Consider the following 72,089-nt stretch of genomic DNA (forward strand, 5'->3'; position numbering starts at 1 on the left):
ATATAACGCTCCATACAGAATACTGGCCCCCATATAATGCTCCATACAGAATACTGGCCCCCATAATATGCTCCATACAGAATACTGGCCCCCATAAAATGCTCCATACAGAATACTGGCCCCCATATAACGCTCCATATGGAATACTGGCCCCCATATAACACTCCATACAGGATACTGGCCCCCATATAATGCTCCATCCGGAATACTGGCCCCCATATAACGCTCCATACGGAATACTGGTCCCCATATAACGCTCCATACAGAATACTGGCCCCCATATAACGCTCCATGCAGGATACTGGCCCCCATATAACGCTCCATGCAGGATACTGACCCCCATATAACGCTCCATACAGAATACTGGCCCCCATATAACGCTCCATGCAGGCTGTTCCCCACACATAATGCCCCACGCAGGCTGTTCCCCACACATAATGCCCCACGCAGGCTGTTCCCCCCACATAATGCCCCACGCAGGCTGATCCCCCCACATAATGCCCCATGCAGGCTGTTCCGCCCCATATAGGATGTCACCCCTCTTATAATGCCCCATGTAGGATGACACCCCCCCTTCCTTATAATGCCACATTCAGGATGTCACACCCCCCCCTCCCTTATAATGCCCCATGCAGGATGTCACACACACCCCCCTCCCTTATAATGCCCCATGCAGGATGTCACACCACCCTTATAATGCCCCATGCAGGATGTCACACTCCCCCTCCATTATAATGCCCCATGCAGGATGTCACTCCCCCCCCCCCCGTTATTATGCCCCATGCAGGATGTCACCCCCCCTTATAATGCCCCATGCAGGACTTCACACCCCCCCACCTCACCCCCCCTCCCTTATACTGCCACAGGCCTCCATACAATAAAAAAAGAAATCCAATACTCACCTCACGTCTCACCTGCTGCCGCTGCTCCGGACTCATCAGCGTCACCGGCCTCATCCCGCTCTGCGCTGTGACTGCTCAGGAGAGAGTGCGGTGTAAAGACGTCACCGCGCCCTCTGACCTGAGACGTCACAGTGCAGCAGCCGCGGCAGATGCAGGAGCTGCTGCGGAGGCACGGGGAAGGGTAAGTATTGTGCCGGGTGCCAGGGCCCTGAGCAAGCGGGGGGGGGGAGCGGGCGCTGACACCGCTCTCCCCCGCTCACGGGTCCCATAGCACGCGGGGTGCCCGATGGTGAGGGTCCCCGCCTGCTCAGGGCCCCGGCATTTGCCCGGGTGCTGACGCCGGCCCTACGGGGGCCCCATGAGGAGACGCACAAGAGGGGGGCCCCAACGGGGCTCCGAGGGGGCCCCGACCGGCCGGGCCCGATACTGGAGTCAGGACAGTCATGCCCTGATGGCGGCCCTGCTGGAGGCTGGAGGGGCCCCCTCTCCCTCTGGGCCCCCATTCAATGAACAGGCTGCACGGGCGGTAGGTCCGCCCCTGATGTCCACCCCTGCACAAAGCAGTGTGACTAATGTAAACGACTGGAACGATACTAATAAAGGGTAAATGATAGCAGAACTGTTAGTTTGTGGATACTAGTCACACCGACCTCCAGAATAAAAATCCTAATGTCCAGCTGCTTTTTAGAGGGTACTTCAATGGATCACTTACTGATTTGAGAATAGTAATTGCTATTAAGAATTTGTTTAGCCGGATTTCATCCCCAAGCTATGCATGTGCATCATTCACAGAAAAGTCCAGCAATACTTTGCATTTCTCAGGAACAGACTGACTATGTAGTGTTTGAATATATATGCAAAGTGCTTTAGTCGGGGACAATCTCTCCTCAAGCCTCTTGTCACTTAGTTGCAAACAAGTAGAAGATGATGAGTTTACCACTTTGTTGTAAAATCAAATCCTGGAACCACATCAGTGGGTGCTGAATCCTGCTGGTGATCAGCAAACTATGAAATATATTTTTTTTTTTAAGCAAAACTATTAGTAATATCATTAAAAATGTATTAGTAATTCATTAAACAGCATTCTACATGAATAGAGAACTGAGATCACCTTGAGCTCTATTACCTGTCCGGTGATGCTTTCTCCTGCCTGACAGCTTATGTGCCGTTGTGTTGGGGTGAGGCTCTAGCTGCGTTTTAAGATCGTTCTTTAAGCATGCCTAAATAATAAGGTGCTAGTTGCACCCTTGGTATGGCTGGGTAGTTCGGTGCACTTTTCCCACCTACTTGTTTTTCATTTACTCTCCTCTGGCTCCTGTAAAACCAGTAATGTCAATCAAGGAAGAGGAGATTGTAAACAGCCCACATAAAGCATGTTTGTTTTTTGTTTTTTTACACAAGCTTTTAGTTCAAAGTAGCCTAACAAAGGCATATTGTTGGTTTTTGGCAAAGTAGTAATTTGGTAAAGTAGCTGACGGTGCCCTTTTAAAGGGAATGTGTCCACCCCCTTGGGCGATATCAGACCTCTCCTATGGACATACAGGTGATAGAAAAGTAAATCTATACTTACCTGTATGGCCATAGTAGGGGTCTGATTGCAGAGAAATCTGGTTTTATAAAGTCTGCTTTCCAGAGGCTTGGCGTCCGTGCGACGCCAAGCAAACCCCTCCAATCTGCTTACTATTCCCCTAAATCGCCGCCTCTGTGCTAAATTACCATATCCCTCCCCTGTACGGCACAGGGTCCTGTGACTGCCCTGTGACAGGCCCTGCTCTGCCTACCCTGTATGGCCATAGTAGAGGTCTGATATAGAGATTCCCTTCAACCTCCACCCACAGCGGGCCAATGGTTGAACAGCTGTGTAACAAAGTCATGGGTTTTTAGCCCAAAAGGGAAGACTTTCAGATTGTTGTAACTTATTCTTAGCATAGTGCCCAAAGGCCTGATCATAATGGTTTGCTTAATGAAGTGACTGATTTGGAATCAGAGTAACTATCCAAGATGCTTCATTAAGAGAGTACACTGAAGGAAATGTGCACATGATGTCTTAAAATCGTGATCTTCTAGAAGGACAGGTAAGGGTCTCACTAAATGCTGATATGGCGGCCTGCTGTGCACTGGTGCCACAGAACCCAGAAGGGTGCATGGATGTACTTCTCCACAAGAGGCCCTCACACATTCACACACCTCCACCCTACCACCTCAGACGAGCAGAGGGAGCCCGTTAAGGATATATAAAGGGAGGGTGGGGTCAGGCAGCTCAGTCAGAAGTTAGTTAGTCTCTCAGACACAGAGAGGGACAGAGCTCAGAGTTGAGCAGAGAGCGTGCTGACGCTCAGAGAGCAGCGAAGAGGCAGCAAGCTGGCTGCTGTGCTTAGGCAAGCCAAGGCCTACAGCACGTGTGAGGGCCCTGAGTGTGGCCGAAGGCGAGAGGAGAAGGAAGAAGTAGCGAGGGGGCAGAGTAGCATACCAGGCTCACCCCGATATATATACCGGACACCGGGTCCGCACCTACGGGGACCCTTTATACCCAGTAGGGACCACCGGAACCCCTGGAGGACTACAGGTCCCAGGTTCACCAAATGCTGGGCTAGGAGTCACGGAGGCCCCAGTGACCAGGGAGAGTGATCTCCAAGAAAAGTCCCTACCACCAAGTCAGCAGGTGCAAAGAGAGACAGTAACCAGCTAGGCCTAGCTCCAGGCAGGTCAGAAGCTTAGCGAGTAAAGCCACGGATCAGGAGTCCTATACCCGCTCACTGGGGAGAGTCCAAAAGTGCACCCTTCGTCCGGAGTACCCCGAACCGTGCCTGCACCATCACCAATTAAGGTACTGAAGCTTAGCCCCGTGTGAGTGTGCGTCTTTCCTCCGTAACCGTCCTGCCGTCTCTCCCCCGCATCCACCATCTATCCCTACACTGCCCTGGGGCTAACTCTACCTGTGGAGAGCCATACTATCCCTGCTGCCGTAACACCAGCTCCAGAGGACTACTCCGCAGCGGCGGCACCCTTTTGCCGCATTCCACAGGTGGCGTCACGAACTTTCCAAATCCCCAATAAATAATTTCCACCTTTATACTGACCGCCCTGGGTCACGGACCGGGCCAGCCACCGTGATATCCCCCACCGGCATACGCAGAGGCCCGGCTGCCGAGTATCCCACGGCCCAGGGGGTGCGTTAGCCTTGGCGTCACGAACAGAATTCTGTGCCCGTTGCCACCGGGTACTGTGCGCCTTAAAAGACTGTAAGGTCCTCGAAGAAGACCGTCGGGGAGCTGTGGCCTACCTGATAAGCAGTGAAGAAGGTAGGCTCCAGTTCACTAGGGGGGCGCAACCATGGCCGACGACCAGCGAGCCGCCGGAGCACCGGTTAACGCTCCTGATGCCCAACCCGCGCCCGGCGCTGCACAGGCCGGAGCGGTCGCTCCACCAGCATGGGTCGTGACCCCATTGATACCCATGGCCCTGCCGTATATCCCTGGAGCGAAGTGGCTTCCCCAGTATAATGGCAAACCAGACACCCTGTCTGGATTCAAGAGAAAAATATGTGGTGTGCTAGACATGTATTCTATGACCGGTAAACAGAGAGCTGCTGTTGTGCTGGGACAATTAACTGGTGCTGCAGAGTGGGAAGTTGAAACCTGGCCAGCCGCAGACCAGGAATCAGTATCCATCATCTTTAAGAGACTGCAAACTGTGTTTGAAAACTGCACTGAGACGGATCTCCGGATGAGGTTCTACCACTGTGTCCAGAAACCTGAGGACAGTATCCGGGACTACGCCTGGCGCGTACAGGAAGCCCTGCGGGCCCTGAAACAGGTTAGTCCAGCCAGCATGCAAAATGAAAATAAAATGCTGACGGATCAAGGCCCTGCCTTTGAAGCCGAGCTGTTCAAAGAGTTTTGCCATTTGTACGGGTGTAAGAAGATCCGGACTACACCGTACCACCCCCAAACCAATGGGTTATGTGAAAAGATGAATAACATAGTCATCGACCTGTTGAAGACCTTACCTCTCGAAGAAAGAAACCAATGGCCTGACAAACTACCTGACCTGGTAGATCTGTACAATCACATACCTGTGAGTTCCACCAATTGTACTCCAGCGTACCTCATGAGAGCAAGACCTGGAAAGTTGCCCATGGACCTGGAGCTTGGAGTGGTCGAGCCAGAAGCAGATATGTCCACTGAAGACTGGGATGCGACTTGACAGGAACAGTACAAGAGAGTACAAGCCTGTGTCGAAGACAGTCTAAGTAGGGTGAGAGATAATCAGGAAGCACAGAACAACAAGAGTGCACCAGCTGAACCCTTGACACCTGGAGAAGTTGTGCTGAAACGAAAGAGAAGAAGCCACAAGCTTGACGACCAGTGGGAAAGGGAACCTTACACTGTGTTGAATTCCAGATTCGACGATAGGAAAATCTGCCTAATTTGCAAAGACGGAGGAAGAACAACTGCAACAGTATCAAGAGACCATCTGAAGTTGTGCCCAAGTCCGCTAAAGCCCCAGGAGGAAGTGCCTCTCACCGTACCGGAGGAGCCTAAAGAAGAAGTACTCCATACTGACTTAGGAGATTTCCCGGCAGATTGGCCTCAACTGGATGGAGCGGTAATAATACCTGTGCTACACTTCTACCAACAGCCAGAAGACTCTCCACTGCAAGTAAGACCTGTAAGAGCCCCGGAAGAGCCTGCTCAGGAAGAATCCACGGAAGAAGGATCACCGGTAGAAGCAGAGCCAGTAGGCCCAGTAACCAGTGTACTTGCCTGTCCCGTAGAGAGGTTAAGGCAGTCTTGCAGTCCATCAACACATAGAGCGGAAAATAGCGCAAGCATCCACACTACATGCATTCCAGTACTACGTAGGTCATCGCGCAGCACAAAAGGCCAGACCCCTGTCAGGTATAAGGAGTAAGTTAAAAATACCTGCAGTATAAATAGTTACCCAGTAGGGTATTGCATAATGTTTATTGTATAAACTGAAATATATGTGTTTATTTAGTTACCCGTAAGGGTATATACAGTTATATGAAAAAGTTTGGGCACCCCTATTAATCTTAAGCTTAATGTTTTATAAAAATTGGTGTTTTTGCAACAGCTATTTCAGTTTGATATATGTAATAACTGTTGGACACAGTAATGTTTCTGCCTTGAAATGAGGTTTATTGTACTAACAGAAAATGTGCAATCTGCATACAAACAAAATTTGACAGGTGCATAAGTATGGGCACCTCACCAGAAAAGTGACATTAATGTTTAGTAGATCCTCCTTTTGCAAAAATAACAGCCTCTAGTCGCTTCCTGTAGCTTTTAATGAGTTCCTGGATCCTGGATGAAGGTATTTTTTTTTTTTTCAAATTCAAGTTTTTTTTATTTTTTGTGTTGAAAAAGTACAAGATAATACAATATACATAGTAAAAGGGGTAGCGTAACTATAAATCTATGCATAACTACAGTACATTGGGGGGATACAGGGAGGGTTTTCCATCAATATCCAGATCAAGCATGTATTTTTCCATATGAAAGATAGAGAGAGAGGGAGCGGACCACGGCAGACCACCAATCAATAGAGTGTGATTATGATCATTGTTGTGACGACATCCCGGATAACTTTAGTTGGGGGCTAGATGGTAGGTGTCAGAGTTTTGGAAATCCATCCAATCCCTCCAAATCACACAGTATCTATCAACATCAGCCGGTGAGATGGCAATCAGATGCTCCATCCTATTAAGGAGAGAAATCTCCGCAAACCATTCCTCCACAGTGGGTGGGTCTCTGCTTTTCCAGTGTCGTGGAATGACATTCTTAGCCGCCTGTATTAGGTAGCCTATTGATGACCTTTTATAACTACGTTTACTTATTGGTAACATTGATAAAAGGAGGGCTTCTGGCGTATTAGGGATAGTCAAAGCAGTTATTTTCTCAATCATGGGAACCACCTTTGCCCAAAATGCATTTATTATAGGGCACCCCCACCATATGTGTGACATTGTCCCTTCCCCCTCCCCACATATCCAACATCTGTCTGAGACCACTGGGTACCATCTATGAAGGACTGCTGGTACCCGGTACCATCTAGAGATAATTTTGAAGGAGGTTTCCTGAACTTTGGACCCTATTGAGGTTTTATGTGTTAGGAAGAAGGATGAAGGTATTTTTGACCATTCCTCTTTAAAAAACAATTCCAGTTCAGTTAAGTTTGATGGTCGCCGAGCATGGACAGCCCTCTTCAAATGATCCCACAGATGTTCAATGATATTCAGGTCCGGGGACTGGGATGGCCATTCCAGAACATTGTAATTGTTCCTCTGCATGAATGCCTGAGTAGATTTGGAGCGGTGTTTTGGATCATTGTCTTGCTGAAAGATCCATCCCCTGCGTAACTTCAACTTTATCACTGATTTTTGAACATTATTGTCAAGAATCTGCTGATACTGAGTGGAATCCATGAGTCCCTCAACTTTAACAAGATTCCCGATGCCGGCATTGGCCACACAGCCCCAAAGCATGATGGAACCTCCACCAAATTTTACTGTGGGTAGCAAGTGTTTTTCTTGGAATGCTGTGGTTTTTTTGCCGCCATGCATAACGCCTTTTTGTATGACCAAACAACTCAATCTTGGTTTCATCAGTCCACAGGACCTTCTTCGAAAAAGAAATTGGCTTCTCCAAATGTGCTTTTGCATACCTCAGCCGACTCTGTTTGTGGCGTGCTTGCAGAAACGGCTTCTTTCGCATCACTCTCCCATACAGCTTCTCCTTGTGCAAAGTGCGTTGTATAGTTGACCGATGCACAGTGACACCATCTGCAGCAAGTTGATGCTGCAGCTCTCTGGAGGTGGTCTGAGGATTGTCCTTGACTGATCTCACCATTCTTCTTCTCTGCCTTTCTGATGTTTTTCTTGGCCTGCCACTTCTGGCCTTAACAAGATCTGTCCCTGTGTTCTTCCATTTCCTTACTATGTTCCTCACAGTGGAAACTGACAGGTTAAATCTCTGAGACAGCTTTTTGTATCCTTCCCCTGAACAACTATGTTGAATAATCTTTGTTTTCAGATCATTTGACAGTTGTTTTGAGGAGCCCATGATGCCACTCTTCAGAGGAGATTCAAACAGGAGAACAACTTGCAAGTGGCCACTTTAAGTAGCTTTTCTCATGATTGCATACACCTGGCTCTGAAGTTCAAAGCTCAATGAGGTTACAAAACCAAAAAAAGTGCTTTAGTAAGTCAGTAAAAAGTAGGTAGGAGTATTTAAAACAAGAAAATAAGGGTGACCATACTTATGCACCTGTCAAATTTTGTTTGAATGCAGATTGCACATTTTCTGTTAGTACAATAAACCTCATTTCAAGGCAGAAACATTACTGTGTCCAACAGTTATTACATATATCAAACTGAAATAGCTGTTGCAAAAACACCAATTTTAAGAAAACATTAAGCTTAAGATTAATAGGGGTGCCCAAACGTTTTCATATAACTGTATAAAGGACTCGTAAGCTGAGGACTGTGAGCAGCCCAAGAACTGTTCATGTACATAGTTGCACTCCCTGGAGTGCTCCTTAAGTGACCACTGAACAAAAACCCGTTTGGTGTGGCCGAAGACGTGGTCCAGCACCTAGATCACCTATGCCCTGCAGCCACACCCAGGGCCTACGTTGAGGGTTTTCGGACGGGTCCCTCATGCTGCTCATCTTCACCAGTGAGATGGACACCAGTTAATGGATCTCACTGAGACTTTAAGAGGAGTGTTTTATATAAGAAAATGTATTAATGTTATTATTGTATTATAATGTTACCTGTAACGTTCAAGAAAAGTGCCTCCCATAAAGGGAAGAAATGTTACTGTTTAACCTGTTTTGAGAAAAATGCTTCAGTCCAGGAGTACCGAGTTTTACTAGGGGGGGATGTGGCGCCCTGCTGTGCACTGGTGCCACAGAACCCAGAAGGGTGCATGGATGGACTTCTCCACAAGTGGCCCTCTTGTGCCGGGTGCCAGGGCCCTGAGCAAGCTGGGGGGGGAGCGGGCGCTGACACTGCTCTCCTCCGCTCACGGGTCCCATAGCACGCGGGGTGCCCGATGGTGCTCCGAGGGGGCCCCGACCGGCCGGGCCCCATACTGGAGTCAGGACAGTCATGCCCTGTTGGCGGCCCTGCTGGAGGCAGGAGGGGCCCCCTCTCCCTCGGGGCCCCCATTCAATGAACAGGCTGCACGGGCGGTAGGTCCGCCCCTGATGTCCACCCCTGCACAAAGCAGTGTGACTAATGTAAAAGACTGGAACGATACTAATAAAGGGTAAATGATAACAGAACTGTTAGTTTGTGGATACTAGTCACACCGACCTCCAGAATAAAAATCTTAATGTTGTCCAGCTGCTTTTTAGAGGGTACTTCAATGGATCACTTTCTGATTTGAGAATTGTAATTGCTATTAAGAATTTGTTTAGCCGGATTTCATCCCCAAGCTATGCATGTGCATCATTCACAGAAAAGTCCAGCAATACTTTACATTTCTCAGGAACAGACTGACTATGTAGTGTTTGAATATATATGCAAAGTGCTTTAGTCGGGGGCAATCTCTCCTCAAGCCTCTTGTCACTTAGTTGCAAACAAGTAGAACATGATGAGTTTACCACTTTGTTGTAAAATCAAATCCTGGAACCACATCAGTGGGTGCTGAATCCTGCTGGTGATCAGCAAACTATGAAATATTTTTTTTTTTTTAAGCAAAACTATTAGTAATATCATTAAAAATGTATTAGCAATTCATTAAACAGCATTCTACATGAATAGAGAACTGAGATCACCTTGAGCTCTATTACCTGTCCGGTGATGCTTTCTCCTGCCTGACAGCTTATGTGCCGTGGTGTTGGGGCGAGGCTCTAGCTGCGTTTTAAGATCGTTCTTTAAGCATGCCTAAATAATAAGGTGCTAGTTGCACCCTTGGTATGGCTGGGTAGTTCGGTGCACTTTTCCCACCTACTTGTTTTTCATTTACTCTCCTCTGGCTCCTGTAACACCAGTAATGTCAATCAAGGAAGAGGAGATTGTAAACAGCCCACATAAAGCATGTTTGTTTTTTGTTTTTTTACACAAGCTTTTAGTTCAAAGTAGCCTAACAAAGGCATATTGTTGGTTTTTGGCAAAGTAGTAATTTGGTAAAGTAGCTGATGGTGCCCTTTTAAAGGGAATGTGTCCACCCCCCTGGGCGATATCAGACCTCTTCTATGGACATACAGGTGATAGAAAAATAAATCTATACTTACCTGTATGGCCATAGTAGGGGTCTGATTGCAGAGAAATCTGGTTTTATAAAGTCTGCTTTCCAGAGGCTTGGCGTCCGTGCAACGCCAAGCAAACCCCTCCAATCTGCTTACTATTCCCCTAAATCGCTGCCTCTGTGCTAAATTACCATATCCCTCCCCCTCCCATGCACGGCACAGGGTCCTGTGACAGGCCCTGCTCTGCCTACCCTGTATGGCCATAGTAGAGGTCTGATATAGAGATTCCCTTCAACCTCCACCCACAGCGGGCCAATGGTTGAACAGCTGTGTAACAAAGTCATGGGTTTTTAGCCCAAAAGGGAAGACTTTCAGATTGTTGTAACTTATTCTTAGCATAGTGCCCAAAGGCCTGATCATAATGGTTTGCTTAATGAAGTGACTGATTTGGAATCAGAGTAACTATCCAAGATGCTTCATTAAGAGAGTACACTGAAGGAAATGTGCACATGATGTCTTAAAATCGTGATCTTCTAGAAGGACAGGTAAGGGTCTCACTAAATGCTGATATGGTGGCCTGCTGTGCACTGGTGCCACAGAACCCAGAAGGGTGCATGGATGTACTTCTCCACAAGAGACCCTCACACATTCACACACCTCCACCCTACCACCTCAGACCAGCAGAGGGAGCCCGTTAGGGATATATAAAGGGAGGGTGGAGCCAGGCAGCTCAGTCAGAAGTTAGTTAGTCTCTCAGACACAGAGAGGGACAGAGCTAAGAGTTGAGCAGAGAGCGTGCTGTCGCTCAGAGAGCAGCGAAGAGGCAGCAAGCTGGCTGCTGTGCTTAGGCAAGCCAAGGCCTACAGCACGTGTGAGGGCCCTGAGTGTGGCCGAAGGCGAGAGGAGAAGGAAGAAGTAGCAAGGGGGCAGAGGAGCATACCAGGCTCACCCCGATATATATACCGGACACCGGGTCCGCACCTACGGGGACCCTTTATACCCAGTAGGGACCACCGGAACCCCTGGAGGACTACAGGTCCCAGGTTCACCAAATGCTGGGCTAGGAGTCACGGAGGCCCCAGCGACCAGGGAGAGTGATCTCCAAGAAAAGTCCCTACCACCAAGTCAGCAGGTGCAAAGAGAGGCAGTAACCAAGCTAGGCCTAGCTCCAGGCAGGTCAGAAGCTTAGCGAGTAAAGCCACGGATCAGGAGTCCTATACCCGCTCACTGGGGAGAGTCCAAAAGTGCACCCTTCGTCCGGAGTACACTGAACCGTGCCTGCACCATCACCAGTAAAGGTACTGAAGCTTAGCCCCGTGTGAGTGTCCGTCTTTCCTCCGGGACCGTCCTGCCGTCTCTCCCCCGCATCCACCATCTACCCCTACACTGCCATGGGGCTAGCTCTACCTGTGGAGAGCCATACTATCCTTGCTGCCGTAACACCGGCTCCAGAGGACTGCTCCGCAGCGGCGGCACCCTTTTGCCGCATTCCACAGGTGGCGTCACAAACTTTCCAAATCCCCTATATATAATTTCCCCTTTATACTGACCGCCTTGGGTCACGGACTGGGCCAGCCACCGTGATATCCCCCACCGGCATACGCAGAGGCCTGGTTGCCGAGGACCCCACGGCCCAGGGGTCGCGTCACTGACAGTCGGCTTAAAGGGAACCTGTCACCAGTTTTTTACCATGAGGCAAGACCACCACCTTTCAGGCCTGATATACAGCATTTTTTAATGCTGTATATATGCCCCCAACCCGGCCTACAAGACAATGTTTTATTATACTCGCCTGTGGGGCGGTCTGGTTCAAGGGGTGACGCTAGTCTTTTTCCGGCGCCTACCTTACTTTGATGCCGTCCTTTTTGCTTCGTGTGGATGACGCGTCCCTATGTCATCCAGTCTCCCCCCGGCATTGCACTCCTGCGCAGGCGAACTTCTCTGCCTTGTCAGGGGCAGAGCAAAGTACTGCAGTACACATGCCCCAGGAAAGGTCAGGTTAAGTGTCATCAATGTTTGGTCAGTGTCACTTTTCACCATCAGTTTCACATGATAAATGAATGACATGGCTTCTATGCTTTGCAATGTTAATCATGGACAACACACAGTGTACAGTACACTAATATCATGCGTGTGCTGTGATTCTCACAGACCCATACACTTGTACTTTTCCTCTATGAAGCCAGTTAAAAAACAAAAGCACATCACTGATTTTTGCATGGACACAGTCTGCAAAACACAGACATGTGAACAGCTCCATAAACTATAAAACTATAATTCATATGTATTTTATCCATGAAACTCACAGAACAGAGGGATCTGAATGAGGCCTAAAGGATAGTATACTGAAGGTTTATGTCATAACCAGAGACTGGTTTTAATTGGATTTCTACTGTTCTTTGTGCATTATCAGATAACAGATTTAAGAAACTTCACTGTAATATGGAAGGCAATGTGTAAAAAAATACTTCTTTCTGTATATTGTTTTCTATCGAGTACTTCTCAAAGTATCAATATCACAATATTCTTATATAAAAAATGTATTGATTTATTCTTGGATTGTCCATTAAAAAGAATTATTGCAGAAGGTACAAAAAATTATTAGTTACAAAGTGATTGTCCATTTGTCCATAATTAGCTTAATAGTTGAGATTCACCCATCTTTTCCTGGGATCCTGGCTGGTAGATTGCGTTTGTCTGTGTGCAGCACGTGTGTCAAGATGACACCATGTGTCCGTTGGGCCTACATCAGCAGCTGGTTTACACACAGACCTCGTCCTGTGGAATGGCAAGAGACCCCCCAGTCTCTAACATGGGCTTTTATAGCACCTGTCATTCCGCATATGGTAGTGAACTAAAAATACACACACAAATAGCGCATGTCATCTAGAAACGATGGCTGATGCAATCTGTATGGTACAGAATAAAGAATAAAATGAATATCCATAATTAATATTTAACACAATGAAATGAACATCAAAATCAGGTTTGTCAACAATTTTTTTTTATTTCCTATATTCATTCCTATTACAAAACTTCTGTCCTGTCATAAATGTTCTATTGTACCAACACTGCCCTGAAAAGTGCCGTCAGGATTTGCCTTCTTGGTAAAGTCTCTGTCCCTGCAGACTTGGAGATCTCCAGCATTACTCCATGCAGCCATGAGGAACTTCTCTCTTTACTCCTTGGGTTTCCGTTGTCCTAGCAGGAAGTGGGCGACGTTCTCGTACATCACAAGGGTGGTACAGCAGGCGGGGTCACAAGGAGGATGTTGGGGACAATTCTCTCATAGAAGCTGTGTAAAACATTTTTTTTCCTTTTAAGAAAGAAGAAACACAACTATTAACTCTTGTTTTCATCTACCACTAGGTCGGTGATAACTTGGTGGGGTGAGGGGGGGGGCACAAGTTTGGGTAAATACGGGCTATACCTATTTCTCAGAAGTTGTAAGGGAATATATCTTTCTAGGCTTTATCTTGAGTCCATTTTCCTTGTCGCTAATTCTCAGACACCGAGCCTGGAAAAAATAAAGTTTTAACAAATATAACAAACTTTTAAATTGGTTTTTGAAATTAAAATCTATAGGCGGCCAGCGCAGTGCACTACATTCGTTTGTGGGACAGAACATGTCGTTAAAGGGTCTTTCTCATCAGTGCATTCCCAGTCCATATGCTTTATTAGAGCAGATGTCAGCAGATAATGGACAACCCCCCCCCCACAGGAATCCCTCCTACCATTTAAGTCATGACTACGTACCATTGCAAACAGCTGAAGAAATCTGAGGCGGACTATATACAAGAAGAGTTTTCTCATACTTTTATGCCATATCCCTAGAAGATTCCATAAGTGTCTGATAGGCGCAGATCCCAGATTTGAGACCCGCATCTGTCTCCAGACCTGGGGAACTATGAATAGAGAGATAGCAATTCTGTTTTGTGGAGGTTCCAAAAACTATCCGACAACTCGGCCTTGTGTTCGGTTATTTTTATAGACCTCGACTAGAGTGGCAGGGTACATACGAAACCAGTGCTCCATCCAATTCCTCTTGAAGCTTTTATGTGGCAGATTCAAGACCCCTGTGCTATTGATTGGAGGGTGTGTACATGGTTGAACACCCATACTAGTCTAATGTGTTTGAGATGGACAATCCTCTTAAGGAAAGTTCAGAGGAGAATACCTACTACAAAACAGCTGGTTGGGTCGGATGTGGTTTTTTGCGCCACTTGGTTTGTTGTCTCATAAGATTATGTTTAAAGTTCTTTATGGTTTGTTCATGTTGAGGCTTTGTGACTTTCGTCTGTACCGTACTGTTCCTTTATAATTTCTTTAGAAAAAACATTCCATGCTGTTTGATGCAGAACTGGTGCTACTCCTCTTCATGTTAAGGCATCATTCTACCAATGTGATCGCTGGTCTGATATAACTCGGGATCATTGTTAGGATGCAGGATTTATTTCAGTTAGCTCTCTACTGGGGTCCTACTAGTGCAGGCATTGAGAACGAAGTACAAAATCAGCAGGCAAATGAGTAGTCAGAAACAAGCAGAGGTCAGGACAGGCGGCAGTGTAAAAACATAGTCAGAAACAAGCAGAGGTCAGGACAGGCGGCAATGCAAAAACATAGTCGGAAACAAGCAGAGGTCAGGGCAGGCGGCAGTACAAAAACATAGTCGGAAACAAGCAGAGGTAACAGCAGGCGGCAGTGAAAAAACATAATCCATTGAGCAAGCCATAGTCAAAACCAGTAAATCTGTCTCAGAAGCAGCTGTGCAGAAGATGTTATGGGCACGCTGCAAACAACTTGCCACTGCATTTTCCCCTGGTTAGATATTGTGTCATGGAATCCTCTTCTCAGGAGAATGACATCCCTGATATTTGGAAGTTGGTCCTTCTCTCTCATGTAGAGCCAGCATACTTCATGTGGGCTCAGCATGGCTTGCAAGTTATTTCTAGCAGCATTGCTGACTGGCATGTATGGTATAGGATTGTAGACTTGTTTAGCAGTCACCTTAATACGCGGTGGATAGGAGTAAGGCATACTGCGGACTTTAGGTGTTTGAGAGGAAGTTGGCATCTTCCAGGTAGATGGGCTCCCGGGCAACGGGGCTGTTGTCTGTACCTCACCTATTATTTTGGTGGGTTCCTGATGTTTCTTTATATCCACTGGCTCTGCGCTGATGTTTGCTGCAGGTTGTGGTGGTGGACTTTTCAGTCTCACGTATCGGCCCGTTTTGGGTGATGGACGATATGGTGGTGGACTTTTCAGTCTCAAATATCGGTCAGTTTTTTGTTTTGGTGACCGAAACAGGCATTTAATAAATAGCACAATATGATCAAGTGCTGCCATCAGATATCCAGTAAAGCCAGTTTGCCTTTGGTGGTGTTCAGGCTTCTGGCTGTATGAGGATGTCTTGGCATGTGGGAGATGTCTCCGTGCTTGGATCTTTCCTCCAGCTACTGGGGCAGCCATTAGGCTGCCTCCCCCTCCACACACACAAAAGTGTGCGTGGATGGTAGAAAACACTCCCAAAAAAGAAATTAAGTAAAAAAAACACAAAAATATGATACAATTCGCTCTGGATTAGTGTTCAGCTCTCCTCTCTACCTCTGCTTGCCTCGCACTGACCGTTCTTGCTGAACATTCCATGACTCGTGGACAACGGAACTGTGATGTCATAAAGCCGAACATGGCAACGGGGCTAGTATAGGAAAAATAGTTATGTTATCCATGGCAGATAATCCAATATCAGCTCTCACTGCACGGATAGGGGTTAGCTACATTGGGATGAAATATATATAAATTTACTAGAGCACAAGTCTAAAGAAGTATTCCCATCTCCAAGATCCTATCCCAATCTGTAGGTGTAATAATAATAATATTAGCAAATACCTCCAATTAGAAATGTAATATAGTATTTTTCATTCGCTAGGTCTCTTACCCCATGTGCAGGCATTGCAGGACCTTAGGTATCCATGGTTACGACAACTAGCAACTAGCTAACTAACTGTGACTTTATCAGTGGACATCACCATGGATGCCTAAGGTCCTGCGATGCCTGCACATGTGGAAAGAGACATAGTGAATCAAAAATACTATACTACATTTCTAATTAGAGATATTTGCTAATATTACTATTATTACACCTACTACATATTGGGATAGGATCTTGGAAATAGGAATGCCCCTTTAATATTTTCAAACATGTATACTTATTAGCCTCGTATGTGAGCCAATGGGATCTACAGTGGATTGCAAAAGTATTAACCTCCTTAGTGAAGCAAACAACCAATAAGACAAAATAACGGAAAACTTCAGTGTGCATAACTATTCACCCTCCTAAAGTCAATACTTTGTAGCGCATCCTTTTGCAGAAATTACAGCTGCAAGTCGCTTTGGATAAGTCTCTATGAGCTTTCCACATCTTGCCACTGAAATTTTTTCCATTCCTCAAGGCAAAACTGCTCCAGCTCCTTCAAGTTAGATGATTTCCTCTGGTGAACAACAATCTTTAAATCTAACCACAAATTCTCAATTGGATTAAGGTCTGGGCTTTGACTAGGCCACTCTAAAACATACCTGTGTCCCCTTAAAGCACTGAAGTGTTGCAAATAGCAGTATGCTTTGGTTTATTGTCTTGTTGGAAGGTGAACCTCCATCCCAGTCTCAAATCACTGACATACTGAAACAGTTTTTGCTCAAGAATATCCCTGTATTTCGAACCAGTCATCTTCACCACAACTTAGACCATTTTCCCTGTCCCTGCTGCTGAAAAACATCCCCACAGCATGATGCTGCCACCACCATGTTACACTGTTGGGATGGTGTTTTTGGGGTGATGAGCTTTGTTGGTTTGGTGCCAGACATGGCGTTTACCTTGGTGGCCAAAAAGTTCAATCTTGTCTCATCTGACCACAGCACCTTCCTCCATACATTTGGGGAGTCTCCCATATGTCTTTTGGCAAACTCAAAACAAGCCTTACACTTTTTTCTGTAAGTAAAGGCTTTTTATCTGCCCACTCTTCCATAAAGTCCACCTCTGTGGAGTGTATGGCTTAGGCCAGTTGAGGAACAATCAGAGAAAAGGTATAATAGAAACAAGTGCACCAATTCTGCATTTATCCCCCACTCCTGGTTTTGGCTCCCACTCCTGAGAACAAATACTGACCAAATACTGATAGTGGGGTCGTGGCCTTATTGTGGTCGTATAGACTGATACTCCAGTCTCTGCTTGGGAACTCTGCAGCTCCTTCAGGGTTACTTTGGTCTCTGTGCTGCCTCTCTGATTAATGGCCTCCTTGGCCGGGCTGAGAGTTTAGATGGGCGTCCCTCTCTTGGCAGGTTTGTTGTGGTACCATATTCTTTCCATTTGATAATGGATTTGATTGTGCTCTGGATGATCATCAGAGATTGGGATATTTTTTATAACCCAACCCTGACTTGTACTTCTCAACAACTTTGCCCCTGACTTGTTTGGAGATCTCCTTGGTCTTCATGGTGTTGTTTGGTTAGTGGTACCTCTTGCTTTAGGCTATGTGCCCACGATGCAGAATTTAAGCGGAAAATTTCCGCAGCGTTTCTGCATGTCCTTGCCAGTAAAAACGCATGTGGATTTTACACGCGTTTTTGCAGCGTTTTTACATGTGGATTTGACATGCGATTTTCAAATGCATTGTGAAGTCAAATCTGCATGCGGAAACGCACAAATAATGGACATGCTGCTGATTTTTCCGCAATGATAATCCGCAGTGGAAATTTCCGCAACATGTGCATAGCACATGCGGTTTATCATTGGGGACCATGGGGCACAGATTACCAGGTGATTTTTAAGCATTTCCGCTGCGGAAATTCCGCATCAAAAACGCTTGAATAACGCATAGTGGGCACGCAGCCTAATGGTGTTGCAGGCTCTGCTCTGTGGCCTTTCAGAAAAGGTAAAGTGTATATACTGACAGACCATGAGACACTTAGACTGCACACAGGTGGACTTCCTTTTACTAAGCATGTGACTTGTGAAGATAATTGCTTGCACCAGGAATTTTTATAGGCTTTATAGGAAAAGGGGTGAATACTTGTGCACATAACAATTTTTAGTTCTTATCCCATAAATTAAATTTTTGCCTATATTCTTCTCAATTAACTTCACCAATTTAGACTATTTAGTGCTGATGCATCACACTCAAATTTAATTACAAAAATATTTAACACAGGTTGTAATGAATACTTTCACAAACCATTGTATATATTGTCAGCTCCTTCCAGGAATGTCACTTCCCGGTAACAAGGATGGCCCATGATGCACACTGTCCAGACCATTGCGGTCTTCTGGATTATTTCACCTAGTTTTAGAATAAATATTGTATTTTGACCTGAACCAATAAATGGAAAATCTGTTTTAATATGTCTGCAATTCCAAAGTAACCATTGGAACATGTTCACACAGCATTTTGAATGCATTTTTAGGATTTCCTTAGAAGATTATAATAGAAAAAAAAAGTTTCAAAAAGTGCACAATTCTGCAGCATCTTTAAATGCACTTTGGACATGAGTAAAATCATATTCACTTTTTCTTAAAATGTTTGAGTAGAAAAACGCTGTGGGAAAAAATGCAGCACTTAGGAAAATGGTCTTGTTTAGGCTTGTTTCCTCTGTTCGTCATGAAAATTGTATTTATAATAATCATATTCATATCATATTCCGCAGCGCTTTACATACATAATTATTATTGCTAATCTAAATTCCCTATCAGCAGCGTCGGACTGGAGTACCTTGGGCCCACCAGAGAAAAATAATTCTTGGGGCCCACCATGCAGTATATATTCACGGGGCACATCCCCTTAGAGGTGTATCCAGGTCTTCTAGCACCCAGGGCAAAAATTCAGTTTTGCGCCCCCCCACCCCAGCACATATGCGATTTGCACACTAAGGCCACGGCCCCACTATCAGTGTTCGGTCAGTATTTTTTCTCAGGAGTGGGAACCAAAACCAGGAGTGGGTGATAAATGCAGAATTGGTGACTTGTTTCTATTATACCTTTTTTATACCACTTCAGAGAAAAATTACTGACTGAACATTGATAGTTGGGAGGATATTACACGCTGTCAGGATTGGCTACAAGGCTTTACTTTTATAATTAATGCGCTCGTCCAGGTTTCAGATGAAAGTTTGCAGTCACTGTGTGTGACTGCAGGCTTCTGAATTCTCACAGCGCATGCACTGCACACTTTTAGGATTCTCCCTTGCCGTGGAAACAGTGGACAGTCATGTGAGCACAAGTATGTGATTTGTACACTTCTGGCCACATTCCGACTAGACATGTCCGGCCTCCCTCAATTCATTTTCATTGAGTGAGGCCACACATGTCTAGTCGGCACTTGACTGGATGTATGCAAATCGCCGGCATGAGAGAATCCTGATAGCGTGCAGTGCACACTGTGAGAGTTCAGAAGTCTGCAGTCACATAGAATGACTGCAGACTCATCATAAACGTGGACATCTTTAATGCTCCTAACATAAATAAAAATAAAAAAATGTCAGCATCATAAAAAACATTTACCTCCAGGTACCTGATAGAGAACGACTCCAGCGACAGCGTCATCTTTCTTTTCTTCCTCTTGTCCAGACGCCATGATGACTTTTCTCATCGACAGCTCGTGTCTGCAGACTTCCGTCTTCTCCGGGCTTCTGCAGCACATCCCAACATGATGCCCTGAAAGATAGCAGTGTCATTATAATGCTCCTGAATACAAATATCTGCCCTATGCTGAGCCCATGAATAAATAATTGCCCTTCACTATATTCCCTGCACAAAATATGACCCACACACTGTCCCTCTTATGGTACCTGCTCTCCACACTGCCCTCTTCTTTCCATACTTGGCCCCCTCTTCACACTGTCCTCACACTGTGTCCCCCCTATAGGGCCCAGTCTCTATACTGTGCCCCCTCATCACATTCCCCCTCCTTAGCATACTGTTCCCCTCCTGACTGTGACCTTACACTGTACCCCTATGCCATCGCCCACCCACTACTCAGTCTCTATTCTGTGCCCACTCACACTGTCTCCTCACACTATTCCCCTCAATAGTCACATAGAATGACTGCAGACTCATCATAAACGTGGACATCTTTAACCCCTTTACAACCCAAGGTGGTTTGCACGTTAATGACCAGGCCAATTTTTACAATTCTGACCACTGTCACTTTATGAGGTAATTACTCTGGAACGCTTCAACGGATTCCCCTGATTCTGAGATTGTTTTTTTGTGACATATTGTACTTCATGATTTTGATAAAATTTCTTCGATATCACTTACGTTTATTTGTGAAAAAAACGGAAATTTGGCGAAAATTTTGAAAATTTTGCAATTTTCAAAATTTTTATTTTTATGCCCTTAAATCAGAGAGTTATGTCACACAAAATAGTTAATAAATAACATTTCCCACATGTCTACTTTACATCAGCACAATTTTGGAACCCAAATTTTTTTTTGTTAGGGAGCTATAAGGGTTAAAATTTGACCAGCGATTTCTCATTTTTCCAACAAAATTTACAAAACCATTTTTTTAGGGACCACATCACATTTGAAGTCACTTTGAGAGGTCTTTATGACAGAAAATACCCAAAAGTGACACCATTCTAAAAACTGCACCCCTCAAGGTGCTCAAAACCACATTCAAGAACTTTATTAACCCTTCAGGTGCTTCACAGGAATTTTTGGAATGTGGAAGAAAAAAATGAACATTTAACTTTTTTCACAAAAATGTTACTTTAGACCCAATATTTTTTATTTTCACAGGGGTAACAGGAAAAAATGGACCCCAAAATTTGTTGTGCAATTTCCCCTGGGCACGCAGATACCCCATATGTGGGGAAAAACCAATGTTTGGGCGCACGGCAGGGCTCGGAAGGGAAGGAGCGCCATTTGACTTTTTGATTGTAAAATTTGCTTGAATAATTAGCGGACGCCATGTTGCGTTTGGAGAGCCCCTGATGTGCCTAAACAGTGGAAACCCCCCACAAGTGACCCAATTTTGGAAACTAGACCCCCAAAGGCACCTATCTAGATGCATAGTGAGCACTTGGAACCCTAAGGTGCTTCACAAATTGATTCGTAAAAATGAAAAAGTGGAAAAAAAAAATACTTTTTCATTTTTACGAATCAATTTGTGAAGCACCTAGGGGTTCCAAGTTCTCACTATGCATCTAGATAGGTGCCTTGGGGGGTCTAGTTTCCAAAATGGGGTCACTTGTGGTGGAGCTCCACTGTTTAGGCACATCAGGGGCTCTCCAAACGCAACATGGTGTCCGCTAACAAATTGAATGGAAAATTGGCTCAAATTGTTAGCGGGCACCATGTTGCGTTTGGAAAGCCCCTGATGTGCCTAAACAGTGGAGCTCCCCCACAAGTGACCCCATTTTGGAAACTAGACCCCCCAAGGCACCTATCTAGATGCATAGTGAGCACTTGGAACCCTCAGGTGCTTCACAAATTGATTCGTAAAAATGAAAAAGTGGAAAAAAAAATACTTTTTCATTTTTAGGAATCAATTTGTGAAGCACCTAGGGGTTCCAAGTTCTCACTATGCATCTAGATAGGTGCCTTGGGGGGTCTAGTTTCCAAAATGGGGTCATTTGTGGTGGAGCTTCACTGTTTAGGCACATCAGGGGCTCTCCAAACGCAACATGGTGTCCGCTAACAAATTGAGCCGATTTTCCATTCAATTTGTTAGCGGACACCATGTCGCGTTTGGAGAGCCCCTGATGTGCCTAAACAGTGGAGCTCCCCCACAAGTGACCCCATTTTGGAAACTATACCCCTCAAGGATTTTATTAAGGGGTATAGCGAACATTTTGAACCCAGAGGAACGACACAGAATTTGATAAGATTAGGTCATCATATCGAATAAGTTGTCATTACTCTTGAGCGCAAGTGCTCGCTACTTGAGTTTGCATCGGGTACTCAGGTATGCACCATGTATCATGGGTGCTCAACTGAAATGCTCGAGTACCCGCCCGCATGTTTCACGGTTATTAGACACCCCCAAAAAAAACATGCGGGGATTGCTCGTGCATGGCAGGCAATCCCCGTGAGTTTTTTTTGACCGCGAAGCATATGGGGCGGAGACTCGAGCACCCCCGATACTCAGTGCATACCCGAGCACCCAATACTCAGTGCATACCCGAGCACCCAATACTCAGTGCATACCCGAGCACCCGATACTCAGTGCATACCTGAGCACCCGATACTCAGTGCATACCCGAGCACCCGATGCAAACTCAAGTAGCGAGCACTTGCGCTCAACACTAGTCGCCATATCGTCATTTTTTTTTTTTTACATTGGAAAAAAAAAACAACCCCAACCCTAACATTAGCATAACCCCAACCCCAGCCCTAGCGTTTATTTTTTACAGCGTTCCTCATGTGGTATAAGTGATGAGATTACTTTATTATTTGGGTCGGTGCGATTACAGCGATACCAGAATCATATCGGGTTATTATAATTGACAGCTGTCACACACTAAAAGACACATATTTTGTAAAATCTAGTTTTTGCATCGCCATATTTTGGCCGACAGAGTCATGTGACGGCTTGTTTTTTGCGGGATGAGTTGCCATTTTCAGGCACGTGACATTTTTTGATCGCTTTCTATTCCTATTTTTGGGAGGCAGAATAAACAAAAACCAACAATTCAGAAATTGTGTTTTTTTACATTTTTTTATTCTGTTCCGCTTGTGGTAAAATTGATAAGGCAGCTTTATTCTTCGGGTCAGTACGTTTACAGCGGTACCACATTTATATAGTTTTTCTATGTTTTGGCGCTTTTACACAGTAAAAGCTATTTTATAGAAAAAAATATTTTTTTGCACCGCTTTATTCTGAGAGCTCTAACTTTTTGATTTTTCGGATGATGGAGCTGTATGGCAGCTTGTTTTTTGCGGGATGAGATGACGTTTTCAGTGGTACCATTTTTATTTATATTCGTCTCTATGATCGCGTGTTATTCCATTTTTTGTTTGGCGGTATGATGATAAAGCATTGTTTTTTTCTTTTTTTTTTTTTTCTTTACCGTGTTCACTGAAGGGGTTAACTAGTGGAACAGTTTTCTAGGTCAGGTCATTATGGACGCGGCAATACCAAATATGTGTACTTTTATTGTTTGTTTGTTTTTTTTTCATAATAATATTTATTGATGGGTACATTATATTTTTATTTTTAGTGGATTATTTTTTTAAAAAATATTTTTACAATTTTTTTTAAATTTTTTTTTTCACTTTCAGACACTTTTTTTACTTTTTTACTTTGTCCCACTATGGGACTTTCACTTTTTATATTCTGATCGCCTGCATGGCACAGGAATGCAGCACCATCAATGTGCCATGCAGGCTGTCAGCGCTGGACAGGGAGAAGATTGTATGGAGATGCACTGCGCATGTCCAAGCAATCTTCCTGCTGTCTGGTGACCCGGATGTTGTCATGACGACATCGGGTCGTAATGGCAACACCTGGGAAGCCGCTTCAGACAGCGCTGGAAGCAGGAAGAGGAGGTGAGTATCGCCGATCACCTCCCCTTGCCCCCGCAATGCCGCGATCGACTTCGATCACAGCATCGCGGGGGTTAATGTGCTGGGAGCGGTGCAGGACCGCTCCCTGCACATAGTATCGGGTGTCAGCTGTGATAATCAGCTGACACCCGGCGGCGATCGCGCCCGCACAACCTGTGTGCGCGCGCGATCGCCATGACGTACTAATACGGGTCAGGCTCTTAAAGTCCAGGGCACTGACGCGTATTAGTACGTCATGGGCTTTAAAGGGGTTAATGCTCCTAATATAAATAAAAATAAAAAAATGTCAGCATCATAAAAAACATTTACCTCCAGGTACTTGATAGAGAACGACTCCAGAGACAGCGTCATCTTTCTTTTCTTCCTCTTGTCCAGACGCCATGATGACTTTTCTCATCGACAGCTCGTGTCTGCAGACTTCCGTCTTCACCGGGCTTCTGCAGCACATCCCCACACGATGCCCTGAAAGATAGCAGTGTCATTATAATGCTCCTGAATACAAATATCTGCCCTATGCTGAGCCCATGAATAAATAATTGCCCCTCACTATATTCCCTGCACAACATATGACCCACACACTGTCCCTCTTATGGTACCTGCTCTCCACACTGCCCTCTTCTTTCCATACTTGGCCCCCTCTTCACACTGTCCTCACACTGTGTCCCCCCTATAGGGCCCAGTCTCTATACTGTGCCCCCTCATCACATTCCCCCTCCTTAGCATACTGTTCCCCTCCTGACTGTGACCTTACACTGTACCCCTATGCCATCGCCCACCCACTACTCAGTCTCTATTCTGTGCCCACTCACACTGGCTCCTCACACTATTCCACTCAATAGTCTCCTTACACGCCCCCTCCTAGATACGCCCCTGCATCCTTTATATACTACACCGCACTTGACCCATCCTCTATATACTACACCACAAAGGACACATCCTCTATATACTACACCGCACGGGACTCATCTTCTATATACTACACCACACAGGACCCATCCTCTATATACTACACCGCATGGGACTCATCCTCTATATACTACACCGCATGGGACCCATCCTCTATATACTACACCGCATGGGACTCATCCTCTATATACTACACCACACATCCTCTATATACTACACCGCAGGGGACCCATCCTCTATATACTACACCGCACTTGACCCATCCTCTATATACTACACCGCATGGGACCCATCCTCAATATACTACACCGCACGGGACCCATCCTCTATATACTACACCACACATCCTCTATATACTACACCGCATGGGACTCATCCTCTATATAGTACACCACACATCCTCTATATACTACACCGCACGGGACCCATCCATGGGCATACCCAGGATCAAAACTAGGGGGGGGCAAGCCATGGTCGTTCAGGTTGTAAAATTTTAAAACGAAAAAGGTGAAAGAAATTAAAATTTTAAGAAAATTATACGTAATTGTAGAAGTACTTTATTAGTTATTACAATTATTTGCTTGCAAAAAATTTTGATTTTTATTCTAATTACATGTCTTATACTAATATCATTTTTCTTAGGTTTGAAGAAAACTTGTTCAAAACTTTAGTTTCAATCCAGTCCTGATTTTCCTTGAAGAATTTCCGATGGACGCTCATCAAACACAATCCAGTCAGTCTGTCCTCTCCCATTGTACTTCTGAGCCAGGTCTTTACCCTTCGAAGGGTACTGAAAGATCTTTCAACAATAGCTGTGGTGGATGGGAAAGCGCTTAAAATGAAGAGTGCGTGCCTTGTTGCAGGGAAAAAAATATTAGCCTCCTCAAAAAGTGCAGCCACTTCAATGTCTTTAACCACCTATCCTTTCTCCAGGTCCGTATCGGTTCCTACTCCCAAGGCCCAGGCCCTTTGAAATTTCAATAATTACACAGGGAGTGAGTGTATTGTGTAATTTACACTGGCTGGCTGCCACAGTCACTGGCAGCCGGCCCACAGTAACAGGACAAGTGCTCCACTCCGGCGGGATAACAGGGGAGGCAGGAAATAGGGGAGGCAGGCAGCGTGCTACGTCAGCACGCCTCAGGTGTCAGGACCCTGATCAGGTGACATGCGGTGTGCTGTGTCACTTAGCGTGCGTTAAAGGTAATCCCGGCCGGACCCCATGCAGTGACACTGCGCAGTTCCGGCCGCCGGGTGCAGAGCAGGGCAGTCACCTGCGGCCGGCCGCAGAGGGAACTTTCGCTGGCCGCGACCGCCAGTGTTCTAAGTGTGTGTGCAGCAGGGCCGGCTCCAGGTTTTTGTGGGCCCCGGGACAAAGAGTGTCAGTGGGCCCCTTTAACACATACCACGATTCATGATGTACAGATACCGAAGAGAAATATATATATATATAGTACAATGCAAATATTTCACTTCTTACATTCATGAGTGATATCTATTGTAAATTCCACAATAGCTCAGAAACCAGCGAATCGCTCCACACAGTATACTGGCACCCATAAAATGCTCCATACAGGACACTGGTCCCCATATAACTCTCCATACAGGATACTGGCCCCCATATAACGCTCCATACAGAATACTGGCCCCCATAAAATAATAATAATCTTTATTTTTTATATAGCGCTAATATATTCTGCAGCGCTTTACATACATTATCGTCGCTGTCCCCATCGGGGCTCACAATCTAGATTCCCTATCAGTATGTATTTGGAGTGTGGGAGGAAACTGGAGAACCTGGAGGAAACCCACGCAAACACGGGGGAACATAGAAACTCCTTGCAGATATTGTCCTTGGTGGGATTTGAACCCAGGACCCCAGTGCTACAAGGCTGCAGGGCTAACCACTGCGCCACCATGCCGTCCTAAATGCTCCATACTGGATACTGGTCCCCATATAACGCTCCATACAGGATACTGGCCCCCATACAACGCTCCATACAGGATACTGGCCCCCATAAAACGCTCCATACAGGATACTGGCCCCCATATAACGCTCCATACAGGATACTGGCCACCATATAACGCTCCATACAGAATACTGGCCCCCATATAACGCTCCATACAGGATACTGGCCCCCATATAACGCTCCATACAGGATACTGGCCCCCATATAATGCTCCATACAGAATACTGGCCCCCATATAACGCTCCATACGGAATACTGGCCCCCATATAACACTCCATACAGGATACTGGCCCCTATATAACGCTCCATACAGGATATTGGCCCCCATATAACGCTCCATAGAGAATACTGGCCCCCATATAACGCTCCATACAGGATACTGGCCCTCATATAACGCTCCATACAGAATACTGGCCCCCATATAACGCTCCATACAGGATACTGGCCCCCATATAACGCTCCATACAGAATACTGGCCCCCATATAACGCTCCATACAGGATACTGGCCCCCATATAACGCTCCATACAGGATACTGTCCCCCATAAAATGCTCCATACAGAATACTGGCCCCCCATATAATGCTCCATATGGAATACTGGCCCCCATATAACACTCCATACAGGATCCTAGCCCCCATATAACGCTCCATACGGAATACTGGCCCCCATATAACAATCCATACAGGATACTGGCCCCCATATAACACTCCATACAGGATACTGGCCCCCATATAACGCTCCATGCAGGATACTGGCCCCCATATAACACTCCATGCAGGATACTGGCCCCCATATAATGCTCCATACAGAATACTGACCTCCATTTAACGCTCCATGCAGGCTATTCCCCACACATAATGCCTCATGCAGGCTGTTCCCCTCACATAATGCCCCACGCAGGCTGTTCCCCCCACATAACGCCCCACGCAGGCTGCTCCCCCCACATAATGCCCCACGCAGGTTGTTTCCCCCCATATAATGGCCCATGTAGGATGTCACCCCACCTTACAATGCCCCATGCAGGATGTCACCCCCCCTTATAATGCCCTATACAGGATGTCACACACACCCCCCTCCTTATAATGCCCCATGCAGGATGTCACACCCCCGCCCTTATAATGCCCCATGCAGGATGTCACACCTCCCTTCCCTTATAATGCCCCATGCAGGATGTCACCCTCCCTTATAATGCCCCATGCAGGATGTACACCCCCCTTATAATGCCCCATGCAGGATGTCACACACACCCCCTCACTTATAATGCCCCATGCAGGATGTCACACAACCACCCCATATAATGCCCCATGCAGGATGTCACACACCCCCCTCCCTTATACTGCCCCATGCAGAATGTCGCACACCTCCCCTCCCATATAATGCCCCATGCAGGATGTCGCACACCTCTCCTCCCATATAATGCCCCATGCAGGATGTCACACCCTCCCCTCCCTTATAATGCGCCATGCAGGATGTCACACCCCCCCTCCCTTATAATGCCCCATGCAGGATGTCACACACACCCCCCTCCCTTATAATGCCCCATGCAGGATGTCACCTCCCCCTCCCCGTTATAATGCCCCATGCAGGATGTCACCCCACCTAATAATGCCCCATACAGGATGTCACACACCCCCCTCCCTTATAACGCCCCATGTAGGACGTAACCCCCCCTGTTATAATGCCCCATGCAGGATGTCACACCCCCCCTCCTTATAATGCCCCATGCAGGATGTCACACACATCCCTCCCTTATAATGCCCCATGCAGGATCTCACGCCCCCACCTCACCCCCCTCCCTTATACTGCCACAGGCCTCCATACAATAAAACTAAATAAATCAAATACTCACCTCACGTCCCACCTGCTGCCGCTGCTCCTGACTCCAGCGTCGCCGGCCTCATCCCGCTCTGCGCTGTGACTGCTCAGGAGAGAGCGCGGTGTAAAGACGTCACCGCGCCCTCTGACCTGAGACGTCACAGTGCAGCAGCCGAGGAGGATGCAGGAGCTGCTGCGGAGGCACGGGGAGAGGTAAGTATTGTGCCAGCTGCTGGGCCCTGAGCAAGCGGGGGGGAGCGGGCGCTGACACTGCTCTCCTCCGCTCACGGGTCCCATAGCGCGCGGTGAGGGCCCCGGCATTTGCCCGCGTGCTGATGCTGGCCCTGGAGTGCGGCGTGCGTCCCTGCTTCTGGGGGGGGGGGCAGCTGCCCCCCCCGCCCCACGGTGGGTACGCCCATGGACCCATCCTCTATATACTACACCACACAGGACCCATCCTCTATATACTACACCGAATGGGACCCATCCTCTATATACTACACCGCACGGGACCCATTCTCTATATACTACACCACACATCCTCTATATACTACACCACATGGGACCCATCCTCTATATACTATACCGCACGGGACCCATCCTCTATATACTACACCACACATCCTCTATATACTACACCGCACGGGACCCATCCTCTATATACTACACCACACATCCTCTATATACTACACCGCACGGGAGAGCTGACAGATCCTCATGTTTAAAATACTACTCCACTTCAGGGTATTTACCTGAGGGGCACTTTGCACACTGTGTAATCCCTTATTACCTGAGGGGCCTCTCACACTTTGTCACTCTTAATTACCTAGGGGCCCCCTTCCCCACTGTCACCCACTAATATTCTGTGGGCCCCCTTCCCATTGTGTCACCCCCCCTAATGCTCTGTGGGCCCCCTTCCCACTGTGTCACTCCCCTAATTCTCTGTGGGCCCCCTTCCCCACTGTGTCACCCCACTAATGCTCTATGGGCCCCCTTCCCCACTGTCACCCCCTAATACTCTGAGGGCCCCCTTCCCCACTGTGTCAGCCCCTACTACTCTGTGGGCAAGGACCCTTCTAATATTGCCTCCGCGGATCCCACGATGGACGACCTCAATCCCCCTAATCTTAAGGGAAGCAGGGTCGCAATCATGGTGGGTCCTAAAATGATGGGGCAATGTTTTCAATAAAGAAGGGTCCTCCACCATCCGGGCAGCAGCAATGTCCCTCACATGCTCCCTCACATATCTGCGCAACTCTCTTGATGTCAGACCAACATATATGAGTTGGCACCCGCAGGTGGCATAATACACCACATTGCAGGTGCCACAATTCACATATTCCTTAATAATGTTTTAGCACTGTACGCCGACATGAATGAGGCAATGCGGAGGACATTGCTGCACGCCAGACAATTCCCACACTGAAAGCATTCGCTCAAAGATCGAGTAGATCCAAACAAAGATGGTGTTTAGGGAGCATAATGACTCCGAACAAGTATGTTGCGCAGATTTCTAGATCTGCGAGCTGTCATTAATGGATAATCCACCAGTGAATCCCTTAAATGAGGGTCAGTCTGGAGGACAGGCCAATGACGCTTTAAAATGGGCATGATGCTCTCCCACTCATGGTTGTAGGTGGTAATAAATCTGACCTTAGACTGATTAGAGGTCATACCCCTGGTCACCTTAGTACGAAGCAATTCAGTGCGAGAAGTGTGCTTCGCTCTAAGGTACCCTGTCTTGATACTCCGGTTGCTGTAACCTCTCTCTCTGAAGCGCGATGCCAAACACAGACACACAACAGCTGATCGGAAGACAGCAGCGCTCCATCAGCACAGAGTCAGCTGTGACCGTGCTGACTCTGTACCAGTAAGAGTGCACTGCTCTCTGAGGAGCAGTGCGTGCCATAAAGATCAGTATTGAAGCCGGCAGGCCATGAGAAGGAGTTGCACTTCACATTGCGCCGATGAGCAGTGCAGCCGGGTACAGAATGAAATGTTCACCCCTCTCTAAGGAGCGTGCACGTGGACGAGATACAGGAGAAGATAGGCACAGTTAATGTGAAGGCGCTGTGCTTGACAAATGAGAAGTGCCGTAGGTGGGCGTGTCCTGGATGGGCGGGCCCACCGGAGGATTCTCCGGTTATCCGGTGGACCAGTCCAACCCTGCCTATCAGTATGTCCGTTTTCTGTACATACAGAATTAATAATAATCTGTGCCAATACAACCTAGTTCTACATCTGCACTGATTTGCAGCTATCCCCTCCCTAATGATGATCCCACATGACTCTCTTTACCCTACTTATCCATCCTCCAGTAGTTCTAATGCTGTTGGACGATTGTGCTCAGATGCACCTGACTCGCCCTCTGGGCCGTGGGGTACCCGGGACCGGGCTTCTGTACGATGCTGGGGGTAGTAGTGGCAACCCGATCCCGTGGCTCAGGGTGGTCAGACCAAATTGTGACAGTCTATTTATAGATTTATGAATGTCCGACTACGCCACCCGTGGATTGCGGTCAGAGATAACCGCCGTTGCGAGGCAGACCGCTGAGGCTGGTGTTGGTGTGCAGCACAGGGGTAGGATAACTCCCCACGGGAAGAGTGTAGCCTCAGGGCAGTGTATATGGATGCTGGGGGTGATAGTGCCGGCCGCAATAGTAAAAGTTCAGAGCCTGTTTCCAACAGTTCTGGGTCTTTATTGTAGATGTTACTAATGACCCAACAGTAGTACCGGGTAGGAATGGGCCTGGGTATCTGAGAGCATTCGGGGGAGCCCCACTGGTCAGGGTGAGTGTGTAGGCCTACCGTTTTCTGTATGCTCTTGCTGACTATCCCCCTTTTCGTGGTGTAATAGCCCATGTCCCTGAGCTGGCCGTGTACTTCTCGCCTGTATGGCTTGCGACTCGGGCCTTGGGTACCTTTTGCTTTCTCCTGCTGTACTGGTCCCTCTGTGTGGCGGAGCCTCCAGGCTTCTTAGGCCAAGGGACCTGAAATCCCTCGCGGGTTGGTTCTCTGCTGCTGGGCTTGCAACCCTGACAGCCTCGGACCCCAATGTCCGGTTGTGTGCTTCTCTCAGCCAGGACCGGCTCTCGTCGCCTCTGTCCCTGGCTTGCAGTTTCTCCTCTACCTCACGGACTCCTCAGCCGCTGCTGACCTGTCCCTCTTATCTGAGTACCCTTCTGGACACTTCAGAAGTGGGTTCTGGTCTCTCTAACCCTGCCCCAGTTCCAGCTTTTATAGGGGCTGCCTGCTCCCCCTACTGGCCTGGGACAGGAGGTGCTGCATGCTAATTGTCCCTGACCAGGGAACCTCCCTCCTGCTCTCAGACACAGCCTTTAATATTTGTGGCATCCAGGCCTGGGGTGACACACATCTAATGACCCTGTCTAATAAATCATCTGACGGCTGGGTTGTAGCACAGTTCAGCTATGCTATGCTGAAGAACCCACTGATGCCATCTGAATTTGTACCTTATGATGCTGTCTAGTTTATGAAAAACAAGTGTAGATATGACCCTTTCTCATAAAGTATCCCCCAGACCATCTGACGGCATCATCATTGCCCTGAAAGCTGTGTTGTAGCACAGCTCAGCTGTTCTATGCTCAGCTCTGCTATACATGCAGGGGAGATCATGATCATAGCTCTATAGATCCGCATGAACCAATTAAATGTTTTGTAAATAGTAATGAATTGGTCAGATAGTGGTCACCTCATCCATATAAATAAAAACTTTACTGGAATCACACATGAAAAGAACAAATACAAGTTTATGGGTCCATGAAAATCACAGAACGCACATGGATGGCATCAGTGTGGAGTCCGTGTTGTGTCTGTGATTAACTTTGGCTGCAGATCCACATGGAGTTGTCCTGCGGTGCAGATTTTAAATGTGCGACATCTGAATTAAACTGCAGCGATTCACTGTGGATTTCACCCATTGCTTTACATAGGATGAATTCCATTGCAAAATTCTGAGCAAATGTGCATGTTAACCATGTGCTTTTTGCCACACATTTTGCCCAAGATTAGCAGCAGGTATTTTTTTTTAATGCGAAATTTAGCTTTTTTTCACTGATTTGCTACACCTGTAATTTTTCCCCGCTTTCTAGTACACCATATGATAAAATGAAAGGTGTCATTCAAAAGTGCAACTTGTACCACAAAAAAAACAAGTTGTGACACAGCTATATCGATGGAAAAATAAAGTTATGGCTCTTGGAAGCAAAGGAGGTAAAAACAAAAGGGCAAAAATGGAAAATTGCCAAGTCCGGAAGGGGTTAAACGGCACATTTTCACAGTGAATGCAAAAAAACAAAGTAATGCAGCCACATGTACAGCAGCGTGTGACGTCATCCAGTCTACGGAGCATGCAAGTCCCGGTCCTTACGCGTTTCAGAAAACTCGGTTTCCTTCATCAGAGGAAACTGTTAACAGTTAACTTTTTGCGTTCAGGCACGCCACCGGCTGGAGCTGCCTGTTCCCTACACTGCAGCTCTACATGCATCTTTTTTTTCGCCGAGGACCTCCGTACACCCACCGAGTGGGGGTCTTCCTGCTCTTCTTTCAAGCGGATGCAACAAAGAACTTTGCTGGACTGCATAGGTAAATAGGGTAATTATCTACTCCATTAGTGTATTGTGCTTATCACTATGTTTCTTCAGTGTTTAACATGTAACTGGATACACATTGATACATATGCTATAATAGCAGGGTGGGCAAATTAGGCTGATCTCCTATCTTCAATTTTTTCCAGTTTTTTCTAAATGATCTTTTGCAGCCAGGTTAGTCACCTGCCCCAAAGCTTGCTATTCGGTGTACAATGCACATATACAATCTCTTTTCTTGTTTTTACTGTTTTTATTGGTGTTCATTTACATGTATACTTATTGTGCTGTTGATGTATACATGAAGTTTTTTGAAATTTAGCACACTTGTTGTGTGTCCTATGTGCTTATGGTTTCTTAAACACATCGAAAGCAGACAAAACAGGTTTTCTATAAAAACGACACAAAGCAGCCCAGTAAGTGATACTGTTCCCATGCGCTTGGTTCTGAACACTACTCTCATCATGGTTCCATGCCTGCGCTGCGTTCAGCACCAGCAGGGACTATGATGAGGGTAGTGGTAGTCTGCTCACGCAGTGTCCTCACCTGTAAAAAAAATAATAAAATAATAAAATCCATGCACTCACTTCTCCTAGGTGTCCCCCACTGTATTCCATGTGACTACTGGACTAGGTGGACCTCCACAATATTAAAGGGGGTTACCCACAAAGTTCATTTTTAATTAATGGATCTTAATTTCTGCTATCTTTTTAAGTTTCCCATGATGATGATATAAATGTTCCCCTGCTGTGACCATGCTGCAGCTGTGATCCCATGCTGTCCTGTACACTTTTTTTTTTAATACATCCAATTGTGGAACATATTGATCCAAGATCTATTAATTGAAATGAGCTTGGTTCATGGGACAATCTCAAGACTTGGGCTGCATGGTGATACTTAACTGTGATCTGGGTCTTGCTGCCTAAAATCTCTGCCAATACTAGCATATTACTACCTTTTTTTTTGTTGTGGCCAAAGTCACCTTGTAGCCCCAGCAGCCAATTGCTGGCCCATTCACAGGATGCTGGGCCACACAACACCTTACCATATCATAACTTAGTGGCTAAAGTCTTTTAAAATAGTCGGTTATGTACTGTGCAATTAGAGCAGGTGTCTGGTAGTTACATGGATGTACAGTGGGTACGGAAAGTGTTCAGACCCCTTTAAATTTTTCACACTTTATTTCATTGCAGCCATTTGGTAAATTCTAAAGAGTTCAGTTTTTTTGCTCTCATTAATGTACACTCTGCACCCTATCTTGACTGAAAAAAAAAAAAACAGAAATGTAGAAGTTTTTGCAAATTTATTAAAAAAGATAAACTTAAATATGACATGGTCATAAGTATTCAGACCCTTTGCTCAGACACTCATATTTTAGTCACATGCTGTCCATTTCCTTGTGATCCTCCTTGAGATGGTTCTACTCCTTCATTGGAGTCTAGCTGTGTTTAATTAAACTGATAGGACTTGATTTGGAAAGGCACACACCTTTCTATATAAGACCTCACAGCTCACAGTGCATGTCAGACCAAATGAGAATCATGAGCTCAAAAGGAACTGCCCAAGGAGCTCAGAGACAAAATTGTGGCAAGGCACAGATCTGGCCAAGGTTACAAAAGAATTTCTGCTGTACTCAAGGATCCTAAGAGCACAGTGGCCTCCATAATCCTTAAATGGAAGAAGTTTCGGACCACCAGAAGACTTCCTAGACCTGGCTGACCAGCCAAACTGAGCAATTGTGGGAGAAGAGCTTTGGTGAGAGGTAAAGAACCCCAAAATTACTGTGGCTGAGCTCCAGAGATGCAGTAGGGAGATGGGAGAAAGTTCCACAAAGTCAACTCTCACTGCAGCCCTCCACCAGTCGGGCCTTTATGGCAGAGTGGCTCGACGGAAGCCTCTCCTCAGTGCAAGACATATGAAAGCCAGCATAGAGTTTGCTCAAAAACACATGAAGGACTCCCAGACTATGAGAAATAAGAATCTCTGGTCTAATGAGATGAAGATAGAACTTTTTGGTGATAATTCTAAGCGGTATGTGTGGAGAAAACCAGCACTGCTCATCACCTGCCAATACAATCCCAACAGTGAAACATGGTGGTGGCAGAATCATGCTATGGGGGGTGTTTTTCAGCTGCAGGGACAGGATGACTGGTTGCAATTGAAAGAAACTTTTTTTTTTAATGAAGTGACAGCATTTTAACTAAAATTTTGTTTTCCCGCTGTTAAACCTGCTGATACAGATTTTAGTTTCATAAGTTTGTCCTGTTACCGATATATTTTGTTTTTATTTAAGTCACAATGTAGAGAGTGGGGTATTAAAGGCATTTCAATTTAGTTCTGTAATGTCAGGAATTTTTCAGAAAACAAATAAAGATGGACTGAAATCTGGTGTCATTTTTCTTCTATATTGAACACTTGCAATGTTTAATAAGCCCCCACAAAGCCAGGGGCGGACATACTGCCCCAGCCCGAAGGTGGAGAGGGGCCCTTGCAGGCAGGAGCATGTGAGAGTGTGAAATGTGATAACAGCAGGAGAGCACTAGGACCCTGTGACTTTTGCCTGGCTGAGCTCAGAGGAGGGGCAGTGCAAGAAACTCTATGTGTTCTAAGAGTGTCTGAGGTGTGAGAGGCTAGACAGGAAGTCTGTGAGAACGGAGCTGCAGGAAGATGCTGTCTTTACACACTTCCCTGTGGAGTTTGTTTACCCCTTTCTCTCTTTAAGAACAAGTGCTGAGCTGGGGAAAGCTGTGTGGCTCTGTGGAGTTTTGTCGAAGTCCTTGCTGAGTGAATTAGAGACTTTGTGCTGGAGGAGTCACGTGTCGAGTAATAAAGGAAGGGACTGAGGAATCCATTTCTGTGACGGAGCACATGGTTGGTGTACTGAATAAGAGTGAGAGACTTCGGGAGGAAAGAAGGTTTCTGGTGCCATTTCTACTGAGAGGATATTGACAAGCCTTTGTGAAGAGATCTTCCCAGACCTTAATCTGAGGCTACAGGACTAAAGTCCCCGACGTGTGGGCTCGGCATCGGCCGACAAGACAAGGCATTTTTGCTGTTTTTGTGAACTTTGTTTTTGTTTTAGTAAAGAAAGTGTTGTTTATTTCTGTCTCTGTCTCAGTTTGTGACTCACTGGATCTCTCTCAGACCCCCGGTCATTACAAGCGTACTGCCCATAAGGGCAGACAACGCAGCCATTCAGTCCATATTATGGGCAGAAGAGGGGCCCTATGTCAAGCAGCACCGGGCCCCTTTCACTCCTGCCCCTAATCATTCTGACCCCGAGCCGGGGAGAGAGCGGAGCACACAGCGCAGAGAGCAGGGCTACAAACAGGGGGCGTGTCCTGCAGGGAGAGAGACGCTGGCCAATGAACGCTTTCCTCATCAGACTGAGGAGAGCGCTCATTGGCTGCAGCCTCTGGCTCCTGCACGGCGCCCAATAGTAAGTGTTCACCTCACCTGCAGTCAGGGTCTCCGGGCTGCACAGCACACAGAGGCCATAGTGGAGGAAGAGCAGGACTGACTGTGCTTCTGCTGCTCCCTCCGGTCCTTCCAGCAGTAGCTGCTGACAGAGAAGAGGTGGGAGATTAGGCTCACTGCACAGGACAGCACAGCAGCAGGGGCTGATGTCAGTATACTGTGTCCCCATCCCCCACAGTGGTGTCTGAAGCCCTCTCCACTTCATCTCTGAGCTATGTGGCAGAACTCATGCACAGCTCACATCTGAACACCTGGTATCATAGATTAGTGCATGTATGTATAGGTGTGTGTGTATACATGTGTGTCTATATAACTGTGTGTATACATATGTGTGTGTATGTACTGTATATGTATATATGTGTATCAATACAGTATATGTATGTACGGTGTATGGTATATGTGTATGTATGGTATATGTGTGTATAGATATATGTATGTACGGTATACGTGTGTGTGTATGTACAGTGTGTGTGTATGTACAGTATATGTATGTGTGTGTTTATGTATATGTTTGTGTGTGTGAACATATTTGTTTTCAGTTCATGTATTATACTGTGATTGTAAAGAATAGAAGAATAAACCTGGCTCTTTAAAGGGTTATTCACCAAATAATCAAGGTATCCTCAATCCATCGCATCGGGAATAACTTGCTGGTCACTGGGGATTGGACCACTGGGCCCCCCAGAGATTCTGGGAACAGAGCTCTGCAGTGTCGTCCTGAATGGAGCAGAGTTGTGCCTGTTTGGCCTCTGCTCTATTCATTATCTATGAGCTGCTGAGCGCTGCGCTCGGTTATTTCCATCAGCTCCATAGACAATGAATAAAGAAGATACCAGATGATACAGATACCAGACATATAATATATACATGGTTGGAATTTGCCGGTTCCAGCCATTATCACGTAACCATGAGGATGCACTTTTCACACTTGCTGTCATGTGTCAACTAGAGAGTCTCAGCCATATCTTGCAATGTTCTATTCACCAACATAGCTGACACTCTAGTTGTCACCTGACTGCAAGTCTGACTGTGCTGGAACCAGCAGAACCGAATCTTTATCTTTACTGATATATAATTTGTCTCCATGTCAGTGAAAATATATATTTTTAGAGGTGTGGAGGGGCCCATTTACTATGGAGCCCTGTGATTTCTATGGACACCCCTGCTTACAGGGCGGCAATAATGACGGTATCCTGGCTTGTTGCTCGGAGCCCGAGGCTTCGGGGGTCTCACGGCCAGATTTCCCTGATCATAAGCGGCATGCTAGGCAGCGAGGGGGACCCAGGCACATTTCTTGCACAGGGGCCCCAAGCTGTTGTCGTCACTGCATTCTGAGTCTTCTATCCTTTGGATTACGATATCGGAGAGAGAGTGAGACACAGGACAGGATGTGTGTCAAACAAGCTCTAAACTTTATTACAAAGCATGGGTTTTATATTCACTCTGAAGGCAGGAAACGGATTTACCATATATGGTTTGATTATACAATTTTAGCACACAAAGACTAACTTCTATTCTCGTGCTTGTGTTGAAACATTCAATCGGACACATTGAATTAGACACATTAAATCAGATACATTCTGATGACTGGCAAGGACGCATTATTGATTCAAGAAGGAACATTCACAGCTGGTGTTTTTTGACCTATATAGCATAGATGGGGCCTTTGAACTTAAGGGGCCTCATCTTCTGCTATAACATTCCATCCTTTTGTTCCTTCATTTATCAATATGTTTCTCTATATTTTCTTTTAGTACACCGCTGAATACACATTAGAAAAAGCTTAAAAACCAAATAAACCGCAAGACACATTAGCAAAACCTGTAAAATAGCTTGCACTATACCAGCCAACCACCCACCGATACCTTTAAACCAATTTTCGGGATTTAGAAAGGAAAATCTCTGTGTGGAATTATTGGCCAAAGTATCTGAACAGTTCACCCAAAAGTTTATCTCTTCCCATGAGACTGGAACAGCGAGAAAGGGTATGCTAGTGGACGTCACAGGGGCATGTGTACATATCCAACAATTAGCAATGGTCTGGTTTTGCTCCTTTAGTCCATCGATTAGAGCAAGATGGTGTCTAATGAATCTATTGTCGTCTCCATCCATGGTGCCTAACCTAGTCCATGCACCTGTGGTCGCAAGGATGCAGGTAAGTATAAACAATATCTTCATTCTTTGTCCGCTGGTTCTCCTAGTATCTTTTTATAATGGGACGCGTGGCTCCAGGTCTCTTTTCCCTCTAGCTTAACGGCTGTGCTTGTGGTCAGCAGAACTTGAAAGGGTCCATCAAACCGTGGATCTAGGCTTTTCCTCACGTGTCTTTTTATAACCACCCAGTCTCCAGGTTGCAGCGTATGGCTGCTAGAGTCTTGATCTGGATCTGGAAGAGAACTGAAGACATTATCATGTACTTGCTTAATCTTTTTGTGTAAAGCCCTCACATAGGAACTTAGCACATGGTTGTTCATTTCTAATGCTTGCGGATAGAAACACCCTAGGCTGGGTACGTTGCCAAACAATATCTCATATGGAGAGAGTCCAGTCTTTTTATTAGGCGTGTATCTTACTGAAAACAGAGCAAGCGGTAAACAGTCCGGCCATGGTTTTCCTGTCTCAGCCATGGCTTTGTGAATTTTTAATTTCAATGTCCCATTAAGTCTTTCCACTTTTCCACTACTTTGTGGGTGATATGGGGTGTGGAATGCTTGTTGAATTCCTAGAGCTGACATGACTTCATTCATTATTTCACCTGTGAAGTGTGTACCTCTGTCACTCTCAATTACCTCTGGTACCCCATACCTGCAGACCACCTCCGCAAGCAGTTTCTTTGCGGTTGCCGCAGCCGTGGCTTTGGCAATCGGGAAAGCCTCTGGCCATCCTGAGAACAAATCAATACAGACCAACACATATTCCCATGATCCTGACTTTGGCAGCTGAATATAATCAATTTGCAGTCTCTGGAATGGATAGAGGGGCCGGGGTGTGTGTTTGGGTGGTGTTTTAACTACTCTACCCTGATTATGTGTAGCACATATCATGCACCCTTGTACCAGGTTTTCAATACAGGTGGAGAATCCTGGTGCCACCCAATGTTTCTGCATCACACTCATCACACCCGTTTTAGATTGGTGTGTCGGCCCATGTAGTATCTGGGCAGCTGCTGGGTACAGTGCCCTTGGAAGGCATCGTCGTGTCCCTTTCCCCCATACACCATTTGCTTCATTCAGGCATGCACCTTCCTTTAACCACTTATCAACCTCCTCCTTTTGAGCCTGAGCCTGCATTTGGGATAAGATGTCCTCCGACACAAAGGGGTTTTTAGGGGCACTTATCTGACGTACTGTTGACCCTTGTTGCGGCTTACAGGCTGCTGTTTTTGCCGCTGCATCTGCCATCGCATTTCCTCTGCTTACCTGGTCGGTGCGTCTGGTATGTGCTCTTAACTTTATGACAGCTACTTGTTTGGGTATTTGTAGCACATCAATTAACTGCTGGACCGCATCAGCATTCTTAATGGGGTGTCCTGCTGCCGTCAGGAAACCTCTTGACTTCCATATTGGACCAAAATCATGCGATATACCGAATGCGTACCTAGAATCTGTGTAAATGTTAACAATACTACCTTCCGCTAGTTTACAGGCCTCGGTTAGGGCCCTAAGTTCAGCTTCTTGAGCCGATTGGTGTGGGAGCATTGGTTCTGCCTTGATTACTGCATTGAGGGAGACAACTGCATATCCAGTATGGAAGGTACCTGAATCGTCCTGATGATGGGATCCATCTACAAAAAATTCAAAATCTGCATTTTGTAATTCATGTTTAAATACAGTAGGTAAACCTGCCGTTTCTTGTGCCATCATTTGTACACCGTCATGAGGAACTTCCTCTCTTGGATCTTCCTTAAAAAGCACAGTACCTGACTCCTCCTTCAGATCCGAGAGAGGTAACAAAGTTGCTGGGTTCAGAGTAGTACACCTCTGTAAAGAAACATTGGGAGGCATTAACAGTGCACATTGTAACCTGAGATGACATGCTGCTGAGAGGTGAGCGGGTTGCACTTGATTCAATATAGTGTAGACATCATGAGGTGTTAGAACGGTGAGCGGGTGGTCAAGAACAATGTCTGCGGATTTGTGGAGTAATAGTCCAACAGCATGCAGAGCACGTACGCAGGATGGTGCACCTCTGGCTACCGCATCTAATCTGCCACTAAAATAGGCAACAGGTCTCTGATTGTCACCGTGTGTTTGAGTTAAAACTCCTGCTGCATGTCCAGCTTGCTCATGAAGGTACAGAGTAAATGGGAGCTCATAATTAGGGGTACCCAAAGCTGGAGCGGCCAAAATACGGTTCTTGAGAGAATAAAAACAGTCTATTGCCTCTGATGTTAGTACAAAAGGTGTTGGAGTAAGACAGTCATAGAGGGGCTGCATTAAAACAGAGACGGCATGAATCCACTGTCTGCAATAGGAAACAAGTCCAAGAAAAGTTCTGAGGGCTGCAACATTAATGGGGACGGTGAATGCCTGTACTGCTTGTTTACGTGCATTTGTTAAATGACGAGCTCCTGGTGTAATGCAATGTCCCAAAAAGGTGACTGAAGATTTACAAAACTGAAGCTTATCTTTCGATGCCTTGCAGCCAGCGCGATAGAGAAACAACATAAGCGATATAGTTGCACTATGACATTGTTTCCTGGAGGGGGCACAAATGAGCAGGTCATCGACATATTGCAAAACAACGATATGTGGTTCAGACCATCCCTCCAGTATTTCCTGCAGACTTGCAGTGTACATTGTGGGTGAATTCTGGGCACCCTGTGGCAACACTGTCCATGTATATTGACTACCCTGGAAAGTGAAAGCAAACAAGTACTGGCAGTCAGGATGTAATGGTACACTGAAAAATGCATTTGCCAAATCGACCACTGAAAAGCAAAGAGAGTTAGAAGGTATCTGTGACAGGAGAGTATGCGGGTTGGGCACAACTGGTGTTATAAGTTCTGTGGCTTTGTTAACCAACCGGAGGTCATGGACCATTCTATATGCGTCTGGTTGTCCTGGCACGCTCTTTTTCTTTACTGGGAACAGGGGAGTGTTGCAAGGGGACTGGGTTTTGACTAGGACTCCTCTCTGTAGTAATTTTTGGACTTGCTGGGCTATGGCATTCTCCTGAGCCGAGCTAAGGGGATACTGCCTCTGTTGAGGCAAGATTGCTCCTGGTTTTAATTTTACCATTACTGGTTGAACTCTTAACCTACCAACATCTGTTTTGTCTGAGGCCCAAAAATCATGTGGCACAGCCTGCTCTAATATCAGGGGAAACTCATTTGTCTCTTCTATGCTGGCAATATCTAGTGACATAATTTTGCAAAGGGTGCTTGGTTTTAAACCTGGGGTCATGGTCACAGTGCCATCGGGATGATACTCTATATGTGCTTGTAATTGGGACAACACATCATTTCCCAATAGATTACATTGGCCTCGGGGCGATACCATGAGCTGGCTATGTACAGTAGCTCCTTGAATTTGCAGGGGAATTCTCTTAGTGACAGGGAGCAGGACAGACGGGGAATTGAAGGGGGTGGCAATGACATGATGTGAAAAATCAGTGTCAGTGTATGGCCAATCACCTTGAGTAATTACTGAATTGTCGGCCCCCGTATCTACTTGGAAATCGATTTCATGTCCCCCTGGTAGGTTCACCTGCACTGTACAACTGGGAGTTGGGGGTAAGGAGATGAGGGGGTTCATGTGCAAGCTACCCTCATCCTATGGGGGCGTTGTTTGGTCGGCTGGAGGACCCGTACTCTGAGCATTTGGATACGGGTTGGTCCTACAGTTCTTTCTAAAATGTCCTGGCTTTTTACATCAGTAACACAGTTTCTGTCCTCCTCCTTCAGTCCGTCCTCTGCCTCTGTTGTTTCTGGGGGTCGTCTCTACTATGTGTATTCTGGCAGCTCTTTTTGCCTGCGCTATGTCATGTTGTGCCCCCTGAGCTATTCTAGCTAAATCTTCTGCCTTCACTGATCTCCAGTCCGGTCTACTTGCTTTTACCTTCTCTGCAATCTCTTTCTTTAGTCCATTCATGAAAGCACTTGCTAATACCCTCTCACTAGTCTTATTCCCGGGGTTGAACCCCATTTCTGACCAGGTTTTCTTTAGTGCATAGAAATAATCCTTAGGATCTTCCTCCTTCCCTTGCACTCTATCTTCTAGTGTAACTTGCTTTTCTGCTTGCCTGTCTTGACATGCTTTTACCAACGCTGCTGCGAATAGGACTCCAGCTGCTGCATCATTAGATTCTGCATCTACGGGTCCGGTCCTATTGGCATACTGTTTTTTTGTCTCATCTATCAACCTATCATAGCGGGCTTCATCTGCCAATTTTCCCTTAATTACCCCCTGCAGATCTATTCTAGTGGCATGGTACGTATCCTGTATGGTGGTGATCATTCTAGCGAAACCCATAGGGGACTGGGATGGGTCTGGCAGCTGGGAGATCAGTGCCAACTGCTCTGAAGGACTCCATGGTCTATACATTAACATTGTACGAGCTTCCTGACCTGGAACCACTGCATCCCCCCCTGCTGCTGCTGCTGCTCCCGGTGCTCCTGGCACAACTACCGTCCTCATTGGGAATAGTCTAGCTGGGTGGGGTCTCGGTCCTCCACATGCCACACAGATGTCTACTGTCAAGGGGTTCTGCTGTCCACATCTGGGGCAAACCCAACATTTGGGTTCTTGGGAATTCTGGTACTGGGGTGGGGGTGACGTCGGGAGCGGACAGGGAGGAAAATCTGTCATTCCGTTTTTGTCAGTCTGTAACGTCCGTCTCCTAATTCTTCAATCTTTCCTTCAAAATAAGCGCATGCATTCATCCATACATCTACTGTCCCTAACAGACCCTTATCTTTCAGCCATCCATGATAGGAGTTAAAGAAGGATTTCCATTTCTCTCCATTCATCTCTCCATTCTCATTCATTCCCGCTTTACACAATATTTTGTCAATTCCAATCAGTGCCTGTTTCCCTTCTCTGTGTACTACTAAGTCTTTGGCTATAATGCCTTCCTTGGCATTTTGGTTCCCCATTTTTTTCGGTTCTCCTCACCTAGAAGAGACTCCTCAGTCACTTAGACAATGGTCACTTAGACAATGGGCCACAAAGGTTTCTGAACCATTCCACTACTAGCCTCTCTAGGACTTATACGCCAACCAGAAAAACAGACCAAAAACATCAATCCCGGGACACATCCACAACACAATCATCGGATCCATACTTTCATTCTTAAATTCTCCAAAGGATAGAAGGCAGGACTGATCTGAGGGGATTCTACTGGTTCAAAGGGACCTGAGCCAGACAACAATCTGTGAATTATCTGGGGAGCCGACCGCTCAGGGGTGAGGGAGTCTCTTCTATGCAGTGATATAATTAGGTAGAATATAACAGTTATTCTTACCTCAGCGCTGTATATATCACCAACAGAGAGCTTTGCTCGTCCCACGTCTCGGACCGGTCGAGCACCCCTGGGTAGATTAACTCAAGGTCCCTGTTTGAGGCGCCAGCTGTCGTCACTGCATTCTGAGTCTTCTATCCTTTGGATTACGATATCGGAGAGAGAGTGAGACACAGGACAGGATGTGTGTCAAACAAGCTCTAAACTTTATTACAAAGCATGGGTTTTATATTCACTCTGAAGGCAGGAAACGGATTTACCATATATGGTTTGATTATACAATTTTAGCACACAAAGACTAACTTCTATTCTCGTGCTTGTGTTGAAACATTCAATCGGACACATTGAATTAGACACATTAAATCAGATACATTCTGATGACTGGCAAGGACGCATTATTGATTCAAGAAGGAACATTCACAGCTGATGTTTTTTGACCTAAAGTAACTTTCAGACTTATATAGCATAGATGGGGCCTTTGAACTTAAGGGGCCTCATCTTCTGCTATAACGCTGTCAATGTCCACCAGGGGCGGACACAGACTGTAGTGGGCCCCTGTGCAAGAAATTTTTGCCCCCCTGCCCCCCCCTGACCTTCATAGGGCAACAAAGTTATGTAAACATAACCCCCCCATGTGCATCTCTCACACCCACATGTGCATCTCTCATCCCCCCCATGTGCAGCTCTCATCCCCCCCCATGCATCTCTCATCCCCCATGTGCATCTCATCCCCCCATGCATCTTTCACGCATCTTTCATCCCCCCATGTGCAGCTCTCATCCCCCCATGTGCAGCTCTCATCCCCCCCATGTGCAGCTCTCATCCCCTCCCCCATGCATCTCACCCCCCCGTGCATCTCATCCCCCCGTGCATCTCATCCCGCCCCGTGCATCTCATCCCGCCCCGTGCATCTCATCCCGCCCCATGCATCTCATCCCGCCCCGTGCATCTCATCCCCCCCGTGCATCTCTCATCCCCCCATGTGCATCTTATCCCCCCCGTGCATCTCTCATTCCCCCATGCATCTCTGATTCCCCCCCACTCCTAGTTAATTAATTGTATTTAAAAAAAATAAATAAAACTTGTTATACTTACCCCCATGGATCCCTGCAGAATCCTGGCGCTCATCCACGTCGCTGCCACCAGGTTCACCTGACTTCCAGCGCTGTCACATGACCGGAAGTCAGGGGAATCATGAAGGCGCTGACGCAGCAGCGCTGCACTGCTACACAGGGAAATCGGCGCTGAGATGTCCCGGCGCTTAACGCTCAGCATGGGGCCGGGGGCCCAGGGCCGGCTCCAGGTTTTTGTGGGCCCCGGGCGAAAGAGTCTCAGTGGGCCCCTTTAACACATACCACGATTCATGATGCACAGATAGCGCAGAGAAATATATGTATAGTACAATGCAAAGATTTAACTTCTTACATAGTGATATCTATTGTAAATTCCACAATAGCTCAGAAACCAGCGAATCGCTCCACACAGTATACTGGCCCCCATAAAATGCTCCATACAGGAGACTGGCCCCCATAAAATGCTCCATACAGAATACTGGCCCCCATAAAATGCTCCATACAGGATACTGGTCCCCATATAATACCTTATACAGAATACTGGCCCCCATATAACGCTCCATACAGAATACTGGCCCCCATATAACGCTCCATACAGAATACTGGCCCCCATATAATGCTCCATAAAGAATACTGGCCCCCATAAAATGCTCCATACAGAATAGTGGCCCCCACAAAATGCTCCATACAGAATACTGGCCCCCATATGATGCTCCATAAGGAATACTGGCCCCCATATAACACTCCATACAGGATTTTGGCCCCCATATAATGCTCCATACGGAATACTGGCCCCCATATAACGCACCATACGGAATACTGGCCCCCATATAACGCTCCATACGGGATACTGGCCCCCATATAACGCTCCATACAGAATACTGATCGCCATATAACGCTCCATGCAGGATACTGGCCCCAATATAACGCTCCATGCAGGATACTGGCCCCCATATAACGCTCCATGCAGGATACTGGCCCCCATAAAATGCTCCATACAGAATACTGGCCCCCATAAAATGCTCCATACAGGATACTGGTCCCCATATAACGCTCCATACAGAATACTGGCTCCCATATAACGCTCCATACAGGATACTGGCCCCCATATAATGCTCCATACAGAATACTGGCCCCCATAAAATGCTCCATACAGAATAGTGGCCCCCACAAAATGCTCCATACAGAATACTGGCCCCCATATAACGCTCCATAAGGAATACTGGCCCCCATATAACACTCCATACAGGATTTTGGCCCCCATATAATACTCCATACGGGATACTGGCCCCCATATAACGCTCCATACAGAATACTGATCGCCATATAACGCTCCATGCAGGATACTGGCCCAATATAATGCTCCATGCAGGATACTGGCCCCCATATAATGCTCCATGCAGGATACTGGCCCCCATAAAATGCTCCATGCAGAATACTGGCCCCCATAAAATGCTCCATACAGGATACTGGTCCCCATATAACGCTCCATACAGAATACTGGCTCCCATATAACGCTTCATACAGGATACTGGCCCCCATATAACGCTCCATACAGAATACTGGCCCCCATATAATGCTCCATACAGAATACTGGCCCCCATAATATGCTCCATACAAAATACTGGCCCCCATAAAATGCTCCATACAGAATACTGGCCCCCATATAACGCTCCATATGGAATACTGGCCCCCATATAACACTCCATACAGGATACTGGCCCCCATATAATGCTCCATACGGAATACTGGCCCCCATATAACGCTCCATACGGAATGCTGGCCCCCATATAACGCTCCATACAGAATACTGGCCCCCATATAACGCTCCATGCAGGATACTGGCCCCCATAGAACGCTCCATGCAGGATACTGACCCCCATATAACGCTCCATACAGAATACTGGCCCCCATATAACGCTCCATGCAGGCTGTTCCCCACACATAATGCCCCACGCAGGCTGTTCCCCCCACATAATGCCCCACGCAGGCTGATCCCCCCACATAATGCCCCATGCAGGCTGTTCCCCCCCATATAGGATGTCACCCCCCTTTTAATGCCCCATGCAGGATCACACCCCCCCTTCCTTATAATGCCACATTCAGGATGTCACCCCCCCTCCCTTATAATGCCCCATGCAGGATGTCACACACACCCCCCTCCCTTATAATGCCCCATGCAGGATGTCACCCCCCCCTCCCTTATAATGCCCTATGCAGGATGTCACTCCCCCCCCCCGTTATTATGCCCCATGCAGGATGTCACCCCCCCCTTATAATGCCCCATGCAGGACTTCACCCCCCCCTTATAATGCCCCATGCAGGATTTCACACACCCCCACCTCACCCCCCCTCCCTTATACTGCCACAGGCCTCCATACAATAAAAAAAGAAATCCAATACTCACCTCACGTCTCACCTGCTGCCGCTGCTCCGGACTCATCAGCGTCGCCGGCCTCATCCCGCTCTGCGCTGTGACTGCTCAGGAGAGAGTGCGGTGTAAAGACGTCACCGCGCCCTCTGACCTGAGACGTCACAGTGCAGCAGCCGCGGCGGATGCAGGAGCTGCTGCGGAGGCACGGGGAAGGGTAAGTATTGTGCCGGGTGCCAGGGCCCTGAGCAAGCGGGGGGGGGGGAGCGGGGGCTGACACCGCTCTCCTCCGCTCACGGGTCCCATAGCACGCGGGGTGCCCGATGGTGAGGGCCCCCGCCTGCTCAGGGCCCCGGCATTTGCCCGGGTGCTGACGCCGGCCCTACGGGGGCCCCATGAGGAGACGCACAAGAGGGGGGCCCCAACGGAGCTCCGAGGGGGCCCCGACCGGCCGGGCCCCATACTGGAGTCAGGACAGTCATGCCCTGATGGCGGCCCTGCTGGAGGCTGGAGGGGCCCCCTCTCCCTCGGGTCCCCCATTCAATGAACAGGCTGCACGGGCGGTAGGTCCGCCCCTGATGTCCACCCCTGCACAAAGCAGTGTGACTAATGTAAACGACTGGAACGATACTAATAAAGGGTAAATGATAATAGAACTGTTAGTTTGTGGATACTAGTCACACCGACCTCCAGAATAAAAATCCTAATGTTGTCCAGCTGCTTTTTAGAGGGTACTTCAATGGATCACTTTCTGATTTGAGAATTGTAATTGCTATTAAGAATTTGTTTAGCCGGATTTCATCCCCCAGCTATGCATGTGCATCATTCACAGAAAAGTCCAGCAATACTTTGCATTTCTCAGGAACAGACTGACTATGTAGTGTTTGAATATATATGCAAAGTGCTTTAGTCGGGGGCAATCTCTCCTCAAGCCTCTTGTCACTTAGTTGCAAACAAGTAGAAGATGATGAGTTTACCACTTTGTTGTAAAATCAAATCCTGGAACCACATCAGTGGGTGCAGAATCCTGCTGGTGATCAGCAAACTATGAAATATATATTTTTTTTAAGCAAAACAATTAGTAATATCATTAAAAATGTATTAGTAATTCATTAAACAGCATTCTACATGAATAGAGAACTGAGATCACCTTGAGCTCTATTACCTGTCCGGTGATGCTTTCTCCTGCCTGACAGCTTATGTGCCGTGGTGTTGGGGCGAGGCTCTAGCTGCGTTTTAAGATCGTTCTTTAAGCATGCCTAAATAATAAGGTGCTAGTTGCACCCTTGGTATGGCTGGGTAGTTCGGTGCACTTTTCCCACCTACTTGTTTTTCATTTACTCTCCTCTGGCTCCTGTAAAACCAGTAATGTCAATCAAGGAAGAGGAGATTGTAAACAGCCCACATAAAGCATGTTTGTTTTTTGTTTTTTTACACAAGCTTTTAGTTCAAAGTAGCCTAACAAAGGCATATTGTTGGTTTTTGGCAAAGTAGTAATTTGGTAAAGTAGCTGACGGTGCCCTTTTAAAGGGAATGTGTCCACCCCCCTGGGCGATATCAGACCTCTCCTATGGACATACAGGTGATAGAAAAGTAAATCTATACTTACCTGTATGGCCATAGTAGGGGTCTGATTGCAGAGAAATCTGGTTTTATAAAGTCTGCTTTCCAGAGGCTTGGCGTCCGTGCGACGCCAAGCAAACCCCTCCAATCTGCTTACTATTCCCCTAAATCGCCGCCTCTGTGCTAAATTACCATATCCCTCCCCCTCCCCTGCACGGCAGGGCCATAGTAGAGGTCTGATATAGAGATTCCCTTCAACCTCCACCCACAGCGGGCCAGCTGTGTAACAAAGTCATGGGTTTTTAGCCCAAAAGGGAAGACTTTCAGATTGTTGTAACTTATTCTTAGCATAGTGCCCAAAGGCCTGATCATAGTGGTTTGCTTAATGAAGTGACTGATTTGGAATCAGAGTAACTATCCAAGATGCTTCATTAAGAGAGTACACTGAAGGAAATGTGCACATGATGTCTTAAAATCGTGATCTTCTAGAAGGACAGGTAAGGGTCTCACTAAATGCTGATATGGCGGCCTGCTGTGCACTGGTGCCACAGAACCCAGAAGGGTGCATGGATGTAGTTCTCCACAAGAGGCCCTCACACATTCACACACCTCCACCCTACCACCTCAGACCAGCAGAGGGAGCCCGTTAGGGATATATAAAGGGAGGGTGGAGCCAGGCAGCTCAGTCAGAAGTTAGTTAGTCTCTCAGACACAGAGAGGGACAGAGCTCAGAGTTGAGCAGAGAGCGTGCTGACGCTCAGAGAGCAGCAAGCTGGCTGCTGTGCTTAGGCGAGCCAAGGCCTACAGCACGTGTGAGGGCCTAGTGAGGGCCCTGAGTGTGGCCGAAGGCGAGAGGAGAAGGAAGAAGTAGCGAGGGGGTAGAGGAGCATACCAGGCTCACCCTGATATATATACCGGACACCGGGTCCGCGCCTACGGGGACCCTTTATACCAGTAGGGACCACCAGAACCCCTGGAGGACTACAGGTCCCAGGTTCACCAAATGCTGATTGCAGTACTAGGGCTAGGAGTCACGGAGGCCCCAGCGACCAGGGAGAGTGATCTCCAAGAAAAGTCCCTACCACCAAGTCAGCAGGTGCAAAGAGAGACAGTAACCAAGCTAGGCCTAGCTCCAGGCAGGTCAGAAGCTTAGCGAGTAAAGCCACGGATCAGGAGGCCCTATACCCGCTCACTGGGGAGAGTCCAAAAGTGCGCCCTTCGTCCGGAGTACCCTGAACCGTGCCTGCACCATCACCAATAAAGGTACTGAAGCTTAGCCCCGTGTGAGTGTGCGTCTTTCCTCCGGGACTGTCCTGCCGTCTCTCCCCCGCATCCACCATCTATCCCTACACTGCCCTGGGGCTAGCTCTACCTGTGGAGAGCCATACTATCCCTGCTGCCGTAACACCAGCTCCAGAGGACTGCTCCGCAGCGGCGGCACCCTTTTGCTGCATTCCACAGGTGGCGTCACGAACTTTCCAAATCCCCAATATATAATTTCCCCTTTATACTGACCGCCCTGGGTCACGGACCGGGCCAGCCACCGTGACATCCCCCACCGGCATACGCAGAGGCCCAGCTGCCGAGTACCCCACGGCCCAGGGGGCGCGTTAGCCTTGGCGTCACGAACAGAATTCTGTGCCCGTTGCCACCGGGTACTGTGCGCCTTAAAAGACTGTAATACTCACTGTGGTGAAGGTTTCCCGCCATTCCCGAGATTTCTCGCCATTGTCCGCCATCTTCCTGTCGCCGTGCGGGAAGAAGAGGGGCGTAACCGCGGGAATCGGAGAGTCGTAAACGCTGGAAGCGCGCAAAGCCCAGGACACGCCCCGCCCCTGACGTCGAATCAGAATGTGTCAGGTCCTGGAAGGAGCCCAGAGGACGCTCTGACGTCAGACGCGAGCGACGCAAGGTCCTGGAAGAAGACCGTCGCCCGCGGAGCTGCGGCCTACCTGATAAGCAGTGAAGAAGGAAGGCTCCAGTTCACTGGGGGGGGCAACCATGGCCGACGACCAGCGAGCCACCGGAGCACCGGCTAACGCTCCTGATGCCCAACCCGCGCCCGGCGCTGCACAGGCCGGAGCGGTCGCTTCACCAGCAGGGGTCGTGACCCCATTGATACCCATGGCCCTGCCGTATATCCCTGGAGCGCAGTGGCTTCCCCAGTATAATGGCAAACCAGGCACCCTGTCTGGATTCAAGAGAAAAATATGTGGTGTGCTAGACATGTATTCTATGACCGGTAAACAGAGAGCTGCTGTTGTGCTGGGACAATTGACTGGTGCTGCAGAGTGGGAAGTTGAAACCTGGCCAGCCGCAGACCAGGAATCAGTATCCATCATCTTTAAGAGACTGCATACTGTGTTTGAAAACTGCACTGAGACGGATCTCCGGATGAGGTTCTACCACTGTGTCCAGAAACCTGAGGACAGTATCTGGGACTACGCCTGGCGCGTACAGGAAGCCCTGCGGGCCCTGAAACAGGTTAGTCCAGCCAGCATGCAAAATGAAAATAAAATGCTGACGGATCAAGGCCCTGCCTTTGAAACCGAGCTGTTCAAAGAGTTTTGCCATTTGTACGGGTGTAAGAAGATCCGGACTACACCGTACCACCCCCAAACCAATGGGTTATGTGAAAAGATGAATAACATAGTCATCGACCTGTTGAAGACCTTACCTCTCGAAGAAAGAAACCAATGGCCGGACAAACTACCTGACCTGGTAGATCTGTACAATCACATACCTGTGAGTTCCACCAATTGTACTCCAGCGTACCTCATGAGAGCAAGACCTGGAAAGTTGCCCATGGACCTGGAGCTTGGAGTGGTCGAGCCAGAAGCAGATATGTCCACTGAAGACTGGGATGCGACTTGACAGGAACAGTACAAGAGAGTACAAGCCTGTGTCGAAGACAGTCTAAGTAGGGTGAGAGATAAGCAGGAAGCACAGAACAGCAAGAGTGCACCAGCTGAACCCTTGACACCTGGAGAAGTTGTGCTGAAACGAAAGAGAAGAAGCCACAAGCTTGACGACCAGTGGGAAAGGGAACCTTACATTGTGTTGAATTCCAGATTCGACGATAGGAAAATCTGCGTAATTAGCAAAGACGGAGGAAGAACAACTGCAACAGTATCAAGAGACCATCTGAAGTTGTGCCCAAGTCCGCTAAAGCCCCTGGAGGAAGTGCCTCTCACCGTACCGGAGGAGCCTAAAGAAGAAGTACTCCATACTGACTTAGGAGATTTCCCGGCAGATTGGCCTCAACTGGATGGAGCGGTAATAATACCTGTGCTACACTTCTACCAACAGCCAGAAGACTCTCCACTGCAAGTAAGACCTGTAAGTGCCCCGGAAGAGCCTGCTCAGGAAGAATCCACGGAAGAAGGATCACCGGTAGAAGCAGAGCCAGTAGGCCCAGTAACCAGTGTACTTGCCTGTCCCGTAGAGAGGTTAAGGCAGTCTTGCAGTCCATCAACACATAGAGCGGAAAATAGCGCAAGCATCCACACTACATGCATTCCAGTACTACGTAGGTCATCGCGTAGCACAAAAGGCCAGACCCCTGTCAGGTATAAGGAGTAAGTTAAAAAATACCTGCAGTATAAATAGTTACCCAGTAGGGTATTGCATAATGTTTATTGTATAAACTGAAATATATGTGTTTATTTAGTTACCCGTAAGGGTATATACAGTTATATGAAAAAGTTTGGGCACCCCTATTAATCTTAAGCTTAATGTTTTATAAAAATTGGTGTTTTTGCAACAGCTATTTCAGTTTGATATATGTAATAACTGTTGGACACAGTAATGTTTCTGCCTTGAAATGAGGTTTATTGTACTAACAGAAAATGTGCAATCTGCAAAGAAACAAAATTTGACAGGTGCATAAGTATGGGCACCTCACCAGAAAAGTGACATTAATATTTAGTAGATCCTCCTTTTGCAAAAATAACAGCCTCTAGTCGCTTCCTGTAGCTTTTAATGAGTTCCTGGATCCTGGATGAAGGTATTTTTTTTTTTCAAATTCAAGTTTTTTTTATTTTTTGTGTTGAAAAAGTACAAGATAATACAATATACATAGTAAAAGTGGTAGCGTAACTATAAATCTATGCATAACTACAGTACATTGGGGGATACAGGGAGGGTTTTCCATCAATATCCAGATCAAGCATGTATTTTTCCATATGAAAGATAGAGAGAGAGGGAGCGGACCACGGCAGACCACCAATCAATAGAGTGTGATTATGATCATTGTTGTGATGACATCCCGGATAACTTTAGTTGGGGGCTAGATGGTAGGCGTCAGAGTTTTGGAAATCCATCCAATCCCTCCAAATCACACAGTATCTATCAACATCAGCCGGTGAGATGGCAATCAGATGCTCCATCCTATTAAGGAGAGAAATCTCCGCAAACCATTCCTCCACAGTGGGTGGGTCTCTGCTTTTCCAGTGTCGTGGAATGACATTGTTAGCCGCCTGTATTAGGTAGCCTATTGATGACCTTTTATAACTACGTTTACTTATTGGTAACATTGATAAAAGGAGGGCTTCTGGCTTATTAGGGATAGTCAAACCAGTTATTTTCTCAATCATGGGAACCACCTTTACCCAAAATGCATTTATTATAGGGCACCCCCACCATATGTGTGACATTGTCCCTTCCCCCTCCCCACATCTCCAACATCTGTCTGAGACCACTGGGTACCATCTATGAAGGACTGCTGGTACCCGGTACCATCTAGAGATAATTTTGAAGGAGGTTTCCTGAGCTTTGGACCCTATTGAGGTTTTATGTGTTAGGAAGAAGGATGAATTCAATGTGTTCGACCCCAAGGCTGTAGGTCTGGTGGGGGGAGAAACAAAAAGCAGGCGCAGATCTAAGTGTAGATGTATATATATATATATATATATATATATATAGAAACAGAAGAAAAATGAACTGCTCACCTTTAGCAGATCTTGTACCAAGGCTTATCGACCAATTCTGGTCTAATGTGGGTAGCTGGTCCACTGGTATGCAGCTTCTATCCGGATTAAACGGATCTCCCAGCTGGAGTCCGTAAGAATAGGGTTCAGAGTGTGTATCCGGCCAATTGAGCGCTCCCAGGGTCACAAGGAATGATTATCCAAAAAAAGGATTTACTTCTTCAGAAGATTTATTCAAGTTAGTAAATAGATAAAACTTATAAATAAAACAACGCGTTTCGGCTATTAAAATTAAAGATATATAGCCTTCCTCAGGTCTAATGTAAGAGAGTCAATAGTGGTGGTTATATAGTCACTATAAAAACCTACCTAGTGAAATAATTATCCTAATCACATGTAAATTGGTTTGAGTTGGAACGCCCAAATCCCATTCTATAGAGACTCAGCTTTCTCAGAGTTAGGATTTTCCAGCTTTTTCCTCTGATTGTAGAATAAACAAATTATAGAGCAGCTAAACTTGTCATAATAAAATTTGTCATAATAAAATTTTCCATAATAAAATTTTGGTAACAAAGATATTATACTTTCTCCTTCTCTTTCTTTCCTTTCTTTTTCTATCCCTTTAAGAGGAGAAAATAAGTGCATTGGTAGAAGAATCTATACCATGAACCTGAATTTAAGAAGATTTTCATTCAATAGGTATATCAATGAAATTCAGATAAGGGGAGTTTAATTCACATGGATATATATGCCAAAGGTAGTGAAACGGAGAGAGAGAAAAAAAAAAAAAAAAAAGGAGAGAGGTTATTATTATACATAGTGAATAAAACCTCCGTGAACTCTATACATTCTCCAATTTATCGTTGAGGCTATCAGGATACAAACAACGTAGTCTATATATCCAGAAGGCCTCCTTCTTGTTAAGTTGTTGGATCCTGTCAGGAATATCAGCTGGGATCTGCTCCACCGGTGTAAGTCTCACTTTAAATTTTTTGTTATGGGTAGTAAGAAGATGTCTGGAGAGGCTGTGTGTTAATAAGCCATTTTTGGCATTGTATCTGTGGGCATTGAGTCGGGATCTCACCATTTGTGTGGTCCTACCCACGTACTGGAGACCGCAATCACATGTAATAACATAGATTACATAGTCACTAGTACAGGTCAGGTGATCCTTGATATTAAAAGTCTCTCCTGTGCTATTCGATGTAATGGAATGGGACCCATGAGTAATTATATGACAGCACTGACATTTTTTCTGAGAGCACCTATAAGTGCCATTCTGTGTGAGTCTATTTGTACTAATAAAGGGACAAATGTTTTTAGATTGAGAGAACACTGGTTGGCCTCCTGGTTTCCGTTTTTTTAAACGACTAGGTGCAAGGAGGTTTCTTAGAGTTTTTCCTCTCCTAAATGTAATGCCAGGTATTTTTGGCAATATATCTCGTAGGAGAGGATCTTGTTTCAAGATATGCCAATGCTTTTGCAAAATATTCCTAATCAATTGGTTCCACTTATTATAAGAGGTGATAAAATTATGATTCCATTTATTCATATTCCTAGTGTCACTATCCCTGGATTCCTTATGGGGCAATTCATCCCCATTCCCCAAACAATCAGTTTGGGTTTTAGTCAAATTTATACGGTATGCCTCATCGATAATTTGCTTGGGGTACTTTTTCTCTTTAAATCTCTTCTTGAGTATATCCGATTGTCTGATATAATCCGAATCCTTAGTATTATTTTTTCTGATTCGATGAAATTGGCTGAAAGGGATGTTATTTTTCCATTTGATGTAATGGGCACTTTGATAGTCCAAGTAGCCATTCACATCAACAGATTTGAAATGAGTTTTCGTTATTATTTTTTTTTCTTCATGTGAAATTTCTAAATCAAGAAAAACAGCTATTTTTGGTTCGATACTAGAAGAAAAAGTAATGCCCCAGGTGTTCTCATTCAATTCATTGACTAGAGACTGAGCATCCTCTCTACTGCCCCTCCATATCACGAATAGATCATCTATATAGCGCTTGTATAGTACTATATTGTTGCTATATTTAGGGGAGCATAGGGGCGACTGGGACTCGAATAGCCCCATGAATAAATTAGCAAAACTTGGGGCTACCCGAGTCCCCATCGCGGTACCAAGGAAGAAGGATGAAGGTATTTTTGACCATTCCTCTTTAAAAAACAATTCCAGTTCAGTTAAGTTTGATGGTCGCCGAGCATGGACAGCCCTCTTCAAATGATCCCACAGATGTTCCATGATATTCAGGTCTGGGGACTGGGATGGCCATTCCAGAACATTGTAATTGTTCCTCTGCATGAATGCCTGAGTAGATTTGGAGCGGTGTTTTGGATCATTGTCTTGCTGAAAGATCCATCCCCTGCGTAACTTCAACTTTATCACTGATTTTTGAACATTATTGTCAAGAATCTGCTGATACTGAGTGGAATCCATGAGTCCCTCAACTTTAACAAGATTCCCGATGCCGGCATTGGCCACACAGCCCCAAAGCATGATGGAACTTCCACCAAATTTTACTGTGGGTAGCAAGTGTTTTTCTTGGAATGCTGTGTTTTTTTTGCCGCCATGCATAACGCCTTTTTGTATGACCAAACAACTCAATCTTGGTTTCATCAGTCCACAGGACCTTCTTCGAAAAAAGAAATTGGCTTTTCCAAATGTGCTTTTGCATACCTCAGCCGACTCTGTTTGTGGCGTGCTTGCAGAAACGGCTTCTTTCGCATCACTCTCCCATACAGCTTCTCCTTGTGCAAAGTGCGTTGTATAGTTGACCGATGCACAGTGACACCATCTGCAGCAAGTTGATGCTGCAGCTCTCTGGAGGTGGTCTGAGGATTGTCCTTGACTGATCTCACCATTCTTCTTCTCTGCCTTTCTGATGTTTTTCTTGGCCTGCCACTTCTGGCCTTAACAAGAACTGTCCCTGTGTTCTTCCATTTACTTACTATGTTCCTCACAGTGGAAACTGACAGGTTAAATCTCTGAGACAGCTTTTTGTATCGTTCCCCTGAACATCTATGTTGAATAATCTTTGTTTTCAGATCATTTGACAGTTGTTTTGAGGAGCCCATGATGCCACTCTTCAGAGGAGATTCAAACAGGAGAACAACTTGCAAGTGGCCACTTTAAGTAGCTTTTCTCATGATTGCATACACCTGGCTCTGAAGTTCAAAGCTCAATGAGGTTACAAAACCAAAAAAAGTGCTTTAGTAAGTCAGTAAAAAGTAGGTAGGAGTATTTAAAACAAGAAAATAAGGGTGCCCATACTTATGCACCTGTCAAATTTTGTTTGAATGCAGATTGCACATTTTCTGTTAGTAACAATAAACCTCATTTCAAGGAAGAAACATTACTGTGTCCAACAGTTATTACATATATCAAACTGAAAAAGCTGTTGCAAAAACACCAATTTTAAGAAAACATTAAGCTTAAGATTAATAGGGGTGCCCAAACTTTTTCATATAACTGTATAAAGGACTCGTAGGCTGAGGACTGTGAGCAGCCCAAGAACTGTTCATGTACATAGTTGCACTCCCTGGAGTGCTCCTTAAGTGACCACTGAACAAAAACCCGTTTGGCGTGGCCGAAGACGTGGTCCAGCACCTAGATCACCTATGCCCTGCAGCCACACCCAGGGCCTACGTTGAGGGTTTTCGGACGGGTCCCTCATGCTGCTCATCTTCACCAGTGAGATGGACACCAGTTAATGGATCTCACTGAGACTTTAAGAGGAGTGTTTTATATAAGAAAATGTATTAATGTTATTATTGTATTATAATGTTACCTGTAACGTTCAAGAAAAGTGCCTCCCATAAAGGGAAGAAATGTTACTGTTTAACCTGTTTTGAGAAAAATGCTTCAGTCCAGGAGTACCGAGTTTTACTAGGGGGGGATGTGGCGCCCTGCTGTGCACTGGTGCCACAGAACCCAGAAGGGTGCATGGATGGACTTCTCCACAAGAGACCCTCTTGTGCCGGGTGCCAGGGCCCTGAGCAAGCGGGGGGGGGAGCGGGCGCTGACACCGCTCTCCTCCGCTCACGGGTCCCATAGCAAGCGGGGTGCCCGATGGTGAGGGCCCCCGCCTGCTCAGGGCCCCGGCATTTGCCCGGGTGCTGACGCCGGCCCTACGGGGGCCCCAAGAGGAGACGCACAAGAGGGGGGCCCCAACGGGGCTCCGAGGGGGCCCCGACCGGCCGGGCCCCATACTGGAGTCAGGACAGTCATGCCCTGATGGCGGCCCTGCTGGAGGCTGGAGGGGCCCCCTCTCCCTCGGGGCCCCCTCTCCCTCGGGGCCCCCATTCAATGAACAGGCTGCACGGGCGGTAGGTCCGCCCCTGATGTCCACCCCTGCACAAAGCAGTGTGACTAATGTAAAAGACTGGAACGATACTAATAAAGGGTAAATGATAGCAGAACTGTTAGTTTGTGGATACTAATCACACCGACCTCCAGAATAAAAATCCTAATGTTGTCCAGCTGCTTTTTAGAGGGTACTTCAATGGATCACTTTCTGATTTGAGAATTGTAATTGCTATTAAGAATTTGTTTAGCCGGATTTCATCCCCAAGCTATGCATGTGCATCATTCACAGAAAAGTCCAGCAATACTTTGCATTTCTCAGGAACAGACTGACTATGTAGTGTTTGAATATATATGCAAAGTGCTTTAGTCGGGGGCAATCTCTCCTCAAGCCTCTTGTCACTTAGTTGCAAACAAGTAGAAGATGATGAGTTTACCACTTTGTTGTAAAATCAAATCCTGGAACCACATCAGTGGGTGCTGAATCCTGCTGGTGATCAGCAAACTATGAAATATATATTTTTTTTAAGCAAAACTATTAGTAATATCATTAAAAATGTATTAGTAATTCATTAAACAGCATTCTACATGAATAGAGAACTGAGATCACCTTGATCACCTTGAGCTCTATTACCTGTCCGGTGATGCTTTCTCCTGCCTGACAGCTTATGTGCCGTGGTGTTGGGGCGAGGCTCTAGCTGCGTTTTAAGATCGTTCTTTAAGCATGCCTAAATAATAAGGTGCTAGTTGCACCCTTGGTATGGCTGGGTAGTTCGGTGCACTTTTCCTACCTACTTGTTTTTCATTTACTCTCCTCTGGCTCCTGTAAAACCAGTAATGTCAATCAAGGAAGAGGAGATTGTAAACAGCCCACATAAAGCATGTTTGTTTTTTGTTTTTTTACACAAACTTTTAGTTCAAAGTAGCTTAACAAAGGCATATTGCTGGTTTTTGGCAAAGTAGTAATTTGGTAAAGTAGCTGACGGTGCCCTTTTAAAGGGAATGTGTCCACCCCCCTGGGCGATATCAGACCTCTCCTATGGACATACAGGTGATAGAAAAGTAAATCTATACTTACCTGTATGGCCATAGTAGGGGTCTGATTGCAGAGAAATCTGGTTTTATAAAGTCTGCTTTCCAGAGGCTTGGCGTCCGCGCGACGCCAAGCAAACCCCTCCAATCTGCTTACTATTCCCCTAAATCGCCGCCTCTGTGCTAAATTACCATATTCCCTCCCCTGCACGGCACAGGGTCCTGTGACTGCCCTGTGACAGGCCCTGCTCTGCCTACCCTGTATGGCCATAGTAGAGGTCTGATATAGAGATTCCCTTCAACCTCCACCCACAGCGGGCCAATGGTTGAACAGCTGTGTAACAAAGTCATGGGTTTTTAGCCCAAAAGGGAAGACTTTCAGATTGTTGTAACTTATTCTTAGCATAGTGCCCAAAGGCCTGATCATAATGGTTTGGTTAATGAAGTGACTGATTTGGAATCAGAGTAACTATCCAAGATGCTTCATTAAGAGAGTACACTGAAGGAAATGTGCACATGATGTCTTAAAATCGTGATCTTCTAGAAGGACAGGTAAGGGTCTCACTAAATGCTGATTTGGCGGCCTGCTGTGCACTGGTGCCACAGAACCCAGAAGGGTGCATGGATGTAGTTCTCCACAAGAGGCCCTCACACATTCACACACCTCCACCCTACCACCTCAGACCAGCAGAGGGAGCCCGTTAGGGATATATAAAGGGAGGGTGGAGCCAGGCAGCTCAGTCAGAAGTTAGTTAGTCTCTCAGACACAGAGAGGGACAGAGCTCAGAGTTGAGCAGAGAGCGTGCTGACGCTCAGAGAGCAGCGAAGAGGCAGCAAGCTGGCTGCTGTGCTTAGGCAAGCCAAGGCCTACAGCACGTGTGAGGGCCCTGAGTGTGGCCGAAGGCGAGAGGAGAAGGAAGAAGTAGCGAGGGGGCAGAGGAGCATACCAGGCTCACCCCGATATATATACCGGACACAGGGTCCGCACCTACGGGGACCCTTTATACCCAGTAGGGACCACCGGAACCCCTGGAGGACTACAGGTCCCAGGTTCACCAAATGCTGGGCTAGGAGTCACGGAGGCCCCAGCGACCAGGGAGAGTGATCTCCAAGAAAAGTCCCTACCACCAAGTCAGCAGGTGCAAAGAAAGACAGTAACCAAGCTAGGCCTAGCTCCAGGCAGGTCAGAAGCTTAGCGAGTAAAGTCACGGATCAGGAGTCCTATACCCGCTCACTGGGGAGAGTCCAAAAGTGCACCCTTCGTCCGGAGTACCCTGAATCGTGCCTGCACCATCACCAGTAAAGGTACTGAAGCTTACCCCCGTGTGAGTGTCCGTCTTTCCTCCGGGACCGTCCTGCCGCCTCTCCCCCGCATCCACCATCTACCCCTACACTGCCATGGGGCTAGCTCTACCTGTGGAGAGCCATACTATCCTTGCTGCCGTAACACCGGCTCCAGAGGACTGCTCCGCAGTGGCGGCACCCTTTTGCCGCATTCCACAGGTGGCGTCACAAACTTTCCAAATCCCCTATATATAATTTCCCCTTTATACTGATCGCCTTGGGTCACGGACTGGGCCAGCCACCGTGATATCCCCCACCGGCATACGCAGAGGCCTGGCTGCCGAGGACCCCACGGCCCAGGGGTCGCGTCACTGACAGTCGGCTTAAAGGGAACCTGTCACCAGGTTTTTACCATGAGGCAAAACCACCACCTTTCAGGCCTGATATACAGCATTTTTTAATGCTGTATATATGCCCCCAACCCGGCTTACAAGACAATGTTTTATTATACTCGCCTGTGGGGCGGTCTGGTTCAAGGGGTTTTGCTTCGTGTGGATGACGCGTCCCTATGTCATCCAGTCTCCCCCCGGCATTGCACTCCTGCGCAGGCGAACTTCTCTGCCTTGTCGGGGCAGAGCAAAGTACTGCAGTACACATGCCCCAGGAAAGGTCAGGTTAAGTGTCATCAGTGTTTGGTCAGTGTCACTTTTCACCATCAGTTTCACATGATAAATGAATGACATGGCTTCTATGCTTTGCAATGTTAATCATGGACAACACACAGTGTACAGTACACTAATATCATGCGTGTGCTGTGATTCTCACAGACCCATACACTTGTACTTTTCCTCTATGAAGCCAGTTAAAAAACAAAAGCACATCACTGATTTTTGCATGGACACAGTCTGCAAAACACAGACATGTGAACAGCTCCATAAACTATAATTCATATGTATTTTATCCATGAAACTCACAGAACAGAGGGATCTGAATGAGGCCTAAAGGATAGTATACTGAAGGTTTATGTCATAACCAGAGACTGGTTTTAATTGGATTTCTACTGTTCTTTGTGCATTATCAGATACCAGATTTAAGAAACTTCACTGTAATATGGAAGGCAATGTGTAAAAAAATACTTCTTTCTGTATATTTTTTTCTATCGAGTACTTCTCAAAGTATCAATATCACAATATTCTTATATAAAAAATGTATTGATTTATTCTTGGATTGTCCATTAAAAAGAATTATTGCAGAAGGTACAAAAAATTATTAGTTACAAAGTGATTGTCCATTTGTCCATAATTAGCTTAATAGTTGAGATTCACCCATCTTTTCCTGGGATCCTGGCTGGTAGATTGCGTTTGTCTGTGTGCAGCACGTGTGTCAAGATGACACCATGTGTCCGTTGGGCAGCAGCTGGTTTACACACAGACCTCGTCCTGTGGAATGGCAAGAGACCCCCCAGTCTCTAACATGGGCTTTTATAGCACCTGTCATTCCGCATATGGTAGTGAACTAAAAATACACACACAAATAGCGCATGTCATCTAGAAACGATGGCTGATGCAATCTGTATGGTACAGAATAAAGAATAAAATGAATATCCATAATTAATATTTAACACAATGAAATGAACATCAAAATCAGGTTTGTCAACAAATTTTTTATTTCCTATATTCATTCCTATTACAAAACTTCTGTCCTGTCATAAATGTTCTATTGTACCAACACTGCCCTGAAACGTGCCGTCAGGATTTGCCTTCTTGGTAAAGTCTCTGTCCCTGCAGACTTGGAGATCTCCAGCATTACTCCATGCAGCCATGAGGAACTTCTCTCTTTACTCCTTGGGTTTCCGTTGTCCTAGCAGGAAGTGGGCGACGTTCTCGTACATCACAAGGGTGGTACAGCAGGCGGGGTCACAAGGAGGATGTTGGGGACAATTCTCTCATAGAAGCTGTGTAAAACATTTTTTTTTCCTTTTAAGAAAGAAGAAACACAACTATTAACTCTTGTTTTCATCTACCACTAGGTCGGTGATAACTTGGTGGGGTGAGGGGGGGGCACAAGTTTGGGTAAATACGGGCTATACCTATTTCTCAGAAGTTGTAAGGGAATATATCTTTCTAGGCTTTATCTTGAGTCCATTTTCCTTGTCGCTAATTCTCAGCCACCGAGCCTGGAAAAAATAAAGTTTTAACAAATATAACAAACTTTTAAATTGGTTTTTGAAATTAAAATCTATAGGCGGCCAGCGCAGTGCACTACATTCGTTTGTGGGACAGAACATGTCGTTAAAGGGTCTTTCTCATCAGTGCATTCCCAGTCCATATGCTTTATTAGAGCAGATGTCAGCAGATAATGGACAACCCCCCCCACAGGAATCCCTCCTACCATTTAAGTCATGACTACGTACCATTGCAAACAGCTGAAGAAATCTGAGGCGGACTATATACAAGAAGAGTTTTCTCATACTTTTATGCCATATCCCTAGAAGATTCCATAAGTGTCTGATAGGCGCAGATCCCAGATTTGAGACCCGCATCTGTCTCCAGACCTGGGGAACTATGAATAGAGAGATAGCAATTCTGTTTTGTGGAGGTTCCAAAAACTATCCGACGACTCGGCCTTGTGTTCGGTTATTTTTATAGACCTTGACTAGAGTGGCAGGGTACATACGAAACCAGTGCTCCATCCAATTCCTCTTGAAGATTTTATGTGGCGGATTCAAGACCCCTGTGCTATTGATTGGAGGGTGTCTACATGGTTGAACACCCATACTAGTCTAATGTGTTTGAGATGGACAATACTCTTAAGGAAAGTTCAGAGGAGAATACCTACTACAAAACAGCTGGTTGGGTCAGATGTGTTTTTTTGCGCCACTTGGTTTGTTGTCTCATCAAATTATGTTTAAAGTTCTTTATGGTTTGTTCATGTTGAGGCTTTGTGACTTTCGTCTGTACCGTACTGTTCCTTTATCATTTCTTTAGAAAAACATTCCATGCTGTTTGATGCAGAACTGGTGCTACTCCTCTTCATGTTAAGGCATCATTCTACCAATGTGATCGCTGGTCTGATATAACTCGGGATCATTGTTAGGATGCAGGATTTATTTCAGTTAGCTCTCTACTGGGGTCCTACTAGTGCAGGCATTGACAACGAAGTACAAAATCAGCAGGCAAATGAGTAGTCAGAAACAAGCAGAGGTCAGGGCAGGCGGCAGTGTAAAAACATAGTCAGAAACAAGCAGAGGTCAGGACAGGCGGCAATGCAAAAACATAGTCGGAAACAAGCAGAGGTCAGGGCAGGCGGCAGTACAAAAACATAGTCGGAAACAAGCAGAGGTAACGGCAGGCGGCAGTGAAAAAACATAATCCATTGAGCAAGCCATAGTCAAAACCAGTAAATCTGTCTGAGAAGCAGCTGTGCAGAAGATGTTATGGGCACGCTGCAAACAACTTGCCACTGCATTTTCTCCTGGTTAGATATTGTGTCATGGAATCCTCTTCTCAGGAGAATGACATCCCTGATATTTGGAAGTTGGTCCTTCTCTCTCATGTAGAGCCAGCATACTTCATGTGGGCTCAGCATGGCTTGCAAGTTCTTTCTAGCAGCATTGCTGACTGGCATGTATGGTATAGGATTGTAGACTTGTTTAGCAGTCACCTTAATACGCGGTGGATAGGAGTAAGGCATACTGCGGACTTTAAGTGTTTGAGAGGAAGTTGGCATCTTCCAGGTAGATGGGCTCCCGGGCAACGGGGCTGTTGTCTGTATCTCACCTATTATTTTGGTGGGTTCCTGATGTTTCTTTATATCCACTGGCTCTGCGCTGATGTTTGCTGCAGGTTGTGGTGGTGGACTTTTCAGTCTCACGTATCGGCCCGTTTTGGGTGATGGACGATATGGTGGTGGACTTTTCAGTCTCAAATATCGGCCAGTTTTTTGTTTTGGTGACCCAAACAGGCATTTAATAAATAGCACGATATGATCAAGTGCTGCCATCAGATATCCAGTAAAGCCAGTTTGCCTTTGGTGGTGTTCAGGCTTCTGGCTGTATGAGGATTTCCTGGCATGTGGGAGATGTCTCCGTGCTTGGATCTTTCCTCCAGCTACTGGGGCAGCCATCAGGCTGCCTCCCCCTCCACACACACAAAAGTGTGCGTGGATGGTAGAAAACACTCCCAAAAAAGAAATTAAGTAAAAAAAACACAAAAATATGATACAATTCGCTCTGGATTAGTGTTCAGCTCTCCTCTCTACCTCTGCTTGCCTCGCACTGACCGTTCTTGCTGAACATTCCATGACTCGTGGACAATGGAACTGTGATGTCATAAAGCCGAACATGGCAACGGGGCTAGTATAGGAAAAATAGTTATGTTATCCATGGCAGATAATCCAATATCAGCTCTCACTGCACGGATAGGGGTTAGCTACATTGGGATGAAATATATATAAATTTACTAGAGCACAAGTCTAAAGAAGTATTCCCATCTCCAAGATCCTATCCCAATCTGTAGGTGTAATAATAATAATATTAGCAAATACCACCAATTAGAAATGTAATATAGTATTTTTCATTCGCTAGGTCTCTTACCCCATGTGCAGGCATTGCAGGACCTTAGGTATCCATGGTTACGACAACTAGCTAACTAACTGTGACTTTATCAGTGGACATCACCATGGATGCCTAAGGTCCTGCGATGCCTGCACATGTGGAAAGAGACATAGTGAATCAAAAATACTATACTACATTTCTAATTAGAGATATTTGCTAATATTACTATTATTACACCTACTACATATTGGGATAGGATCTTGGAAATAGGAATACCCCTTTAATATTTTCAAACATGTATACTTATTAGCCTCGTATGTGAGCCAATGGGATCTACAGTGGATTGCAAAAGTATTAACCTCCTTAGTGAAGCAAACAACCAATAAGACAAAATAACGGAAAACTTCAGTGTGCATAACTATTCACCCTCCTAAAGTCAATACTTTGTAGCGCATCCTTTTGCAGAAATTACAGCTGCAAGTCGCTTTGGATAAGTCTCTATGAGCTTTCCACATCTTGCCACTGAAATTTTTTCCATTCCTCAAGGCAAAACTGCTCCAGCTCCTTCAAGTTAGATGATTTCCTCTGGTGAACAACAATCTTTAAATCTAACCACAAATTCTCAATTGGATTAAGGTCTGGGCTTTGACTAGGCCACTCTAAAACATACCTGTGTCCCCTTAAAGCACTGAAGTGTTGCAAATAGCAGTATGCTTTGGTTTATTGTCTTGTTGGAAGGTGAACCTCCATCCCAGTCTCAAATCACTGACATACTGAAACAGTTTTTGCTCAAGAATATCCCTGTATTTCGAACCAGTCATCTTCACCACAACTTGGACCATTTTCCCTGTCCCTCCTGCTGAAAAACATCCCCACAGCATGATGCTGCCACCACCATGTTACACTGTTGGGATGGTGTTTTTGGGGTGATGAGCTTTGTTGGTTTGGTGCCAGACATGGCATTTACCTTGGTGGCCAAAAAGTTCAATCTTGTCTCATCTGACCAAAGCACCTTCCTCCATACATTTGGGGAGTCTCCCATATGTCTTTTGGCAAACTCAAAACAAGCCTTACATTTTTTTCTGTAAGTAAAGGCTTTTTTTCTGCCCACTCTTCCATAAAGTCCACCTCTGTGGAGTGTACGGCTTAGGCCAGTTGAGGAACAATCAGAGAAAAGGTATAATAGAAACAAGTGCACCAATTCTGCATTTATCCCCCACTACTGGTTTTGGCTCCCACTCCTGAGAAAAAATACTGACCAAATACTGATAGTGGGGTCGTGGCCTTATTGTGGTCGTATAGACTGATACTCCAGTCTCTGCTTGGGAACTCTGCAGCTCCTTCAGGGTTACTTTGGTCTCTGTGCTGCCTCTCTGATTAATGGCCTTCTTGGCCGGGCTGAGAGTTTAGATGGGCGTCCCTCTCTTGGCAGGTTTGTTGTGGTACCATATTCTTTCCATTTGATAATGGATTTGATTGTGCTCTGGATGATCATCAGAGATTGGGATATTTTTTATAACCCAACCCTGACTTGTACTTCTCAACAACTTAGCCCCTGACTTGTTTGGAGGTCTCCTTGGTCTTCATGGTGTTGTTTGGTTAGTGGTACCTCTTGCTTTAGGCTATGTGCCCACGATGCAGAATTGAAGCGGAAAATTTCCGCAGCGTTTCTGCATGTCCTTGCCAGTAAAAACGCATGTGGATTTTACACGCGTTTTTGCAGCGTTTTTACATGTGGATTTGAGATGCGATTTTCAAATGCATTGTGAAGTCAAATCTGCATGCGGAAACGCACAAATAATGGACATGCTGCTGATTTTTCCGCAATGATAATCCGCAGTGGAAATTTCCGCAACATGTGCATAGCACATGCAGTTTATCATTGGGGACCATGGGGCACAGATTACCAGGTGATTTTTTAAGCATTTCCGCTGCGGAAATTCCGCATCAAAAACACTTGAATAACGCATAGTGGGCACGCAGCCTAATGGTGTTGCAGGCTCTGCTCTGTGGCCTTTCAGAAAAGGTAAAGTGTATATACTGACAGACCATGAGACACTTAGACTGCACACAGGTGGACTTCCTTTTACTAAGCATGTGACTTGTGAAGATAATTGCTTGCACCAGGAATTTTTATAGGCTTTATAGGAAAAGGGGTGAATACTTGTGCACATAACAATTTTTAGTTCTTATCCCATAAATTAAATTTTTGCCTATATTCTTCTCAATTAACTTCACCAATTTAGACTATTTAGTGCTGATGCATCACACTCAAATTTAATTACAAAAATATTTAACACAGTTTGTAATGAATACTTTCACAAACCATTGTATATATTGTCAGCTCCTTCCAGGAATGTCACTTCCCGGGAACAAGGATGGCCCATGATGCACACTGTCCAGACCATTGCGGTCTACTGGATTATTTCATCTAGTTTTAGAATAAATATTGTATTTTGACCTGAACCAATGAATGGAAAATCTGTTTTAATATGTCTGCAATTCCAAAGTAACCATTGGAACATGTTCACACAGCATTTTGAATGCATTTTTAGGATTTCCTTAGAAGATTATAATAAAAAAAAAAAGTTTCAAAAAGTCCACAATTCTGCAGCATCTTTAAATGCACTTTGGACATGAGTAAAATCATATTCACTTTTTCTTAAAATGTTTGAGTAGAAAAACGCTGTGGGAAAAAATGCAGCACTTAGGAAAATGGCCTTGTATAGGCTTGTTTCCTCTGTTCGTCATGAAAATTGTATTTATAATAATAATCTTTAATTAATCTTATATAGCGCTATCATATTCCGCAGCGCTTTACATACATAATTATTATTGCTAATCTAAATTCCCTATCAGCAGCGTCGGACTGGAGTACCTTGGGCCCACCAGAGAAAAATAATTCTTGGGGCCCACCATGCAGTATATATACACGGGGCACATCCCCTTAGAGGTGTATCCAGGTCTTCTAGCACCCGGGGCAAAAATTCAGTTTTGCGCCCCCCCCCCAGCACATATGTGATTTGCACACTAAGGCCACGGCCCCACTATCAGTGTTCGGTCAGTATTTTTTCTCAGGAGTGGGAGCCAAAACCAGGAGTGGGTGATAAATGCAGAATTGGTGACTTGTTTCTATTATACCTTTTTTATACCACTTCAGAGAAAAATTACTGACTGAACATTGATAGTTGGGAGGATATTACACGCTGTCAGGATTGGCTACAAGGCTTTACTTTTATAATTAATGCGCTCGTCCAGGTTTCAGATGAAAGTCTGCAGTCACTGTGTGTGACTGCAGGCTTCTGAATTCTCACAGCGCATGCACTGCACACTTTTAGGATTCTCTCTTGCCGTGGAAACAGTGGACAGTCATGTGAGCACAAGTATGTGATTTGTACACTTCTGGCCACATTCCTACTAGACATGTCCGGCCTCCCTCAATTCATTTTCATTGAGTGAGGCCACACATGTCTAGTCGGCACGTGACTGGATGTATGCAAATCGCCGGCATGAGAGAATCCTGATAGCGTGCAGTGCACACTGTGAGAGTTCAGAAGTCTGCAGTCACATAGAATGACTGCAGACTCATCATAAACGTGGACATCTTTAATGCTCCTAACATAAATAAAAATAAAAAAATGTCAGCATCATAAAAAACATTTACCTCCAGGTACCTGATAGAGAACGACTCCAGAGACAGCGTCATCTTTCTTTTCTTCCTCTTGTCCAGACGCCATGATGACTTTTCTCATCGACAGCTCGTGTCTGCAGACTTCCGTCTTCTCCGGGCTTCTGCAGCACATCCCAACTTGATGCCCTGAAAGATAGCAGTGTCATTATAATGCTCCTGAATACAAATATCTGCCCTATGCTGAGCCCATGAATAAATAATTGCCCCTCACTATATTCCCTGCACAAAATATGACCCACACACTGTCCCTCTTATGGTACCTGCTCTCCACACTGCCCTCTTCTTTCCATACTTGGCCCCCTCTTCACACTGTCCTCACACTGTGTCCCCCCTATAGGGCCCAGTCTCTATACTATGCCCCCTCATCACATTCCCCCTCCTTAGCATACTGTTCCCCTCCTGACTGTGACCTTACACTGTACTCCTATGCCATCGCCCACCCACTACTCAGTCTCTATTCTGTGCCCACTCACACTGTCTCCTGACACTATTCCCCTCAATAGTCTCCTTACACGCCCCCTCCTAGATACGCCCCTGCATCCTCTATATACTACACCGCACTTGACCCATCCTCTATATACTACACCACAAAGGACACACCCTCTATATACTACACCGCAGGGGACCCATCCTCTATATACTACACCGCACGGGACCCATCTTCTATATACTACACCACACAGGACCCATCCTCTATATACTACACCGCATGGGACCCATCCTCTATATACTACACCGCGGGGGACCCATCCTCTATATACTACACCGCACGGGACCCATCCTCTATATACTACACCACACATCCTCTATATACTACACCGCAGGGGACCCATCCTCTATATACTACACCGCACTTGACCCATCCTCTATATACTAGACCACAAAGGACACATCCTCTATATACTACAACGCACGGGACCCATCCTCTATATACTACACCGCACGGGACCCATCTTCTATATACTACACCACACAGGACCCATCCTCTATATACTACACCGCATGGGACCCATCCTCTATATACTACACCGCGGGGGACCCATCCTCTATATACTACACCGCACGGGACCCATCTTCTATATACTACACCACACAGGACCCATCCTCTATATACTACACTGCATGGGACCCATCCTCTATATACTACACCACACATCCTCTATATACTACACCACAGGGGACCCATCCTCTATATACTACACCGCACTTGACCCATCCTCTATATACTACACCGCATGGGACCCATCCTCAATATACTACACCGCACGGGACCCATCCTCTATATACTACACCACACATCCTCTATATACTACACCGCACGGGACCCATCCATGGGCATACCCAGGATCAAAACTAGGGGGGGGCAAGCCATGGTCGTTCAGGTTGTAAAATTTTAAAACGAAAAAGGTGAATGAAATTAAAATTTTAAGAAAATTATATGTAATTATAGAAGTGCTTTATTAGTTATTACAATTATTTGCTTGCAAAAAAAAATGATTTTTATTCTAATTACATGTTTTATACTAATATCATTTTTCTTGCGTTTGAAGAAAACTTGTTCAAAACTTTAGTTTCAATCCAGTCCTGATTTTCCTTGAAGAATTTCCGATGGACGCTCATCAAACACAATCCAGTCAGTCTGTCCTCTCCCATTGTACTTCTGAGCCAGGTCTTTACCCTTCGAAGGGTACTGAAAGATCTTTCAACAATAGCTGTGGTGGACGGGAAGGCACTTAAAATGAAGAGTGCGTGCCTTGTTGCAGGGAAAAAAATATTAGCCTCCTCAAAAAGTGCAGCCACTTCAATGTCTTTAACCACCTATCCTTTCTCCAGGTCCGGACCGGTTCCTACTCCCAAGGCCCAGGCCCTTCCAAATTTCAATAATTACACAGTGAGTGAGTGTATTGTGTAATTTACACTGGCTGGCTGCCACAGTCACTGGCAGCCGGCCCACAGTAACAGGACAAGTGCTCCACTCCGGCGGGATTCTCAGAGACAGGAAACAGGGGAGGCAGGCAGTGTGCTACGTCAGCACGCCTCAGGAGTCAGGACCCTGATCAGGTGACATGCGGTGTGCTGTGTCACTCAGCGTGCGTTAAAGGTAATCCCGGCCGGACCCCATGCAGTGACACTGCGCAGTTCCGGCCGCCGGGTGCAGAGCAGGGCAGTCACCTGCGGCCGGCCGCAGAGGGAACTTTCGCTGGCCGCGACCGCCAGTGTTCTAAGTGTGTGTGTGGCAGGGCCGGCTCCAGGTTTTTGTGGGCCCCAGGCGAAAGAGTGTCAGTGGGCCCCTTTAATACATACCACGATTCATGATGCACAGATACCGAAGAGAAATATATATATATAGTACAATGCAAATATTTCACTTCTTACATTCATGAGTGATATCTATTGTAAATTCCACAATAGCTCAGAAACCAGCGAATCACTCCACACAGTATACTGGCACCCATAAAATAATAATAATAATAATCTTTATTTTTTATATAGCGCTAACATATTCCCCAGCCCTTTACATAAATTATCGTCGCTGTCCCCATCGGGGCTCACAATCTAGATTCCCTATCAGTATGTCTTTGGAGTGTGGGAGGAAACCGGAGAACCTTGAGGAAACCCATGCAAACACAGGGAGAACATACAAACTCCTTGCAGATGTTGTCCTTGGTGGGATTTGAACCCAGGATCCCAGTGCTGCAAGGCTGCAGTGCTAACCACTGCGCCACTGTGCCACTCTAAATGCTCCATACCGGATACTGGTCCCCATATAACGCTCCATACAGGATACTGACCCCCATATAACGCTCCATACAGGATACTGACCCCCATATAACGCTCCATACAGAATACTGGCCCCCATATAACGCTCCATACAGAATACTGGCCCCCATATAACGCTCCATACAGAATACTGGCCCCCATATAACGCTCCATACAGGATACTGATCCCCATATAACGCTCCATACAGAATACTGGCCCCCATATAACACTCCATACAGAATACTGGCCCCCATATAACGCTTCATACAGAATACTGGCCCCCATATAACGCTCCATACAGAATACTGGCCCCCATATAACGCTCCATACAGGATTATGGCCCCCATATAATGCTCCATACAGAATACTGGCCCCCATATAATGCTCCATACAGAATACTGGCCCCCATATAACGATACATACAGGATACTGGCCCCCATATAATGCTCCATACAGAATACTGGCCCCCATAAAATGCTCCATACAGAATACTGGCCCCCGTATAACGCTCCATACGGAATACTGGCCCCCATGTAACACTCCATACAGGATACTGGCCCCCATATAACGCTCCATACAGGATACT

General features: G+C 46.1%; 1 long non-coding RNA gene across 1 annotated transcript; it reads right to left on the reverse strand.

The window, feature by feature from the left end:
- Positions 1–37,893: 37,893 nt before the first annotated feature.
- Positions 37,894–44,122, reverse strand: LOC141250449 (uncharacterized). Its single transcript, XR_012312675.1, has 3 exons — positions 43,925–44,122; positions 40,306–40,440; positions 37,894–38,846 (listed from the first exon to the last, which is right to left on the reverse strand). It is a non-coding gene; the product is annotated as an uncharacterized lncRNA (long non-coding RNA).
- Between the last annotated feature and the right edge of the window lie 27,967 nt (positions 44,123–72,089).

The sequence above is a fragment of the Phyllobates terribilis genome, unplaced genomic scaffold (assembly GCF_046119375.1).
Source record: "Phyllobates terribilis strain yellow unplaced genomic scaffold, ASM4611937v1 Scaffold_2__4_contigs__length_985480577, whole genome shotgun sequence".
Taxonomy (NCBI): Eukaryota; Metazoa; Chordata; class Amphibia; order Anura; family Dendrobatidae; genus Phyllobates; species Phyllobates terribilis.